Source organism: Engraulis encrasicolus, chromosome 2 (assembly GCF_034702125.1).
Source record: "Engraulis encrasicolus isolate BLACKSEA-1 chromosome 2, IST_EnEncr_1.0, whole genome shotgun sequence".
NCBI lineage: Eukaryota > Metazoa > Chordata > Actinopteri > Clupeiformes > Engraulidae > Engraulis > Engraulis encrasicolus.
The window spans coordinates 20,268,324-20,340,412 of NC_085858.1; the positions used below are offsets into that span (position 1 = coordinate 20,268,324).

Below are 72,089 nucleotides of genomic sequence, written 5' to 3' on the forward strand. Positions count from 1 at the left end.
TAGGAACAAACAAGTCACCTTACAGACAGTGTTGTGGCTAGGGCAACACATGCATGAAGGGCAATGAATGCATAAAAAGCAAGCATATATGTGTACACCAGCATTTTCTGTGAGGAAATGCAATCTAATTATTATGATAACTAGTCCCTACAGTTCATTTTATGAAACTTTATGAAGAAAGACCTGGGCAAATAAAGCCCATTCCATTCAGTAGGCTCATTTCTCATGAAGTAGGCCATAGGCTAATTGAATGTTCAGTTGTTTAACCTCTCACATGAAAGTAGGCCTATATGGCCCAATCAGGTTTTTTTTTGACCCTACCACGAAAATCATGATCATTGCACAAATAAAGAATGGTCTAATCTTTCCAATCACTTTTAAAATCTAACCGAGGGTGCTCCATTTAGTACAAAACGAAATATTGACTCATAAAACAATAGGCCTACAGTCCAGAAACTCAAGGCTGAGAAACGAATGAGCAGGCACAGTGGGGGTTTGGGGGGATGTGATATTGGTAAGCAAGAAACCCAATGGGGGTCTCCTCGACGAGATTTTTTTCGTATCGCATCCATCACGCACTTGAAAATACAATCCAAATGTTGCCTAATATCGCAGCAAACACGAATAGGCTACTGTAGCGACCAAGGATCACTGAACAAGTTAACAACCACCTGCGTTACTCTGTGGTTGACAACGGTGTCAATTATAGGGGACCAATATCCCGGTGCCCTTACCTTGAGTTGTCTTGACCGCAGAATGTAGCCTATCCCAGAATGTATCCCAACCTCTGACTGTAATCCACGCGTTTCCACAATCATGGTTCCAAATTCCAAGGTGTAATGCAAGAAAGGCTATTGTGCTACAATTTAGCTATCCCACTCAACGCACTTGTGTGACTCGTGTTATCCGATAGGCATTACATTGTTCATTCGTTTCTTCTTGCGTTTGTCCACATCCAAAACAGTTCCGTGTCGGGAAAATGCACGTTACTGAACAATCGACGTTTGCCCAGTGCTTGTTACAGCACGTGGATTAATGCTTCACAGACGTTTTTGAAAACACAATACACTGTAAAGTGTAGGCTAAATGAAGCACCTTGCTGTCTGTGCGATGTCAACTGGCCTGGGACAGTTTGGTGGTTTGGCAGTAGGCCTACAGAGAGTAATGTGTCGTCTTCAAAATTAACTTGTATTATAAAAGCAACTGTCTTGAGCCAAAAATGTAGAGCGTACTGTAGGCTAAACTGGCGTCTGCGCAACATCCAGTGAGAGATTATGTCGCTTGATTTCCAGTTTGTATTTGCGCTGGATTTTGACGCTTGAACCAATTGGAAGGGGGGCCCCCTCCAGCTGGGGGTACTTTGACTGACTAAATTGTCGTTGCGCTGTTTGGCAATTGACATTTTCACGTTGTCGCTGATGCAAACCTATTGGGAGGGGGGGGCCCTCGAGCAGGGGGTATTAGAGAGGCGCTGTTGCTTCCCTCGCAGCAGCGCCCTTCATACAGATGACAGTGCCTTATTGTAAAGCTATTTAAAATCGTCATTGCTGTTGGGTACATAACCTGTCGTCCTAGGGGGCCCCACCTACTCGGGGGCCCTAGGCAACTGCCTACATTGCGTACCTTAACGCAACGGGCCTGTGTACAGTATGCATGTCTGAGCGTCAAACTACACACTACAAACTAGAGCTCTTAGTTTCTGCATTATTTACTGTCTGCATTTCAATGAGACACAAAGTTTTTTTTTTCTTCAGACGATGTCGATGTCAGACGATGATCATGGTTAATGAGCTTACACAGTAATGCAGATTTCCATTAGAGCTCTAACAACTATCATACAGTTTAAGTATTAATAACGACAAAGACGGAAAATGAAGGATGTCTAAAGTGCGAAAGTGCATAGAGGGATCATTTAGTCTACTTAACTTAAAGGGGTATGCCACTATTTTGGGGCTTAATACTGTTAAAATCGTTGGCTGGGGTATTGTAGCATGCTACACGGATCCATTGACTTTCACTAGCTTAGCGACATATTCCCTCTTTTAACTTGTCTTAAAGCAAGACAATGCTTAACATGAAAAATAAGACACTTTACCACCTTTAAAACCCCAGCCAACGATTTTAACTCTATCAAGCCCCAAAATAGTGGCATACCCCTTTAAAGACCATGAAGATGGTGCCTGACAATGCCTCAGTGATGAAATACATTCAAAATAAGTTTATTGTTTCTGAAGTCTGCATAAGTTCCAGAGAGTGCGTGCCGACCGGCCTCGCCTTCCTCACGGTCAGGGACGGACACCAACAGCCACTCTAATGACCTAATTGCCAATGAAAATAAGACAGCAAAAATACTCTTATAGTCGTCAGATACTAATCAAGGCCACTGCGTTCAACCAACCTCTTCAAACTCACTTTCCTAGCAGCCATTACTCATTGTACCCATTTAAGTCGCAATTAAACTAAAACAGTAATTTGTTAATGCGATTTGGTGTTCATGTGCTTGACATTATTGGAAAAACAGCAAATTGCTTCACTTGTTCTGACAAAAAAAAATAATCTTGGCATAAAGAAAAAGCTCTCAGCGGTTTATCACTTACATCCTACACAGGCGTGCTTCAAATCCAATAAACGCACCCCTATAAAATATTGCTAGCTTTCCCCACAAGAATTTAAGATGTTACATGCCGCTCACTGGGAGACAAGAATGTGTCAAGTTGTTTCACAGTGCTTGCTCGAACAAAAAGAAAAAAAAGAAAAACTAAAACACATTCATTTATCCTCTCCATCCAGGGAACAAATAATTGCTGTCTCCATCAAAGCAGTCTGATTAAATGGGGCAATACAAACAGCGTGCAAACTGACGATTCAGGCATTCCTGTTTATACTCTTGTGGATCCGGAAGTTTCTCTGGTTGTAAGCGCATGTATGAGCGCCACGTAGCTGCAAAATTTCAAGCCTCTCTAATTGGAACGCCTTTGCAGGCATCTGGGGCTCTAATCAGTGGCATTTGTCTGCGAGGCGGTTTCATCTTTCCACATAGTGACAGGAAAAAAGGAGGGCCTTGACAACACTCGCATGGAATGAATCATCTCCCTTTTCCACCCTGCCTGTCGCCACTCTGAAGCTTCCTTCTGATTGGCTTGGCACAGAATTGTGTTACTTTTATTTGAAAGTAGTAAAGCCCTGTGCGTGCGTGTGTTTGATTGTGTGTGTGTGTGTGCATGTGTGCGTGCATGTGTGTGTGCATGCCTCCATGCGTGTGTGTGTGTGTGTGTGTGGTTGTGCGTGTGTGTGCGTGCATGTATGATTGAAGATGTGTGTGTCTTTCCATGGCCCTGTCGCTTGCGCTGTGTTCCAAGTCTCTTTTGTTATTCAATTATGACGCTGCTGGCATGCAAAATGTCTGCCTCACGTCACTCAACATTAGGAGGCCCTGATAGCTCGTGCTGCCACTTACTTGCCCTCATATGCATTTATTGCCCTAATCGAATCAATCATTAACTTGTTTAAATGCAAATGAGAGAGTATATCAAGTATTCATTCAGTGTATGTTTGTTTCATTGCTGCCACGATGGCTGCTTTTTGCGTAATTAAATAAACAGTGGCATTTCAGGCCTCGACTTACGCCACTATGTCTTACCCATTGGCCAAGACTGGAAGAAAATGCTCTCTCTCTCTCTCTCTCTCTCTCTCTCTCTCTCTCTCTATCCATCTCTCTCTCTCTCTCTCTCTCTCTCTCTCTCTCTCTCTCTCTCTCTCTCTCTCTCTGTCTCTCTCTCTCCCATTGGTGGAGGGTGGTAGAATATGGTTTTCTTAGTGAGATTCATCGCTCTTTCACACACACACACACACACACACACACACACACACACACACACACACACACACACACACACACACACACACACACACACACACACACACACACACACACACACACAGCCCTCCGCTGAGACCTGACTCTCTGAATATGCCAGGAGTGCATGATGAAAGCATCGTAATGAGTGGCCATTTACGTTTCAACATCACCCCCCACCGCCCACCACCCCCTCAGCCCTTTGTTTTTTTTCTCTCTCTCTCTCTCTCATCACGGCACACCATCAAAGGGCACAAGGTAATAACCACGATGGCTCAATACATGGCAGCATCTCAAAAGAGCCATATCGCAGTTTCCCCACATGTACAGGTACACAGTTGCAATAATACCAGCTCCTTGCCACATGCTATGGGGCCCGAGGGCACACTAATTAGTGATAGGCGTACATCCTCATTTCAGCGTAGACCTCCTCCGGGCGTTTTTATGAAATTGGCCGATCAATGTTTCTTCTTCTTCTTCTTCTTTGCTGACCACAGCAGGTGTCTTATCGGATTGCATCAAAGATGAAAGAGATGTGCAATTTGAATGACTCTGGAAGGTTGGATATGTCTTGAATATGTCTCACAGTTCTCTTTTCTCTTCCTCCTTCTGTACTGTACAGCTGTCATTTTGCGGCTGATCTTGTTTCTCTTTGAAGTGTAAGGGCTCATGGATTCATGGATTCATGTATTTCTATAATGGGACAGCTTGCACATTAAAAATTCTGTCTTTCTAACTAACCGGTCAACATAATCTCCTGTAATTTCACGCTGTCGTTACTTTCAAGGTTTTCTGTGTAATGTGTGCGTGGGGATCTCAATAAGAAAGCTTCAGAAAAAGTTTGATGTCAACTGTGCCTTTTCTTTCTGCCCACCAGATAGCCACCAACATGACTTCGGAAGCCACCTGGACCTCACAGCCCATACACCGAAAATTGGTAAGGACTGTTACACGCTCTGTCTACTTCAACATATCTGTTCATGGAAATGGGAATTCATACACTCTGTCTACATAAAGGTCTCTGTGCATGGAATTGGGCATTGGAGTGTATGCCCAGTGTATGTTTTGGTCATAAAACGTCTCTTCTTCCTAATGTCAATTTATGATGTCAGTTTAAAATTGAAGAGTGGTTTGGCTACTCCAAACACTTTCCTAGGCCCATGCCTTGCATTCCAAGAAAGCCATATCCAGACAATGCATCCAGTGTCTACAGTTGTCAACGCTTAAAATTGTTTTAATTAGGGGCGGTCGTGGCCTGGTGGTTAGGGAATTGTTCTTTCAATCTGGGGGTTGTAGGTTCGATTCCCACCTGACCTCGCCCTACAACTCCATTCATGGCTGAAGTGCCCTCGAGCAAGGCACATAACCCCACAAAGCTCCAGAGATTTCATCTAATACCCTGAAAAATAATAACTGTAAGTCGATTTGAATAAAAGCGTTAGCTAAGTGTAGAGTGATGTAATGTAAAATAGTAAAATCCACTTTTGTACTTTTTGTTCTTTCTGATGTCACTGTTAACTGTTCTGAAGCCAGTTGAAAAGTACTGACAATAAGATTGCTCTCACATAAAATCCAATTTGGTATAAGGAGAGAGCTCTCTCTTTAAACTGTGCATCAAGCCATCTCACAAAAGACTCAGCAAGTGATGCAATGCTCTTTCCGCCACTTAGAAAATGATTATAGGTGTTTTGGAAGAGATTTGCCTAAACCGCTCCCCCCAAAGGAAATGAAGAGCCCTGATAAGTAAATGCAATAAAAGGACAAAGGAAAGGGACGGGGGAAAAAAGAGAAAACAGACGTGAACAATAATGCGATTTATACGGCTCATTCGGGTTATTGAAAAATCTCAATTACTTTTTATTGCACCCTATCAGTTTTTCACACTAAATGAGAGGTTAAATGGGATTTTGTGAAGGGGGAAAAAAACGTCTATTGCAGGGAATTAAATAATGGGTACATTTCTTACAGGGGAAAAAAAGCATTAGTTGGTAAACTTGCTTTTGACTTTGGGACTATTTCCACAGTTTCATAGGCTGTATTTGGTTTTATGGACATCACAATGTCCTTCTGATGCCACAGGATTTCTGTTTACATTGCAAAGAATATATTCAGATTATTACCATTACGAGTTAAAAAGTATTTTACATGTATCCACATTGTCCAGTCCGGTAGTTATATGGATTCTATAACCATGTCAATTTACAGTAACTAACTGTTGTTTCTAAACAGTGTTGTCCCATTTGAAAACTTATACATAACATGCAGTGTGTCAACGTGTTCCCTGACTCTGTTTTAATGCTGTGACTGGTCGACAATAGGATTATATATTTGTCACTTGTATGCCTTATTTTTGGGGGACCATGATGAACTGCAGAGCAACAAAAACAGTCAAAGCCCCTTCTGTCATTGATACTGTCTTTTCTCACTTGGATTTTGTCAGCCCACAGAATTGACCGATATGGTAAGTAATACACATGTGCACTCGTACATGTGTATTCTCTCTTTTTTCCCTTCCATTTCTCTATCTCTATCTCTATCTCTATCTATCTCTCTTGGCCTGGCTATGTGTCCTGTACTGTAAGTGAGTGTAGTGGTGGTGTCCCACGGTAGGCGACTGGGGTCGAGGCAGGGGAAGAGGTCAGAGGGCACCTCTCTCCTTTATGCTCAGACTGAATGCACCAGGTGTGGCAGCAGTTACACTGCAGCATGACTTTGTACAGTATTTCTACTGTCTCTACTGTTATACTGTCTCTCATGTTCACGTTCAATGTTACTGTGTTTGTACATGTAGTAGCATTTTTTTTCTTGTCAAATCTCACGACATGTCTTTCTCCTTGTCTTTTCTCTCTTTTTCACACTTCTTCTCCCCCTCCAGTTTCTTTCTCTAATTTAACTCTCTTTCTTTCTTTCTTTCATTCTTTCTTTCTTTCTTTCTTTCTTTCTTTCTTTCGTTCTTTCTTTCTTTCTTTCTTTCTTTCTTTCTTTCTTTCTTTCTCTCTCTCTCTCTCTCTCTCTCTCTCTCTCTCTCTCTCTCTCTCTCTCTCTCTCTCTCTCTCTCTCTCTCCCTCCTCCGAGTGCTTGTAGTCAGTTCCACATGGTGTTGCGTGTGTACCTGCTCTCTGTCCTCTTTGCTGCAGTTGTCACCCAACCCTATTTTTTGCCAGAGCAGGCCACTAGTGGCCTGGTCCTCGTCAGCGCTCTGGTGCCTTCGCACTCCTCCCCCTCCTCTTTTCCGCTCCTTTTCTCTCTCCTCCTCATCCTCTTTTTTCTCTTCTTCGTCGTGCCTCTGTCACTGCTGCGACTGCAGGGCTACTGCAAGGCTTGTGTTCTACATTCACACCAGCACACACAGGAAGAGAGAGAGAGAGAGAGAGAGAGAGAGAGAGAGAGAGAGAGAGAGAGAGAGAGAGAGAGAGAGAGAGAGAGAGAGAGAGAGAGAGAGAGAGATTGGCTAGAATGTGACAAAGGTAGTATAAAGACATTAGGGGTTGAGTGAGGAAGTGAGAATGATAAGAGAGAAAGGATGAGGTGAAAAGAAGAGATATAGGCAGAGGAAAAACAAGAGAGAGAGAGATAAAGAAATAGAGAATATACGAATATGGACAGATTGATACGGAAAGGGAGAGAAATCCAGAGGGAAGGGAGTTGGGTTGGCGAGAGAGCATTGATGCGAGCGTATTTGTGATGAAAACGGGTGCGAGAGGCGAGGGGCACAAACAACTACATGCTTGAGTGGTCAGGGTTAGAGGAGGTGGCATAGCAAGTAAACAACGAGACAAGCAGCCGGGGGATCGAAGAAGCAAAGATACAGCAGACAGACAGACTGTCGGCTGCTTTTGAATTCCGTGCACTGATCTTGCCACCGCCCCCAGACTCAGTTTTACCCACGTTGCATCACTCACCTCGCGCATAACCTCAACTCAGACGTTCTACTGAACCCTCAGTCAACATTTTCAAACATATCCCCCACATATAACTCTGCAGTTTAGCTGTGCTTGAAAAGTAATACGTATTTTGTGAAATGTGAATACTGTACCTCCATGAAAGTATGAATAGTACATGTGTTGAAGGTCGCCAATTGGGACATTTTGCTGCTGCTGTACATGGAAGGACAGGTTGTACGGTTGTGTGCCACGAGTCAGTTTTCCAGAAGCAGGGACACGATTCAGACAATCCTGTCATGTGCAAAATGCATATCCCTCACCTTTTACTCCTCTCTTCTCCTCCCTTTCGTCTCCTTTCAAAAGGGTGACATACGGTTTAAAAAAAGGCAACAGAGCTGTAGAACATTAAATAAATGAAGGTAGGCCTACATATTTGTAGGAACAGCCTGGAGTTTACACAGGGAGATAGAGTATAGTCGACGTGTGCCTTGAGTCAGTTTTCCTGGAGCAGGGGCACAGCACAGACATTTGCATATTATCATGTCACCTGCAAAAAGTGTGGCCCTCACCTTCTCCTCCTCTCCCCTCTCCCTCTCTCCCCCCTCTCTTCTCTTCTCTTGTGTTCTCCTGTTCTGTGTCCCTGCAGAGAAGCCGCAGCGGATGATGAACAACATCCTGACGTCGCAGACGGAGCCCTACGATCTGTCCTTCTCGCGCTCCTTCCAGAACCTCGCCCACCTGCCCCCCTCCTACGAGCTGGCCATCAAGTCTGACTTAAGTAAATACTCCTCTCTCAAGAAATTAAGTAGGTGGTTCTACTATTGCCTTACCCGGCGCGCCGCAACCTCCCACTCCCATCCACTCCCCCACCTCCTTCTTCCCGCCCTCCTCCCCCCTCCCCGCAACCCCCCCTGTTCTTGCATCTCCGTTGCTCTTACCTTGATTGGAATGGATGATCCCGAAGATTACCCCCAAACCTGTCAACACCCCTTCTCCCCTACCTCCTCCTCCCACCCCACTCCCCCCATGGCATTGGCGGCTGGCTTGTGGAACGTAAGGATGTATGCATGCACACACATGCAACCAATCGAAACTTGCACAACTGCACGGGGACGTGTACGGTACATTGCAGTAACCGCACTCCTCTCAACCCACTCCAACATGCAGATACAGACAGTGTGATGTGAACATTATACAACAAACTTGGTTCCATTAAAACCATCGCCATGGTGGTTGGCAGAAAAGATAAAGGTTTAGGTTGTTTTGGCCGCATCCCTGTTGAATGTCTACTAATGGTTATGTGATTGAGCCATTGCCTGTGTAACTCACACTTGTGTTCTTCGCTGCAGAGAAATCTATGCATCGTCTCTGACTGTCAAAAAACATTGACATAATTTTGCTGTTGCATGTTGGCCTTCAGATTTTTTGTATGTATTTTATATGCCTGGACTGTTTTTAATTATTATAATGCTGTAGAATTCAACAGGGCTTACACAAAGACCAACAAGAAATTTAAATGTCCAAGGCAATACATCTATAGGTAATAAAAAATAACATGTGACTGTATGACAAAACAACACATGGGGTTGATGCATAATATTGAGAAGCACAAAGTTATTGGCAGTATCGTATATTCAAATGAGAAATTCACTTTCACATCACTAGATACTGTACTTAGCCTTCAGGGGTGCGTTTCTTGACAACATCATTGCTGGCTAACTTGGTTGCAATGCAATTTCCCATTGGAAGCCTAGTAAGTTGTTAACTGGTTAGCAACGAGAAAAAAGGGTCCTGGCCTATAGAGACATCACCCTGTGGGGAACAGGCAACCTCATAAATGAATGATCTCCCTGCTTATGAAATCATCAGAAGTGTGTTGGAGAGATGAGACTCCTGCAGTGCTATAAACGATATGAATGACTCTGCTGACTCCAATGAGCTACCGTACTCCACTTACACTATATCTCTCTCATACCCTTTAGAGGGAAGTATACGCATAAACAAAGACCAACCTAAGGAGACGGGGGAAAAACAACATTGTCAGCAGTCGTGTAGTTGAGGGAGCTGGGTGCCGATTGGGAATTGAAGGGTGGGGTGGGATCACACCAATGTCCTCTTTAGTTTTCTCCTTTCATCTAATCACCATAAAAAGGATTAAAAGGCTGTTCAAAACAACACCGGCCCTGTCTAATCCCTCGCCCCCTCTCCTTATGTTTACTAACAAAGGCAATCCTGTTATTCTGCTAACACTTTCTTTTATGGTAGCCTGATGTTGTAAATCCCTCAGTAAAAAAGATGCCTTTTTTGTGGAAAGCAGTTTCACAGGAGGGCTGTTGTTTTGGACCTCACTGTACCCCAGACAGGGGAATCGATCGCTGCCTACGCAGAGGATGAATAAAGGGTTCACATTAATGAGCGCAGGGTCTGGACACAAGCCACCTGCTATCGCTAATTAGCTTCCCGCGTACACTGCCTGATTGCCTCGGCTTGTTTTTTTAATGCAAATGGAGGGAGGAGGGTGTTCATTTGGCCTGTGCCGAAATGTAGGATTAGCGCGGTCTGGATGAAACAGTTGTGATTGTACAGAACAATGGAACATATCTGAACAGCTGAAAGAGGATTTACGTTCATGTTGAGGCCTAAAAACACAAAATTTAAGATCCAAATTCTAGTTGTAGAGACAGTTTTCTTTTCCAGACCATAAAAAACCTTGACAGAGTCTAGATGGTTTTCATATTAAGCGAACAACCTGAGAGCCATCCAATCGTATTATTAGAATTCATATACAGCCAGGGAGCCATCCAATCACATCGCATTGTTCCAGCATCAGTTTCTCATGATTTCTTGTCCTTTTTTCACATAATTGGAGACCTCATTCCCTTTGGTCTGCCCACATGTCAATGGCACAAAGACCAGATCACTATATAAATTCATAGAGCAGCCAGCCTCTGAGATGAAGAAACGAGACTGTGGTGGGGAATGAAAGGCAAGCAACCTTTTCCCTCAGAGGAGTTTGGTTAATGAGGGCCTCGGTGTGATCACCGTCCCTGGGAAAGCGGAGAATTTAGGCGAGCCAGGGTTTTTTTCTATCTTAAAGAAAGAAGTGAAATCAGCCATGCAGAGCCCAGCAGACCAATTAAGATTGTGGGATCGGAGAGGAATGAACGCCCTCGGTGGGCAGCGGTCAGGGTCAAGCAGTCATGCCTCTCACCACAGCCTTATCAGGGTCGTGCCATGCGTGCGAGGGCAGACGGCTGCCTGGCGTCTAGATGGCCCCGAGGCCACTGCCCTGGGCTCTTAATGGAGGCTTGCTGAGTGGGCGAACCACGCTACTGTATAAGCTGACACTCCTATACGCCAAAGCTCACCTTCAGTCATCCTTAATTTTCCCTTTTCTTGTCTGTGCTGCAGTGCCTTTTTAGATGCTTTATTACATAGGAAACCCAGTGATTATAGGGTGAAGTTTTTCAGAAGCCACTGCACTTTGTTACTTTTAGATAGCTCGCTGCTAATGGTTTCTAGGCTGACAGAAGTTGTTTTAACATTCTGAAACAAAAGACCAATTAAACGTTACAATACTTTGAAAAGCCCATCTGAGGACAAAACACGGGACAAAAAGCACAAAAGAATCAATGTTGCATTTGTGCTTCAAAATGAAAATGTTGTAAGTCTCGAGAGACATTTTTACTTTGTCTTTATTGAGAAATGGTAGACTACCCACATTCAGGAAACATATAAAAGTGAGACAATGGACTTATCTGAGCCATGGATTGTCAGTGAGGGAAGCCAATTTAAAAATCCACCTTTGAAAATCCATGTTTAAAGTCCCCCAATCTAACAAAGCTTTGTTACCGTCGTGACACATTGCCTCCAACCTTTACGGTAGGTCCAAGTGAGAACAAAGAAAGGTAAAGGAATATGCAAGGAAAATAAATATTATTCAAACTGCAGATTAATCTTCTCTCTCTCCTTCTGTTCCCTTTCCTCACATAGCCGATGACATGGACGAGTACTACAGCCGGAAGCGCAGTCACCTGCCCGACGTCACGTCCCGAGGTGGGGGCCTGCAGACCCACATGGTCAAGCTGAGCAGCGACGGCTCCGGGCAGGGTGGAGGCCAGCAACCACACCGGCAGAAGAAGCGCGTGCAGAGGGCCATGTCCCAAGACCATGTGCTCTCCCCAGCACGGGCGCCACTCCGCCAGGAGTACAGCCTCGCCTCCTACGGTGGGGGTGGTGGAGGTGGCGGTGGCGGTGGAGGACGTCCCCTCTCGCCTCGTCCACACTCGCCTCGTCCACACTCGCCTCGCCCCCTCTCGCCCTACCACGGCCGCGTCCATTCCCAGGAGCAGCTGCTGTCCGCCGACCGGCTGCACTCCCAGGACCCCTTGCTGTCGCCGGACGACATGCTGTCAGCGCGCCGCCATTACTTCCGGGAGAAGGGCGCCATGTCGCGGGCCAAGTCGCACGCGGACATGCTCATGCCCACCACGCCCGTCATGGACCGCCACTACAAGATGCAGAAGATGCATTCGCATCCCAGTGCCTCCAACCACGACCACCACGACCACCACGACCACCACGACCACCACAGCACAGGCAACACGCTGACCGTCAGCTCCGCCACCTCTAACAAGCGCCAGGCCTTCGCCTCGCGGCGGACCCACACGGTGGACCACCTCCAGTACATACCGGGACACCAACACCACCACCAATACCGCACAGGCAGCAAGACTGAAGTAACTGTCTAGCACTCACCGAGAGAGAGCGAGAGAGAGAGACAATCTGTAGGAAGGAGGATGGAAAAATACTGTAGTTCCATGGGATCCATGTGGGAAGAAGAAATGGGCTAACGTAAGAGAGACAGTAGCGTGGACAAAGAGAGTGATGTCATAACCAGTAGCTAGCAGCAGGAACATGCGCGCGGTGCAGCAGCACCACCATTAAACCAACCAACCCTCCAGCCTCCACTCCCCATGCCCACCCCTCTCTGAACAGCTTGATTTGGTTTGGGAGTTGTCCTACTTGGCAAAGAGGTCTTTCCTTTTAAGCAGTTCCATTTGAACACCACCCTTTGCTTTCAGCTCATGCTTTTCCCCCCTCTTTTTGCCATCCCCAGCTGGGTTGCCATCAGTAGGATCTGCAGTTTCTCCTAACCAAAAACTTTCATTTGTTTCCACTTTTAGGGCAAACGTAAGGGCTCTCTGCACACCAGATATACTGTAGGAGACTTTTGGTGGAAGTGGTTGGCTGAACATTAATATTTTTAAGAAAAAAAACATTATGGTGGCCCTGGCAAAGAGACTGTATTAACTTTATAAATACATTAATAGATTTAATATTTGTATTTCCAGTTCTTGTTATAGCTTTAGAGTTCCTCTTGATTATATAAACTGTTGATAGCACTTCTTGCAGTGCCTCTCTAAAAATATGTCCCATTTCAGCGATGAAATGGAAATGTGGGTTAAAAAGCACAATCAAGTTGATTTTCTTCCCCCTCTTCCTCCCTCCTTCTTCATTTATGTTCCTTTCTTCTATTTTTTTTTTTTTTAATATGGCCAGTGAATAACCGCTTCTTAGTGAAAATCAGTGGCAATTTCCTTTGCTTTAGATGATTGTAAATAGGCTATTTGAGCAGCAGTATTATAAGGTGCAGCAGGCCTGGTGTCTCAACTGTCATCGCGCGTTTGAACACAAAGGTCAAGGATGTCATTTTACTGTCCTTACGGACTCGGCAGAATACTGAGCAGGTAATCGATGCTAGGCTATTGTATGATAGCGTGTGCGACTTCTAGTCCTACCCTAATTTATGCCCCCCCCCTACTTTTCCCCCAGTTTTCTTTTGTAAAAATATTGAAAAAGTAGAATGATTGTGAGTTAATATGTTCAAATCCGGCGTCATGTCCCTCTCTGCCAGCTTTGCTCCACTCGTGTGTATCTGCTACGGATCAATGTCAGTTCAATGTTGAGAACTTATCCGTTCTTATTGTTTACATTTTTAACCAACCATCAGTTCATGTCTCTGACTGTATTTTCTGATGTCTCCTCACGTCCCAGCATATTAATTAACCAGTGTGGTCTAACAATGTGTGTAACAATGACATGCGTCCATCAGAATTAAAGTAATACGCGTTCTGTAATGGTTATACATTGTCCCAGCAGTTTGTAATGTGTGTGATTGAACTGACCGGAGAAGAAGAAGGTGTTGGTCCCAAGTAGACCTATCATTCTAAAAAACAGCAGTAAGGATTTAGGACTGTGAATTTTAATGTGCTGTAGTTTTAAAGCAATGCCTTAACATGTGGAGAATCGTATAACGACACTTCAGTTTGAATCATTTTGGTTACCACTAGTCTTCACTAGGTTCATACAGAATGAACAACCCCTCTTCTGAATCCTGCCTCACTCCAAGACAGTAGGCTCTACCCTCTATCCCCAACTGCCGTTGACTCTGCGGAGGTGGGCCAGATATGGGCCAGATGTCAATCAGAGTCAGTAACCATGGCAACCACTAAACAGAAGCTGGCTCTGAGAGAACAAGCTTCCAGCAGCTCAAAAGACTCTCTGCAATGTCTGTTTTTGGCTTCCTTGTTTATCAACGCACATTTTTGTTGTGTCTCTTGTCTATGTTCAAGCTGTTCAATCATTCTGGTGGTTGTTTTTAAAGTGTCTTTCCCAAACATATGTCACTGTTGGTTACAAATAAAGGGAACTTAGCCAAGTCAGGAGTGGTGTCTTCTGGCAATGCTTCGAGCTAATTTGTCAAAGCGTCTGATTAACTCTTTTTGTGTTACTGTCTCAAGGTCGCAACCAATTGGAATAGCAAAGACAAATTAGCATTTAAAATCATTTTAAATGTTCTTCTATTTTTTTTGTGCTATTTCTGTGTCTGCGATTCTGAAATGGTAAAAAGGTACACGTTGAGGGCAGGTGCAGAGACAGATGGTCAAACATTTTCAATCCTGAACTCCTGATACAGCTTGGGTTTTTTCCGCCAGTAACCTCATATTCATCATTCTGAATGAAGTCATTATTGGCTATATTTATGACTAAATATGTTCATAATATACCAGATGTTTTAGAGTGGTGAGACATTTATCTGTTTCTGCGTGCTTGTGCACTCAATCGTTGTACTATTCGGTTACACAAAATTGTCTCATGGTGAGTCACGGATAATCAAGGAGAGTGCTTGAATGTCAAGGATAATGCCCTGGATAATGCTTGGACAAAATTCATTGTTGCTGTTTAATTTCAAGTGAGTTCAAGCGATTGAATTTTCTTCACTTTAATACAAAAGGAAAATCAAAGCAATCTCATGTTTCATACAAAAAACGAATTGACCAAGTTTTGCTACAAAACTCCCTTATGGATCTTTGTCAGTGCTTAGCTGGCCGGCAAATAACTTTTAAAACTTTCGAGAAAGGCACATTACTTGTGTGTGTGTGTGTGTGGGGTGGGGTGGGGTGGGGGGGTTGGTTATGGGCCCATGTGTGTGCCACCAGTTATTTATTTCCACTTATTTATTTGTTGGTATGGTGCTTTTTGTTTTTCTGCACCGCCGCAATTTGTCCCTGTGTTCAAGCTGAGCTCCTCATCAAATGTAACCCCGTTTGGTGACCGATTCATTACATGCCTAGCAAGCGAAGGACGATACCAATGGTTTTAATATCCCCCCAACTCTTGGTTGAGCTGCTAAGCTGCCCTTGTCTCCAAATTCTGGGACTTTTCAGCAAAGACAGAGAGAGACGGAGAGAGAGAGAGAGAGAGAGAGAGAGAGAGAGAGAGAGAGAGAGAGAGAGAGAGATAGAGAAAGAAAAAAGCCTGACAGGAAAAAGGAAAAACACAACGGAAGCCATTTAGTGTGATGGCGTAGAGATATTAATACCCACTGTGTCCTTGCGGAGTGCCTGTGGGGTCGAAGAGTGCTCTGCCCTATCTTGTCACAGCGGTGTGGGAGGGACACGCACCGTGGAATGGGAACTGAAGTCTTCCCGACATGGCTCTTAGTAAGAAACCTGCAGTACAAGAAGAAGTGAGCAGTGGTCTGTGCAGGGTTTTATTTTTTCATCTTACTGCATCTATTTGCATTTAGATGGAAAAAAACACGTCCAAATGCACCACGGCAGGGCACGGGTCAATAGCAAGGGCACCTACTGTGCACAGACAGTGCAAGTGTGTGTGTGTGTGGGGGGGGGGGGGGTGAGACAGTGCAATTGTGTGTGTGTGTGTGTATGTGTGTGCGCACGTGTGTGTGTGTGTGTGTGTGTGTGTGTGTGTGTGTGTGTGTGTGTGTGTGTGTGTGTGTGTGTGTGTGTGTGTGTGTGTGTGTGTGTGTGTGTGTGATTTGGTAGAGAAAGACAGAGAGAGGAAGAGAGACAGAGAGTGAGAGACAGTGTGTGTGTACGAGTGCATGCTTGCGTGCGTGCGTCAGTGTGTGTGTCTGTGTGCATGAGAGTAGCAAGGGAAATAAATGTCCATAGCATGTGTGCCTCTGTCTCCAACATTCTAACAAGGCTGTAGACATCTTAGGCACAGAAAATCAGAAAAAAACTCCTACCAACCGGCCAAATGCTGGTGAAAATTCGGTTTGGTTGGTAGAAAAAACCAACTTACTAACTTTGTCTCATTTGGGAGTGTGTGTTTGGCTCGTAAAATTAGCATCTACAAGCAAATTTGTCTGGTGATGAAAAGTTAATTTAGAACCCTGCAGAAAATGCATGTAGTTTGCTTTTGTGGGTTGAAAAATCCTTCTGTATTACACAAAAGCAAAACAATTACTTTGGTTAAAACGCCTCGCTGTGCCTAACACCTGCTGTTCATGTGCCATCAATTAGCATAATAAAATACCACTCCGGTGTACTTTAACAGCTTTGACTGCAGACGGAGAGCGAGCCTCTTTCTCCATCACGGCAAATGAGAGCAAAGCACTCCGTCTGTTGTGCTGTACATCGCCCTACTTAAATATGGATATTGCATTCTGGATTAGACCGTTCAAAGCACTGTAGTGGGAGTATAGGCTATACAAAGATGTTTAAACATTAGGGTTTTGTTGGAAATAATGACAGCAGGTGAGTCTTGCTATGCACTCTGCTCACACTTTACAACCATTTGAGTTGCTATTCTGTTTCTAAGCGCACTGCAAAAAAATACCAGCTGTCTCAGAATTCCAAGTTAATTTAAATCCTCATTGTAAGTTGTGTAAAGCTTTGAATTGCTTTGTGTTCAAACGACACCCACAACTCCATACAACAATAAAGACTTAAATTAACTTGGAATTCTGAGGCAGCTGCTAAACTTGAAATTTCAAGTTAAACCATGCTGTTGCCATTGCAGTATATAGCAGAATAAACTATAGGCCTATCAGTTATCATGACTTATCACTGATATTATTTTTACAGTGTATGTTTTTGGTGAAGAACAAATTAAATAATCTTTGATGTATCGCCTTTTTTCATCTGCATTATGACCTCATCCCAGCGTTATACACCTAATAGTTTATAAACCTTTGAAGGCTATCAAAATACACAAAAGGCCGTAGCCTGGTGTTCTCTTGCAGTTTTCTTAAGTGTCACCTTAAAGGTACGGCCTTATAACTTTGCTTTCTCCTAGTTTTTATCATTTGTAAAATTGTGCATGGTCAAATAACAGTTTATTAGGGCAGTTGTGGTTACAAATGGGACAGTAACTGCCCTGTGGGTATTCTGGGTATTTTCAGAACTTTCTCTGTCAGCATTTCTAAGGCTCTAGAAGTTTCCACTTCAGTATGAGGTTAACCATACGTTTTAAACACTAGGCCTTAACCCTATAGGGTAGCATCCAACCACAGGACTGACCCCATTACATTACATGACATTACATTTAGCAGACACTTTTAACCAAATTGACGTACAAAGATGACATTCAAGCAAGTCCAGAGAGTAGGGTCAATACAGAGTAGGCCTACAACAGTTTATACGTAATGTAGAACAGAGCAGTGACATATAAGTAGTGGAAGATCTGTTAAGTGTCGTGCAAGTTATCATAGCACCCAGGATTAGTAATGAGTTTTGTTGTGCAGGGAGGCTAAGGGAATACCAAAGGCGCCTCAGTTATTATTTGATTTTAAGAACCCTTTCATTCCTTCTGTTGTTAAGTTGGGCAAGAACCTATATAGGGCAAGCCTTACAGTATTATCTTTTCATTTATTCCCAAGGGCAGTAATAGAGTACCCTTTCTCTTACATTACCATCTTATGGTATAGTGAGTTCATGTAAGCAAATGTGAATGGGTAACCCATTAGCACATTCACATTGAAACAATCAAAATGTTACAGTAGGCTATTTCTTTTTGAGATGGTGTGTCTTATCTGAGGCCACTATACACATAAAAAGGTGTGAATATTTCAGAGTAAACTTATATAAATCCAGCTGAACTGATCTGGATAGAGTAAGTATTTTCAAAACTGTGGAGAGTCAAATCACAATGACAGTGGAGACAAATATCATTGTAAAATTCTGAAGGTGGCCAATATAATATCAACTCTACAGCCCAATACAATACAATATTTTATACAATACAGAATTAACTCTGAAAATGTACACTAGACTAAAAAGACCAAAATCAACACTTACAGTGGGACCCAATATTATCTGAAAGGAGTTCATTTCAACTCTTAAAGAATTATACAGTATTACAGTATTATACAGTACTATCACAGTATTATAGGTCTACAGTATTTTACTGTGTATATTTACTTGTCAAGCAGTGTTGGGTAAGGCCTGTCTGGGCATTGACGCACGGTATATCGCACTGGTTTGGTCTGATGCAGGGGTGCCAGTGTGTCATTAATGCAGCAAGCCTGCATGTCACCGCTGTTGCCTCCTCCCCATCACCGGGATTAATGGGACCATCGAACCGCCGAACAATCACTCTGCAGAAACCAGGAGGTGGAGAAAGAGGCTGATGAAAGTTGGGATAGTCGCCACTTTTTCTTTCTTTCTTTCTTTCTTTCTTTCTTTCTTTCTTTCTTTCTTTCTTTCTTTCTTTCTTTCTTTCTTTCTTTCTCTTTCTTTCTTTCTTTCTTACTTTCTTTCTTTCTTTCTTTCTCCTTTTTTTCTTAAACGCTGATGGAGTTAGTGCTTCCAATGAATTCCACTGAGAGGTTTCAGCCTAGTTGCCCAGATTAAATCGTGAGATGGAGGAGAGGAGAGGAGAGGAGAGGAAAGGAAAGGAGAGGAGAGGAGAGGGTAAGCGTAGCCCCTCCGAGCTGGGGATTAGCGATAAACAGGTCTCATAGCCTTTAAAAAAAATCTCTGATATGGAGCACGTAAACACATAACCGGCTGTACAAACATGTTCGGATTCACTGTCTCTAGGGAGAGGGGTTACAGTGAGTACAGAGAAAACAGCCTTATACCCTTCAGTTTGAACATCTATGTTCATGCAATCCAAAGCGGATAACTTGAAAACTAACAACATCATGTGACTATATAGGGGGAAGAGGCTGGTTCAGTATTATTTTTCATTTTTAAAGTTTGTTTAGTAGTGCTTGTAGTTCCTTTTTTCACATTTTAAAAGTGAACTCCTTCACAGTTTAATGAAATAGATAGAGGACGAGGAGGAGGGCAAGAGGAAGACCACCAGATGAAACCTGAATGTTGAAATGTAAAGCTACAGGAAAAGTGAAAAAATCAAACGAACATACACTGTAAATAAATGAATAACAATGAAAAAATATAACAAATACTTTGTATACTGTGGCTGATGATAATCAAAGCGGGGCTGATGAAAGGTGTTTGGTGATGAATGCTATGATCACATTTTGTTGGGTTGCAGTAGCACTGTACTGTTAGGCCTGCACATTTTAATTGCCTCTCTACTGGCGTTGACTATTTGGAAGCACAGCAAGCAGTAGATCCTCCCAAAGGATTTTCCAACCAAACAGCTAAGATTCATTTTATTTCCCCTGCGTGCTGCATTTAAGCCTTTAGCCCTTAGCTGTGCGGAAAAAAGGGGAACATAATTCATATCTCAGACCACCTCCATCCCAAGACACACCAAGGCCATTTGACCAGTAGGGAAGGGGTTTACATCAGCGCTCGGAAACAGGATGGCACAGATTAAGAGAAAAGAAGAGAAGAGAAGAGAAAAGAAAAGAAAAGAAAAGAAAATAAGAAAAAAGAAAAGAAAAGAAAAGACAAGAAAAGAAAAGACAAGAAAAGAAAAGAAAAGAAAAGAAAAGAAAAGAAAAGAAAAGAAAAGAAAAAGGAAAGGAAAGAAAGGGGGACATGATAGATAAGAACGATGGCCAAAAACCAAAGTTACTGGTCACTGAAACAGTTACATAAAAATGGCAATGCACTGAAACAATGCAATTTCCCTAAATCAAGGGCAAATCATCTCAATGACTGCTATTAGAGTATGTAATTACCACCATTGTGTCCTGGGTGAATGCCCTGTCCTGTGACTGTGAACATTGAGGCTCGGGTTCAACTGGCAGAGCCTATGAAGAGAGGAGAGGAGAGGAGAGGAGAGAGTAGGAGGAGAGGAGATGAGAGGAGGAGAGGAGAGGAGAGGAGAGAGGGGAGAAGTGAGAGGTGACAAGACAAGGCAAAAGGACGGAGAGTAAGAGAAGAGGAGGGGGAAGAGGAGTGATTGGGGTTGTGGGATACAGGCGGTCAGTTGTCAGTCACACTTGATTGGTCCGTGTAATGAGTCTCGCTCATGGCACCCCCATCGCAAATCACTGGATGCCTGGCCGGCCAAGGTGAGCGTGTGGGGGTCACCGAGAGAAGATCCAAAAATAGCGTCCCTGTGATCACAGCAGAGCAGAGCAGAGCAAGGCAGAGCTTTCACCACAGGGCGTAATGATGACACTCACCCATACCAGGGCCGCTGACAGCTTTGCCCCCCCCACACACACACTCAATACATAATGTCATGGGAAACCAATTCTTTCTTTCTTTCTCTCTTTCTCTCTATCTATCTCTCTCTCTCTCTCTCCCTTTGTCTGTCCAGGACACCTGGCTGGTGTCGCTAAAATGTGAACTGATTACACCAAGAGGAGTGCAGCCTCTGACTCACCTCGGCCCCTATATTCTCCCCAGGGCTCCGACGGTTCAGAGCACTGACTGCTCCGTACTTGACTTCTGCTTTCCCATTACACCCCACTGTCATCTTTAAAGGAGTGCAAAGTGTTGCTGATCGATAGGGGCCGGCCGGCGAGAGGAGTAAGGTGAATGTACTGTAGGGGGAGAGGTTGGTGGGAGCCTTACACAGGCACAAGGGGCATTCATCTTCCACCTACTCTACTCTAGTCCATGGGCCAGAGCAGAAGTTGGTATCACCTGAGGTGGCAAAATGGTTTTTGTAATCCTCCATTCCTGCATTTGGTATGAGCTTTCATATATTTTAATTACCTTTAATAATTATACCTAATACATTTTGCAATACACATGCAAGTGTCTGTCTGGGCCCTCTGTCGTCGCAGACACAGTGGTTGGGTGTTAGCAGGGGAGCCAAACGAGTCAGTTGTCCCGGGCCCAGAGAAAAAAGGGGGCTCAGAGTTGGGTCTTCATTACATTGTATCAATTGTTACCCTGTCAGATGACTTTGTTCTTGGGCCTGAGTAAAGCTTTCAGCGGCCCTGGAGTTTGTGTATTCAGGATGTCCGTTTATTGACTTTTTTTAGCAGTTACAAAGTTTAGAGCCATGGATTGGAAAAGTAGACAGTGAGACTTTAGAAATGAGTGATGATGGTTGCTTCACAGTGCCATACCTTCTGCCCTCCAATTCCCACTACTTTGATGTTTGTTAAGTATAGGCCTACACGATATTAACATTTTACACAGTGTTGTGGGCGATAGCATGATAGCACAATACGGTGTATTGTGCATGTATGTCATTCCATAATGCTGGAAGGCTTATGTATGGTACATCTCAAGTGGTTGTATCCCCTTGCGTCATGGCCTACAGCCAATCAAAATGCATTTTACTGTAGTAACATGTTGACCTGACATGCATGATGTAACACTCTGCGGTAATAACAATCAAATGCTGCACTGTGATCATAGCATAAAATGTCCAGAGGAAATGCCCAGTTTGTAACTTTTTTATTGTCATCTTTTCCAGTTTTGTTCATCACAGAGATCTAAGAATCACACAAAAGAGTCTCATGTTTTGAAATAAAAAAAAAAACAAATATGCAATTTCTGCAATATTGCATTTTTGGTATAATAAAAGTATAATAAATGTGTGAACAAACTCTGGCATGCACTATAACACCAGAAACAAAACAGGAAGATGAAGAACCCCCAATCAACTCTCCTCTGCAGTGCTGCACGTGTTGTGCCGTCTGTGAGTATTTTTCTATATAAGCTCAAAGCAGAGATATTAAGAGTAAACAAACTCAAAGTGTGTTTAAAGCTCATCTCTCTTCTTCTTCTTCTTCTTGCCATTCTTCTCCTTGTGGAACACCTTTCCATCGGGTTGCTTGCTCCAGCTCAGCTTGGTATTTGCTGGTAACCCCTTCTCCTTCTGTCTCTGCCCAATCTGAAGAAGAGAACCAGAAGTCATTTTAGATAACCAGAGGTCATTCAGTGAAATACATACAGATCATGGTCCCTTTTCATGTAGCGACAGGCAAATTTCAAGGCAGCTTAACCCTATCTATGATGCCATATATTTTCAGATTTTTTTGTTATTTCCATTAGTGCATTACCTAAATTTGTTGGAAAATCCATTATGGCGAGATTTTGGACATAATAAGATAATGATGTCATAATGACATCATAATAATAGATAATTAAACAAAAATGATGTCATTCATAGATGTCCATATGTAGATCATCTCCCCCAAGTTTCATAGTCATACTGTATTCCGTTCATGAGTTATGGGGGGGGGGGTGTCAAAAGAGCCCGCCCCCCAGGCCCAGGAATGCCAAAAAAGCCCAGTCTGAATAGGGTTAAAAGTTACCGCAGGTCAAATTGTGGGTCTCCCCACAGTCCAGAGAGTTAAATAACTGGGTGACAGGTAAACACAATGAAAACACAGTGAGTGTCGATTCGGATAAAAGTGTCTGCTAAGTGTAATGTAATGTAATGTAATGTAATACAGGGGTGGCGGCTCACCTGCTGGAGGAAGGCCGCCTGCACCATAGGATCGTTCACATCCACATGAGGTTCCGCCTCCAGATGCACTCTCACCATCTGAGTCCTTCGAACCATGACATCTACACAAGGGAAATGCACAGAGAAACACATGAAATGTCTTATTCCATGAGCCAGACCAGATACCAGTACCAGCCACATAGACCAGGAGCCCAGGGGGGTCAGCCTAGTTGGGAAGGTTACCAATTTTTATGGGTACTATGATGTCTGGTATGGTCCCCAGATAGAGGAACAGCACGTCTGCCGGGTTCCCTCTGGTGGGTGTGGCCAGGGGGGCTGTAAAACTGGCACCCCAAAAATGGGCTAGATCAGTTGGTGAGGTTACCACTTGGAACCTGTTGTAAATTGTTCATCATAGTCCCCTGATAGAGAAATGACCACTGCCAGACATTTTTAGTGGTGGGTTACCCCCGGCAGACGCCCCCGTATGATGACACCCCCAAAAATGGGCTAGATCAGTTGGTGAGGTTACCACTTGGAACCTGTTGTAAATTGTTTGAGATGGTCCCCTGATTGAGGAATGGCCACTGCCAGACGTTTTTGATGGTGGGCGGGGCTTGCCAGACATCATTAATTGGGGGGTAAAAAATGGGCTAGATCAGCTGGTGAGGTTACCTCTTGAAACCTATCATGAATTGTTCATCATATTCCCCTGATAGAGAAATGACCACTGGCAGACATTTTCAGTGGTGGGGGACCCCCGCCAGACGCCCCAATACAATGACACCCCCCAATATAGGCAAGGTCATTCACATAAGGTTTGAACCAGACATGGTACAAAAGACAAACAACACACCACTTTTTTTTAGATAATTCCAACGTGGGGAATTGATTGGAAGGGTCAACATGTTCATAGAAACTTGTTGTGGGTACTTTTCAGGACAAAAATGACTTTAATTTAACAAATATTACAAATCCGGGCAGGAACCAGTTTGTAGGCTTTCAAAATCAATGCAAATATGACATGTTTCTGACTTAAAAGTGCATTGTGTACAATGGTGGCCAGAATATTTCATTAATATTTACAAAATAATAAACCAATATGTATCATTATGAACAAAGTACAGTACGTTTTGCTGCTTAAATGTCTCTTTCAAAATGGCAGACAATGGAGAACAATGGAAAGTGCAATTTTCCTAGTCATAATGAATACTTTAATGATAAATCATAATGAATACTAGAATTTGATGTTGGTAAGTATTCATAAAAAAGGTAACATTTTGAATGGGCGGTATGAATTCTGGGAAATAAACAACTGAAAATATTACTCTGGTGCACCTTTAAGTAATGCATGGAGAAATTACGCTGACATTGAAGGCCTGTGAATTGTACTAAGAAACAGCAATGTGAAATTCCCACTTTCCAGCAGTTCTGAAGATTTAGTATCAAAATACTCGACATTGGCATACACAGGACTGACATTAACAGACAGACATTGAAGTGGAAGACAGGGCTTGTAACAGTATATAAGTATTGAGAAATAATTAAGTGAACAAATAAAAAACAACTGAACATTTGACACTGACAAAGAAATCCTCCCTATCCTGTTAAATTACTACCAACCATAATGCATCATGAAGTGCTTTGAAGGGCATGTCAGACATCCAATAATAAATTCATTCACCCTCCCAGGACCTCTTCTTGTTCATATAGCAAACAGTGCAAAGGCATCAAGAAAGTTGTTTTAGTGGGGGTCATCTGTGTTCTAAGGCCAATCCCATTTCTACACTGCTGTTGTATTCCGCTGCTGGATTGCAAACTCTCCTATGGCCTCATCCATGTCCCTTGATGTACTGGCATGTCTCCTAGCATCCCCTCCATGCTGTGGACTGTGGTAGGGGACACAGCAAACCTACTTGCACAGAGCACATTATGAGACGACTTGAATGAGTGGCACTAGCTGAGCACAATGTTCATGATGGATGGGAGGAGAAATACTTGCAAGGATTGGGATTGGCCCTAGAACACAGATGACCCCCACTAAAACAACTTTCTTGATGCCTTTTTTTTACATGTTTGCACAGATAGACACACACCTATAGCCTACCTATGGAATTGGTGTGCACAGTGACTGCATCTTTACCTGCAGTATTCACAAGGACTGGCTGGGCCCTGTAACATACAACACACCATTATTATGCCCCCACATGAACATGCTCTATGGGGTTAAGAACAGAACCAAATCTTAACCTTGAAGGACAACACACATCTTTTAAAAGTTACCCAACCTGTGGGGTTTTGTTAAAGTACACCAGGATAAGACGTTAACAAACTTAATATTAAACAAAGTCCAAATCATAATGCCTAAATACAAAAACCCTGACTGGTGCGGCAGCAGCCACAGGTCCAAATAGAGCACCTATGAAGAACCGTCAGTTCCTTCAGCTTTTAAAGGCAGCTTGATTGCAGAGTGAGGTGCCATCAATTAAGCCACTCCTTAACACCTAATGGAGGTCAATTTGATAAGCTGGAGAACAAGGCAAAACAGGACATGCATGCAGTCTTCTTAACACCATACATGTCTTCTTGTTGCTGCTGCCCCCAAGGAAAAGACTGTGTGCACGCACTCGCACACACACAAACATACATGGAACTGCACTATACGCATAAATGGTGTGACTTTTGTCATGTGCATTACACCCCTTTTGGTTGAAAACATTGAGGGGGAAGCCAATGCAAGTCAATTGACCTGTAGACTAGCGTTGTTCATGCTCAACATGCCGAAAATGTGTTGTGTTGCCGGCTATTCAAATATATAATATTTATATATATATATATATATATATATATAAATAATAGGCCTATAGCCAAATAGCCGTGGCTGAAGCATGGACTGTGTTCATTTAGGCTAGGCGATGTAGCATGTAAGTTAATGAGACATTCAATTTGTTTTCCCCCAATAAGGGGCTTAACACACATTCACGAGCAAAGTACCTAGATGGCCGTTCATACGTATGTGACTACAATACTCACAACAACTGCCTGGGCACCTGCAATATGCAACACACTCTGCTGCTTCCAAATGTTGTGACTTGATAACTGGAACAACAAGTATTTCTTAGTACTTGTATACTGTTACTGGTCCTGTCTTGCGCTTTAATGTCTGTCTGTTGGTCCTCCTGTATATGCCTATGTTAAAGGGGCATGTCACTAATTTGGGGCTTAATACAGTTAAAATCGTTTGCCAGGGTTTATAAAGGTGGTAAAGTGTCTTATTTTTCATGTTAGGCGTTATCTTGCTTTAAGACAAGTTAAAAGAGGGAGTATATCGCTAAGCTAGTGAGAGTCAATGGATCACAGTAGCATGTGTGATCCATTGAGTCTCACCAGCTTAGATACTTACTCGCTCCTTAAAACTAGACAACACCTAACATGAAAAATAAGACATTTTACCACCTTTATAAATCCAGGGCAACGATTTTAACTGCATGCAGCCCCAAAATAGTGGCATACCCCTTTTAAGTATTTTACTTCTAAATCTTCAGAACTGCTGTATAGTGGTGCAGTAGTGCATAGTTGTGCAATTTCTTGGTAGGCCTATAATTCACAGGCCTTCAATGTCAGCGTAATTGGTCCCTGAATTGGTCCCATTCACAAATATTAGCCTACCTTTTATGAATGTTTACCACCACCATCAAATTCTAAGTATTCATTATGATTGGGGAAATTACACTTTTCATGTAAAGGGGGATCTCCTCAACATCTTAAGCTGCAAAACCTATTGTACTTTGGTCATAATAGTGAATATTAATTAAATATTCTGGCCACCATCCTACAAAATGCACTTTTAAGTCAGAAACACGTCATCTTTCCATTGATTTTGAAAGCCTACAAACTGGTTCCTGCCCGGATTTGTAATATTTGTTAAAGAAAAGTCATTTTTGTCCTAAAAAGTACCCACAACAAGTTTCTATGAACATGTTGACCCTTCCAATCAATTCCCCAATTGGAATTATCTAAAAAAAAGTGGTGTGTCGTTTGTCTTTTGTACCATGTCTGGTTCAAACCTTATGTGAATGACCTTGCCTATATTGGGAGGTGTCATCATATTGGGGCGTCTGGCGGGGGTCCCCCACCACTGAAAATGTCTGCCAGTGGTCATTTCTCTATTAGGGGAGCATGATGAACAATTCATGATAGGTTTCAAGAGGTAACCTCACCAGCTGATCTAGCCCATTTTTTACCGCCCAATTAATGATGTCTGGCAAGCCCCGCCCACCATCAAAAACGTCTGGCAGTGGCCATTCCTCAATCAGGGGACCATCTCAAACAATTTACAACAGGTTCCAAGTGGTAACCTCACCAACTGATCTAGCCCATTTTTGGGGGTGTCATCATACGGGGGCGTCTGCCGGGGGTAACCCACCACTAAAAATGTCTGGCAGTGGTCATTTCTCTATCAGGGGACTATGATGAACAATTTACAACAGGTTCCAAGTGGTAACCTCACCAACTGATCTAGCCCATTTTTGGGGTGCCAGTTTTACAGCCCCCCTGGCCACACCCACCAGAGGGAACCCGGCAGACGTGCTGTTCCTCTATCTGGGGACCATACCAGACATCATAGTACCCATAAAAATTGGTAACCTTCCCAACTAGGCTGACCCCCCTGGGCTCCTGGTCTAACAAGGTTAACTGTTCACCATTGAACTGACAAGCATGACTTCAACCAGAGCCGTGGAAGTAAGAGTTCAGCTAATCACATTCCATTTTTTACACAACAATGGCAGCTTATGGATCGCCATAGACACCCTGTGTCTCATATCGTCCACTTGTGTCAGTGCACTGACCGTTAGTGCATAGTGCACACAGTGCACTGAGGTGTTTTGTCGTGAAAAAGTTTGAGCACTATGCTGTGCCCTCACTGGAAGTGACGGGTGAGCATAGCATTAGCTCACCAAAATATCAGTTGGCTACTGTTTACAATGCACAGCGTCACTGCTTGTATTAATATTTCCTTCACCGCAAATTTCAACTATCTTGCATACAATACTTAGCTTCGCATGAAAAGGTTGGTGTCTCAGTAACATCACTTACAGAAGTAGGAGACTGTTGACCAAACTTTTCTACTGAATTTGAAGGCCACGTTTCTTCCATTTCATTAATATTATTTCATTATTCATTAACATGGTGGCTGTCTAGTGTGTGCAGTCTTCATCGTTCCAGCACTGCGTTTTTGGCCGTTGTTAGGGCATCATCCAGGCACTCTCAGTGCACTGAATTTACCGAAAATGTCAGTGTGAGCGCCGTACGCACTGAAACATAGTGTCCGAAGTGTACAAGTGTGCGATATGAGACACGGGGATAGATCCACTAGTTACAGGACGTGGGCGTAAACCACAGAAAGTAAAGGGCAGTGGAAAATTAGCCAGGCTGTGCCATCCTAGTGGCGCAACACTTTCAGCGTTGTAACTAGTCAGGTGAAGAGCAATGCAAGTACTTTCTGAGTTCCCGCATATACGGGAACTCCTCCCACTTTGTCGATAAGCAAACAACCATAGCAAACCAAGAGAGGCAGGTCAACCATGCCGTTTGGGAAACGTTAATTGTCATGCTCTTGGTCAGACCAAGTCTCGAAAAGATTTGAACGTTGTCGATGATTTTCAGGCTAGTGGAAAAGAACCTTATTTGAGCTTTGCTGTTTGTGATAGCCAGAGAAGAACTCACCAGAGCAGATGAAGATTTTATGTTGGTTACAGGATTCATCATTCCACTGACCAGAAAGAAACATTTCTGCACAGTCTCCATTTTCATTAGCATAGTTGGGCTCTCCAGAGTACCAGTGGCGGAAGGAGGAGTTGCTGCCATCTGACCACTCCCATGAGTCTGTGAACAGGCCGATCCAGGTGTCTTCATCATGTCCATCTGCTGGTCCTCTAACGTGATTGACAATTAGGTTCTCTATCTCGTTTCTCACGCTGGCCAAGTCTGTGTATCTCTCTCTGCAGTATCTCTGAGCATCTAGCCAGTTCTTTCTTTCTTGTACCAGCGCAAATGTGTCTCTACCTGTGGTAATGAAAAGTGGCACAACTGTAATGACAGAAAAAAATGCAACAAACAGCTTTGCCTACATCATGTGAAAATCTGCATTAAAGACTGAATGAGCCAATAACAATGGTCTCACCATTGCAACAGACAAAACGTCGGCTGTCGAGGCAATTGTAATTGTGCCACCCTCCCCTCCCGTTCATGGCCACACACTCCTCCATAACAGGTATGTTATCTGGCTGGCCTTCAGCCCAGTTTCTGAACTCAGGCTCATTATCTCTATGGAGAGCCCTATCCTCCGACCAGCGCCACTTAACACTATTCCCATTCTTCAGCCCAATCCAAGCCCCCACTTCCACCAGCACAACGTCTGCATTCTGCATTGCAATCGTGATCTTCTCTATTTCTGCCATGTCATCTATGGTGGCGAGGTCAACGAAGTTCTCCCTGCAGTACCGCTGGGCTTCTAGCCAGGTCTTGCTTTCTTTCACCACATGGAACTGACGTGGCATAGAGGAGAAGAGACGGCACACACCTGAGAGGGGAAAAAGGGTACAGACACACACATGGACGCACGCGGGCGCACACACACACACAAACACACACACACAAACACACACACACACACACACACACACACACACACACACACACACACACACACACACACACACACACACACACACACACAAAGAGTTGGGGAAGGTTTAGTGTTGACACAAGAGAAGACAAGACTTTCAATGTTTGAACACCAATGAAATGGACTGCAAAAGCCATGTGTCACACTTTATATCCTTGTTCACTTGGTCTGCCATTATAAGGGCCAGCGTAAGAGCCAGCCACACCAACAAAAGAAAAGCCTCATTCTTACATGAGAACACAGTAAAATGTGGTGTCACTTTCAGAGTAAATTTATAACCCAGAGGCAGCAAGACTAAGCACCTCTCTTGCAGCCTTCAAGAAACAACTAAAGACATTCCTCTTTCGAGAGAATCTACTAGACTAATGATTGAACTGGCCTTGCCCCAGGGCAGAATCCTGACATGATGTTTAGTTTAGTTTAGTTTGTGAGTGTGTGTTTGTGTGTGTGTGTTCTCGTTATTTCCTCTTTATTAAAAAAAGAAAAAAAAAACAACAACTAACCCCTCTTTGTAATTTGCACTTGTTGTTCTGTATATCTCCTGTGCACTTTGTATTTGCTTGTGATGTTGGCTTGATTATGTCCTCTTCTGAAAGTCGCTTTGGTTATAAAGCGTCTGCCAAATGCAATGTAATGTAATGTAATAATGTAATGAATCCAAGTAGAGTATTTGCAACTCTGTGGAGAACCAAACTACTATAACATGGTCAAAAGTCAGGGTAAAATTCTGCAGGTGGCCATTGTTTTCAATTCTAGATGTTTACACAATATTGAGTAGAATTAAAGATGAGATGTTACAAGGACCAAATAGTAAAATTATCACCATTTTTGAGTGGGATCAAATATAACCTGAATTAAGTTAATTTCAGCTCTTCCAGAATAATATTAAAATTGGTATTTTTTCTGTGAAGAGGGTGGACCCATGAACAGGGCAGCACAGACATCAGACATTCAGATTAAAGACAGAGGAAGCACTAAATATGTAAGGGATGACTGACGACATGGTGTTAGTTCGGCTATAGAAAAATAATGCACGCCGAGGTGGTAATCTGGCCATGATGCGACGTGGAGTGGCCGTTACTCCTCGAAGTGCATTATTTTTCTATATCCGAACGCTGTGAAGTCAATTATCCCACTTACACCACGGTTGCCACATTTGTCTGACATTTATTTTGGGAATAATTTCCATGCTTGGCTAAAACAAAAGCTTGAAGTACAACTACTTTCTTCCACCTCAAGTTGCGTCTTTTCATAATTTACTGGCAAACTGCCGATACTTATTCTAAACTGGAGGTTGGTAATATGGCCCAGACCCAGTTGTTTGTTCTATCACATTTGGTTGTCTAACCCAGTGTTTCTCCACCTTTTTTTAGGCGAGGCACCCTTTCAATTCATTAAAATTTTCAAGGCACCCCAAACCAAACAGCCGTAACATGGCACCGCATCCGATACCACACAAGCTTAGAAAAGAAACACATTTGGAGACCTCACACGACCTACGTTCAAAGCTGACAGGGGCGAGTCGCCCCAATGTTCTGCGTGTTTCCATATGTATGATGTGACGTGTCAATTCATCGTGTGATGCTTGCAACCTTTGCACCTATTAGAACGTTACTTGCCGCATTGATACACAAGTGTCATGTGGTCAGAAAACTGGGAATACGTAGCTCCTTAATGCGCGCTGTACCTCCAGTGGCACGCTGTTATAGTAGTGGTGTCAACAATGATCGTTTCGGCGATCCAATCCAATGCGGGGCATGGACGATCCAGGATCGATGCGGCAAGTTCCAGGATCGATGCGCCATTTTTTTTAAGTTTCAATTACCTCCGTGGAAATTTCGAGAGCAAATGAATGTTAAATTAGATAAAAGTACTTCAAAGCATTGCAAGACTGATACAGATTGATCCAGACTGATCCAGAAAACAGCCAATAAATTGTTGCTCAGTATCTGACGACTTGTTTTGCCTCATCATAACTGATGAAACATTTGCTTTGCTTTCAGTAGAAATGTAATGCATTGCAATGCATTGTAGAATTGAGTCGGATCGGATCGGATCGAATGGCATAGAATCGGATCGAATCGAATCGAATCGGATCGCTACCTCCCGAATCGTGATCGAATCGGATCGTGAGGGCAGTGCCGATCCACACCACTATGTTATAGACATTGAAATGTAACTACCATAGCACTAAAATACTATGACACAACACAGGCCTTTTAGTAATGCACCACAACTTGGTCATTACCATACTGGTAACAACAAATGTATAAAGCCGCGTCTTAAGGGGTTAATTGGTGTGCAAAATAATCAACATTACATTTAATGGATCACAATGGGAAATTCAACCCTGCCGTGGTATAATTCTCCATTAGCGGACAATAGGAGACGCCAAACTCCAATGACTAACTAGTAAAATACCAGTGTACGGTAGAATTAAAAATGTAAAGGCCTTTACAAGGGTGTAACTTTGGCTTTGACATTGGTGGGGACAGGGACCTAATCCCCCCACCCCCACCCCCCAAAACTGCTACAAATGATATACCTTCAGTCGGTGTACAACCGAATCAATCAATGTCACACATTGATAGTTTACATGTCTGTTTACTTCTGCCATGAAACGGGTATCCATGAAACAAAACATTACAATAACAGAAAAAATGTAGGCCTACTTTATTTTCAACTATACAGCATGCAGTTAGCCTAAGTGATTTATATTTAAACAATGAACTTTCCTTCTGCAATGGTGTATTATGCGCTGGTGTTTATGGCTGGTGAGGCACTGACTTTTCCAATTCAGATTTTCAAATATACAGCTACAGTATTAGTAAATATCTGCCAAATAGGCCTACCTATAAGTTTCATATGTCATAGCTTTCTTAACATAAGGTAGGCCTACACATAGGCGGCGCTACAGCAAGACTGTTGGGGAAGCTAAAAAAAAAAAAAAAAAAAACGTCATCGGAGAAACGGAACATTTCCATGCGCAACTGCAACACATATCCATTCTGGCTATTATATGTTAAAACGGCTTGCCATATGCACGTGCCGTGCGCCAATGGAACTCTCAAACGCGACAGGCACACACACACGCACACCAGGGCCGGTTATAAGCATAGGCCGGCTAGACAGTCGCCTAGAGCGCAATGTGAAGAAGGGGCGCCGAAATGGCGCTCTCCAATGCGTAATTTTGCGATATGGAGGTTTTTTTATGAAGTCGCAATCAACAAAGCGTGGCGAAAGCGCTCCTCACGGCAAAGCGCCCCTCAGCCAATAGTAATATCGCTTTCAACTGTCTCTGGGAAGTCTGTGAACCAATAAACAGACAGTCCTGAGAAAGGGGGCGGGACGAGTGACAGCGTGCGATCTATTTTGAATTTGGACACTCATTCAAGAGACAGACAAAGGGCAAGCGAGAACAGCAAAGCTGCTCTGCTGGGTGGAATTGTTATGTTCTCATTAAACCAGTCATTGCATGATGCAGGAGTTGCAGAGGGTGTTTTGGAAGTATGTGGTTTAATCAGAAACCGTTTGTGGTAATGTAAAGCCTAATAGTTATGAGGCTACTGTTTGGAATTAGAGGGAAAAAGAGCTTTGCTTTTGATCTGAGAAATCGCTAGTTAGCATGCTAACATTAGCCAAGTATGCCAAGCAATGAAATCCAGTAAAGTAGCTGTTAGTAGCCTACTCACTAACACCCACCTGACATCATAATACTTGCTTAGGTTGACCAGCAATGTAAAGTAAGACTGGTGCCATGTTTAAAACAAGTTTAGCTGCCATATCTCCTTCCATCCACTTGAATGAATTACCTGCTTGTTGTAAGCTTAAAAAAACATTGTTTCCAGACCAGAATGACATATAGGCCTACATTAATCATGTAAGAGAACCATGCACAGCATGTTTTCATGCTGAGTGATGTAGTATTGCAGACAAGTGAGGCTATTTACTATATTTTGTATATAATGAAATTCAAAAGCGTGACAGCTTTTCTCCCTTTCTCTCACCCTGTCCCTCCGGTTCAAACACATAGATAGCCCCCTTCTCATTCTCCTACTCACAAATGCACCCCTATTTCCAGTAGGCTACAGAAATGAAATTGGTTTGGAATCATAGACAGCACAAATGTGTAGCTTATTAAAATTGTTATGCTGCCATGCTTTGTGATGCTGTAGGTCAGTGTTTCCCAACCAGGGGTACGTGTACCACTAGGGGTACGCGAGCACACTGCAGGGGGTACTTGGAAAAATGTAATTTTAACAAATACATAGTCACACTGCAATGGAAAAAGTGATGTAAAACATTAGTTATATATAACATGAGTTAGGGGGTACTCCTGGCACAACAAAAAGGCTTAGGGGGTACATGAGACAAATAAGGTTGGGAAACACTGCTGTAGGTAGTGTAGATAGGCTATCAATGCAGACCTCCTTGGTAGGCCTATTGTCTACACATGCATTTGACATGCAAATGTACTGTACCACTCTCCTGGCATTTCAATTCCATTTTACAATTCAAACACATTGATAACCTCCCTCTCATCTGGGGTTGGGGGCACCACCACCATTACATCCAAGACACCACACAGTGAAGGTACTTTCATGCGACTCAATCTGATGTGTTGGTCGGCTGTCCAAAATCCATTTGATGCAAAACAGTTATTGTTCTTGATGCTATTTAGTTAAGCTTACTACCGGTATTACTCTTGTGTTCTGTAAGGTATAAAAAAAAAGGGGGGGGGGGGCGCCAGAACTCAAACTCGCCTAGGGCGCCAAATAAGCCAGAACCGGCCCTGACTGACATACACACACACACTGAAGGTATGGGAGGAAGACGGCTAGTTGCCAGACCATGGACTATTATCTCCCAAAAATGTCTCGAGCAATCAAATCATACACCCGAATGTTCAACTTCACCTGTGACTCTTTCTCTCCATCGCCGTCTGCCTGTGTTGTAGTGTGGCGTTGTGATGTTGGATCTGTCACCTGGACAATAAAATGGGCCATGAATGCCATTTCATTGAAAAATGTTGGATAGCTTTTTTTGTTTGTTTGTCATTATGCTAAGGTGCCCGCCGACGTTTTACAAAGGCGCCCTCGTGATAAATCTGCCTCGTGTTATGTTGACGAGGAGTTATTGTGTCACTGTCACAAACATTCTATCATTTGCAGGAGGAGTACCATCACAAATATGTGATTAGAATTTTGCCCAAATTTTGAGTTCTCATTATGATGTCATAATGTCTTTGCGAGATTTTTAACACAGACGTCTATGGGAGCTGTAGAGTGTTCCAGTAAAATTCTAGAAGCACCTCTAGAAATTCCTTACTCCTCAAAGGGTTAACATATTGACAGCCATTGGATATTCAACTGCACAACAGTCTCTGCAGTTAGTTGTGCCATCGTAGACAACTTGATTCATAGATAACGAGTTTGCCCTGCTAACGGGCTGTGTTCCAAACGTCATTTCATTAGCGAGTGATAGTGTGACTTACAGATTTCTTTGAAAAGTAGCTCAGTATGTCCACTTTTTTTCTTTTGCCTGCCATCTCACTTGGCAGTCATGTGCCCGTGTCACCCACGTTGCACCAAAGATTCTGGAACGTTAGCCTGCCAGAGTAATTTAATAAGACGTACCGTGTGGTAACACCACTGATTAGCGCAGTGATAGAACCTACCGAAAAGACCTCAGCTTCTTCTTTTTTTTTTTTGGCGCTCCTGCCTCCTAGCAACCATACACAACCTAGAGTCTCACGTGAAAGAAGGGGAAGGCACAGCCAATCAGATTGGTCGTCAGCCTTTGGCAAAGGACTTTTGGTTAACCCTTTCTTCGCCGCAATGCGAATGAGACGGGAGAGCGTTTTATCCCCCCCAGCCCCAGTGATCAAATTGGTGCGGACAAACGATAATCGCTGGATATTGGTGGGGACGCGTCCCTTATATCCATGCCGAAATTACGCCCATGGGCCTTTATGTACTAAAATGTGATATGATTTTGACACAGAGATAATTGCATAATTGCATTTTGCAATTGCAACATTGCACTTTTTCACAATTCATATGTTCAAATAGGCCTATAACTTGTAGTTGTTGTTACTGTCACTGTCATTTTCAAAATACAAAATGTATGTCCCACTAATGTGATTCAAATTATTTGATAAACACAACCTAACAGAAAAAATACAACATAACAGTTGAAGACACTAACCTAGACCCAAAAAATGAAAACATTATCATCCAACAGGCGTAGGTGAAGCTGCACTGACCTGTGAACAGGAGCATCAGAAGGAGAAAAATCCCCATTTCTGTAGAAGCCGAGAAGAAAATGTAGAAGAGGTTTATTTTAGGTCGTTACACAGACCATTTTATTTTCATTTGAACCTTTATTGAATTAGGACTGTCCCATTCAAACATTCTCACATTCTCTTCTCACATTAAAAAAATCAATTTATTTAAAACACAGGAGCTAAAAATTGTGTGAAATATATCTAAAAGCAATGACATTCCTCAGTGAACACATTGTTCATTTCTCTTCTAAAAGTATCTAATGAGGGTATGAGAAACCATGTTCTGTGCAACAAAGATAAGGAGCAAAAAAAGAAAAACCTGTGCGGAAGTTTCCACAACACTGCCTTAGCAATAGAAAGTAATGTACAATTAGGTTTTACAAAGGTCAAATACACAAAGGATGTCAAGGTCGTCAAGTAATGTGATGCTGATGGCTGTAGTCACGATGACAATTATTTCATGGTGAGGTGAGCAAATTAATTCAGCATGTTTCATTATTGTTATAAATCATCACATGTATCACATCACATGCCATATCACCACTGCATATAACTGAACATTAGGCCTAGTTGTAAGCATGCGTTGGGCAAGTTACACAAAAACTGTAATGCATCACTGATTACATGTTAGTCTTTTCAAAGTAATCCCTTACATTACAATATAACTATAGACCTATTTAAAATGTAAGGCATTACACTACTTTTGCATTAATTTAGTTACTCTGGACAAAATAGCTCAACATGGATCTAGCAATTTACAGTGTAAATCAAACTGAGTCATGACTCTTTCACTTTCAATCCAGTGTGTGTTTCGTCAGCATGGAGACTAAAAGTAGAAGGTTCAGAAATGACTTCTTTCTGACCCACTGAACACCATTGATATCCAGGTTACAGTAAAAAAAAGTATTGTAAATTAAATTACTTGCATTGTAACTAGTATATATGACAGCGTTTCCCCCTGCAGAAAGTACTCTAATGCAATTGTAATGCGCTACTCCTGACACTGGTTGTACAGTAAGTGTGATCATCTCACCAAAGAAGTCGGAGAGCAGTAGCCGGAGGTATGGTGGGATGAGGTCTACCCTGTCTGTCTTTGTGAGTGTCCCGTCGTCCTGCACTTGCACTTGCCAAGCTGTCCCAAGGGATCCCTCCTTTGCACTACTGTATGCGTGACATGATCGAACATGGCTCTTCATGAGTTACCTACTCCCTTGCAAATAAAAGGTCATCAACAGATGTCCTAAATGAATGCCTCCTTGTAAATATGTCTCATATATTCAAAACATGCAAAGGAACTTGTAAATAAATGTTGTTTGCCGGTTTGCTTTTCATGCTCTGTAGGTGCGGTGCCAGTGTGTGTGTGTGCGCGTGTGTATGTGTGTGTTGTAAAGATTGGCCCTTCTGCTGGCTCCATGTACGTGCATGTGTCTGCCTATCTGTCTGTCATCAGAGATAACAGTGGCATCCTTCTGCACAAATTACTGCAGGGGGAGAAACCCCAGAGGCCCCAACAATGAAGACTCTCTAACACAGTGTTTCTCAACTGGTGGGTCGCGGAGCCTTGGTGTAAAAAAAAAACGTAATTGCTCTAACATCTTCACTGAACCCCAAGTCTTTTGGAACCTCACAATGCCATGGAGAGGGGCCCTTTCTTACTGTCTGTCCCAGGGGTCCATGGAGGAGGGCCCTTTCTTACTGTCTGTCCCAGGGGCCCCTGGAGGGGGGCCCTTTCTTGCTGTCTGTCCCAGGGGCCCATGGAGGGGGGCCCTTTCTTGTTGTCTGTCCCAGGGGCCCATGGAGGGGGGCCCTTTCTTGTTGTCTGTCCCAGGGGCCCATGGAGGGGGGCCCTTTCTTGCTGTCTGTCCCAGGGGCCCATGGAGCCGTAATGCATTCCTGAAAGAGAGGGAAATATCTGTAGATCTAAACTTCTGTACAGAGGTGTCAAAAGTAAAAGTAAAAGTAAAAATAAAAAAGAAACAGTTTCCTTCCAACACAAGTAACTTGTCTGAGTAACCAGTAGACCCACATACTTGTCTAACGATCAGCTAATTCTGCACTGGTTGGATCAAGTTTGTGGTGGGTCCTTCCTAGGTTTTCAGTGTTTTTCCGTTACAACACAGGCTGTGTCTCAAATCACACACTTGTGCACTTCGGGCACTGTTTTTCAGTGCCTAGGGCGCTCACGCTGAAAATTTCAGTTGAGCCAGTGCACTGAAAGTGCCAGGATGGTCCCCTAACAATGGCGGAAAAATGCAGTGCTTGAATGATGGACACTGTACGCACTAAACAGCGGCCATGTTGACAATGACATGGAGGAAATGTGGCATTCAGTTCAGTAGAAGAGTTTGGTCAATAGTCTCCTAATTCTGTAAGTAATACTGATGGGACACCAAGCTTTTCATGCCAACCAAATTATTGTATGTGTGATTGTGGGGTCCTTTGGGGTGAAGGAAATGGAAATACAAACACCAGACGCTGTGCATTGTAAACAGTAGCCAACTCATATTTTGTCGAGCTTATGCCATGCTCAGCCGTTACTTCCAGCGAGGGCACAGTGCATAGTGTTCAATTTTTTCCACGACACTATGCACTAAAAACTTCAGTGCACTGTGTGCACTATGCACTGACTGTCAGTGCACTGACAAAAGTGTGCCATTTGAGACATAGCCACAGTCTATCTATGAAGTAGCTTATATGGTGTAACAGCTATGTAATGTCATGTGCTAGTGTTGTAATTACACCACAAATTTACCACAATGTACTTTTGACACATCTGCTGTACACTCAGTTCAAACTAATGAGATGGGGAAAGCTATGTTCGCTAAACCATAATCTGTTCTGTGATAGGCCTCTTGACAGGACTGTTGAATGTGCTTCACACAAATTTCAATGACTAAAGAGCACAAGGGTAGCATTTTATCTTTGGACTGAAAGTGTCTAAGTGCCTTTTCGACATGCTGCTTACAATATCCTGTTTTGCACTGCCACTGAGTTGAAATGGAATCATTCTGTCGCACCCTAATATGCAATTAATCCTATTTATCTATCAGCACATCCAAAAAGAGGTCGTACTTAAGGCTAATGTGCAGTTTCTGTGTCTTGTATGACGGGAATCTGGAAATAGCTGATGAATTTGTGGCCTTTTGAACGTGTTCAATTCATACAAAAAAAAACAAAACAAAAAAAACTGAGATATCAGCTCTGAGAGTGTTTCTTGCCCATAGAAAAGACATAAGGTTCGCCCGTTTAAAGACAAATGTTAGCTTTTAGATAAACCAAAACTGTTTTCTGAATCATTAAGTAGATTATTCAAGACATCAACTTGCACATTCTGCAAAAAAAGAAAAAATATCTGTAACTGCAATTTTCTCATTTTCACTCTCATAAACGTGTGACGTGTGTCAGTCACATTTGATTCAGATTTGCTAAAGTCAATATCCTGTTTCACAGAGAGATTTGAAAGCAACAAAAACAACAACAACAACAACAACAACAACAACTAGAAAAGCACTCAGAGAGTGCAAACCTCCGCCAAGGAAGCTGTTTAATAGAACATTTGACTATGTTACGGTGTACACTACGCGGGCGTCCACTTAACGTCCACTTCACGTGTCCGGTGTCAGTCCGAAACGGTTAGAATACATGAAAACAGATCATGCCTTGCACACAGGAGCGCGGTGTAAACGCGGCGCATGTACAGCCCGACCAAACATGTCCCCGATGCTCCTTGAAAATAGAACTCGAGTCAATTTTGCCCCGTTCAATGAGCGGCTTCCATTGATAATGAATGGCTGCTGCCCGCGAATAGAACATGGACGCTGACTGTGCAGTGTGCAAGGCAGCCCGCTAACCTCTCGGACTCGCAATGCTCCAGGACACGTTAAGCGAACGCAAATATCTTGGTGGGTATATACCGTTACACTCTAATTTTTGTCAAGTCGTGCTGCCTTGATTTTGTGTTAGAAACTGGAATGTCAAAATTCGTTCGATCCTGCAACAGTGAAGAATCATTTTTTTTTTTAAATCCTGGATCTGGATCGTGATCCTGATCAAAATTTAATGAGTTTTGTCATTTCCAACAACTCCACAAAATTTCATCAATATCCATTTATAACTTTTTGAGTTATCCTGCTGACCAGGGGTGGAACTTGAGTTTTTCAACCCACCAGTCACGGTGGCAGGTAGATTTCAAAATCTACCAGTCACACACTGTTTTTACCAGTAAAAGTGACTGGTGGGTTGAAAAATGTACCAGTCACCACTCAAATGTACCCGTCACCCGGGTGCTTATTTCCATCCCTGCTGCTGACAGACAGACAGACAAACAGACAGATAAACCAACGCAACCAGAAACATAACCTTCTTGGCGGAGGTAACAGCAACAACAACAACAACAACAACAACCTTGGCCCCTGTGAACTGTCGGCCCACCAGGAAATGCCTTGCCTGCCAAATGATCAGTACAGAGCTGAACAACATATTTGGCTGTGATGCTAAGTGCATGTAATGGTAACCATGTTTAAAATGCAGCCTGAGTAGATTTGCAGGTATTGGAAACATACAATGAATCTCATGAATAATGTATAACCCAAGTCCTGGTAAACAACATTCATATTAAACCCAGAAAGCAATAAAATGAATCCTTTCAAAAACAACCAACCCATGGCGCCAGCAAGGACACAAGGCAGCTTGTGTCGCAAACAAACTAACAAATCATCTTTGCATATAAATCACCTAAGTGCAGACTCAACGTCTGTTTACAAGCCAGCTCTGTCAGTAGTCTGTAACTAAAGTGTTATCTAAAGAGTCATCTGAGAGGGGGGCCCTGCACAATACACAGGGCTGGACTGGGGGAGAAATAGGGCCCGGGGACTTTTGGCTTTTAAGGGGCCCCTCATAATTAGTGGCGCAGAACTGACTCACCGGTGGGCCCCGCACCCTCGTGGGCCCTGCACCCTCGTGGGCCCCGCACCCTGCGGGCCCCTATTTTCAGAAATATAAAACATTAAAAAAAAGAAAAAAACGGTTTTGGTTCCACCAAGGTTGCAGGGCCCACCAAGGGTGCAGGGCCCACCAGGAAATGCCCGCTATGCCAGATGGCCAGTCCAGCCCTGTCTCTTGTCTCAGGAGGCAGAGGTCTTTGCACTTCTGTTTATTGGACTTGCCAAATTTGCTTTTGGACTCCGGACTGCCTGAGATAAGAGGCTGCGGGGCCCCTAGGCTACAAGTTAAATGGGGGGGCCCTATGCTGCAGTCATCCAGCCTCTGTTTTACGTAATCCAGCCCTGCTTGCAATAACAGTGAGTTGCTTTGACTAAAAGTGTGTAATATCATGCAACGTTTAACCTGAAGCAGCCCTGACTTGTAGTGTTTCTCAAATTCCACTCGTCCCTGACCACATATAGTTTCCAATGTCCCCCTGACCTCATCACAAGCATGCCAACACCCCCCGCCGAACAGCATGATGTTAAAGGGATGGTTCGGAGTAGATGATGAGTTTCGTTGAGGACTTTTACGCGCTTACGGAAGTAACGAGGGCGCTGCTTTAGACAGACCATATTTGTACTACTGTAGAAGTTGGGTGTCATGGCATGTTATTTTACTAAAGTAAGTTTGGGGATACTATGAATGTCCAAAGGCGCTTGTACTAAGCTATTCGGGATCACTCGGCAACTCGGCCAAGGTCGGAAACACTCCGGCTGGGGTTCTTGACTGATGTCACGGTTCAAATGACCCTAAATTGAATCTACTCCGAACCATCCCTTTAAAGATGATGGAAACAGCAAAGCCTAATTAAATAATAAAAAATACTAATCATTTTCTGCATAGTTTTATTGATTAGGCTTCATGATTATTACACAGCTGTCTAAAATGATGTCAGAGCTTCCATTCACTGTCAATTCAACCATACCCCCCCCCCCCCACACACACACACACACACACACACCCCACCCCAACCCCAATTGTGCTCCAGCTGTCTTGCTCTCAACACCTCCCACTAGCTCTCGAACGCCCCTTGCGGTGGCTTTACTCTCTTTACTTTATTTTACTTTACTTTACTCTTACTCTTCATGGAACAGACGGGTGTGTTGTTCAGGTCTTCTTTTTGTGTTTCATAATGTCATCGCTCCTGCTCAGATAAATATAGTGAACCAGGCTACCAAAATTACTGGCTCACCTCAACTCTCCCTATCTGAGCTGTACAGTAGTGCAGTGATCAGGAAAGCTGACCAGATCAAAGAGGACCCCTCTCACCCCCTCCATCACTCCTTCCAACTGCTGCCATCGGGTCGACGGTTCAGTGTTCCACTGGCGCACAAGAACAGATTCAAGAAATCTTTCATCCCCTCAGCTGTGGCCATACTGAACAAAAGATGAGCTGTTTTGTCAAGTCTTGTCTAATGTCTGCAAAGACAATTTTCTGTTTCATGTGTAACAGACAATAAAGTTTTATCTAATCTAATCTAATCTAATCTAATCTAATCTAATCTACCGTAATCTAATCTCAGCAAGAGGCTGGAGACATGAGAGACCATGTTAAGGACAGCAGTGTGTCATGTTCCCCTCAACAGAACTCTAGCAGGTACAAAATTAAGAGAAAATAGGGTAACACTTTCTATGGAGCTCATATCTATAGCGCATTGTGAGTGTATTCAGAACAAATTACAATGTGTACTTACAAACGTATTATGACTACACCAGAGGCGGTTCTTAATGTAAGCACTTGAAGCACGGCTTATCAAAGCGGCAAACGCGACATCCGAATTTAAACCCTTCATCCTGTTGATGTGATTCAGCTGTCTGTGTTGTCTGCTACTGGCGGTTCTTATAAAACTGGTTAAACAGCGACACCACAGTGGCTATCGAGAAACACTGTTTAACAGCGATGGTGAAACACGTTACTACAGCAAATGAAGCACAAATTCGAAATGACTTGGCGTCAATGGCAGAGAATCTGTTTTTTAATTGGGTTTCCGCCGATGCCCCGCCACGTTTTGAAGCACATTTTCATTGTGCTCATACCAATGGCGCACCGGAAAATATGATTGACAGATGAGTTGATGAATCATAACTCGATCTGACACCTTATGCTAACATTGGATTCAGGAAGTAGAGCTCAGGCAGACGTGATGTTTACATGGCTGAATCTCAAATGGTGCACTTGTGCACTTCAGTGTCCATGTTTCAGTGTGTATGCCGTATTAGTTACGCACTGAAACATAGTGCCTGAAGAGTAACGTGCAGTCAACTTTATGGCTGGTGAGGCACTGACTTTTCCAATATCAGATTTTCAAATATATAATACTACAGCTACAGTTTTAGTAAATTTATCAAATAGGCCTACCGATAAGTTTCATATGCCATAGCTTTCTTAACATAAGTTAGGCCTACATAATAAAACATGCTGCATTTCCGTAGAGTAAATGCTATTAGATCTCTCACACACACACACACACACACACACACACACACACACACACACACACACACACACAGGATTCAAACAGTGGTCTCACATAAACAACAACGGAACCAATGTGGACAAACAGGAGCATCACGGCAGAGGGAGAGGAGAAGAGGAGAGAGGAGAAGAGGAGAGGAGGAGAGGAGGAGAGAGGAGAGGAGAAGAGAGGAGAGGAGAGGAGGGGAGATGGAGAGGAGAGGAGAAGAGGAGAGGAGAGGAGAGGATAAGAGAAAAGAGAGGAGAGGAGATGAGAAAAGAGAGGAGAGGGGGAGAGGAAAGGAGAGGGGAGGAGAGGAGAGGAGAGAGGAGGAGAGAAGAGATGAGAGGAGAAGTGAGGAGAGGAGAGAGGAGGAGAGGAGAGGAGGGGAGATGGAGAGGAGAGGAGATGAGAAAAGAGAGGAGAGGAGTGGAGAGGAGAGAAGAGAGGAGAGGGGGGAGAGGAAAGGAGAGGGGATGAGAGGAGAGGAGGGGAGGGGAGAGGAGAGGAGAGGAGAGGAGGAGAGGAGAGGAGAAGAGAGGGGAGGGGAGGAGAGGAGAAGAGAGAAGAGGAGAGGAGAGGAGATGGGAGAGGAGAGGAGTGAAGAGTGTAAGCTCCTTCAAAGCCCACTGCTCTCACACACACAGGATTCAAACAGTGGTCTCACATAAATCACGGCGGATGCTCAATGAAAGACACACACACACACACACACACAGGATTCAAAACATGGTGTCATATAGACCGCTGAGCACCACGGCGAACAAACTGGTGTGATAACTTTTGTGTTAAGCACCGGATTCTCGTGCAAATGTAGGCCTACATCTACTTGTACGAGGCTACGGCAAACGATGTGAGACAAAGGTGTGACAGGAAGCGAATGTCAACATTTAAACAGAGATTACTACACAAGCTTCGATATGGTCACCAAATATTTTGGGACTGTCATGTATGTTATGCCTACACTTTGGAATTAGATCAGAGTCTTGTAGTTACACGGGTATATTTGATTTACCTCAACGGTACCCTGTACTCAACTTTACAAACAGAACAGGGCACATGAGAATCCTGTTCAGATCACAAAAGCTACCACCACACCAGAAAGAATCACGGCGGATTCTCTCCCTCCCCACGGGTCTCACAAACACAGGCTTCACACACATGGGAAACACTGATCTTACCTTTAACTTGTACATCAGGTCCATGCGCCGCTCTTTTCCTTCACTTTGGAGTTGCGCATGCTAACAGTTACTTTAGCCGGTGCTCCAAAGCCACACGAGACGCAACAAACGTCCAAAGCAATTTGGCATTGAATATGAATATGAGTAGCCGCGAGGATTTGTGTTTCGTGAGGCTCCTTAGTCCTTAGTAAATTGTTAAGTCGTAAAATCCCATGCGAATGGTCTTCCACACATTCTCGCCGGTTGCAAACAAGACACAGGGGTAACAAAAAATAGTTTCTGTTGTACCACTCACTTTGAAATGATCGGGTAGTTATAATCTTCTGATCGGTCACCTGCAGTAGCAAACCCTTCAGCTCTGTCGGTCCTCCATGCTTTATCACATATTTTCCCCTTGGAAATCCAACTTTGAGAATGCTCTTAGTTTCGTTATGAAATCCACTTGTAGCAGTCAACGTGAACAAGCTAGCCAACAACACCGACTGACTGTATTGTGAACTTCAGATTCGCTATGACGTAACTGGCCAGCAATACTCTCAACGCCACAAGGAGTCTGCGGCCAGGCTACTGCTGGCCTCACCGCTGTATCTTTCAGTGGGCGTTATGCCAAAGCGTTCAGAGTAAAGAAATTATAATCACACGTAGAAAATAGTAAAAAAAATATCAGGAAATGAGGGCACACCATACATACTTCTATTAAGTGTATAAAAACGTTTAATACAATATTACCAGGTTGCATTCACAGAACGAGCAAAATGGCGCATGCGCTCAATCTTGTTAACGAGGGATTGCGCAATCCGGGGGTGAGGCAAATTCAGAGTTGCCCCAAAATCAGCGTATTCGGAGGAATTTGACATGAAATGGGCAAATATTACGATTTTGGCCACAAAAATGATTGAAAACGAGTGAAACAGTTTAAACACTGCTCAAATGGTAGTTATGGTGCAGATGCTAGAAAACAATAGCTGTTATTGTTAGACTACTATTATTCACATTTATCTCATCATAACCATCTGGAGCTGGTGAGGCCGTGCCTCCCCTGCCGTATTGGAGTGCACGTGCCTGGTGCACAAGTGCGCCATTTGAGATTCAGCCCATGTTTTACTGAAGCCAGTTGGTTTTATGATAATCTCGAAGACTGACAACACATTTGAACTGCAATCAAAGTTTTCGAGAAACGTTTGTGTTTTGGATGTGGACAAATCATGGAGTAAAACTTTGGGACATATCAAGAACGAATGAATAATATGCAGATAACATGAACCACACACCGTCAGTTAGTTGAAGAGAATAGCTAAACGGCAGCACAATATGCTTTTCTTGATTAGCTATGATATCACATGGATTACAAACGGAAACGTGGATAATAATTTTGAAAACGTGTGGATTAAGTGAAAGTTTGGGATTTCTGCGGTAAAGACAACATTTTAAGGTAAGGTTAGGCTATATTTGTCCGCTGTAACATGTTTGGTTGTTGATGAAGCTTGCGGCTTGGGAACGGGTTCACTTGCTCATCCATACATGGGTTCACTTCACAATTGTTCAGAAGGGCTGCTGTCTGTCTTTCTGCTGCTCCCATTCTTTGGAACAATCTGCCCGACCACATCCAAAATGCCCCTTCACTGGCCATGTTTAAGCAACACCTTAAGACACATCTCTTCCTGGAGGCTTATGGCTGCTAGTTCCACAAGCACTTTCACGCATTCACACACATGCTCACACACTGACGCGCACACACACTCACACTCTCCAACACAACACTCTGTGAAGCGTCCTTGGGTGTTTTGAAAGGCGCTATATAAAACGAAAGTATTATTATTATTATTATTATTTCCCGTAGCCTGTTTTCAAGTTAACGGCAGGCCTACGCAAGTTTTTAGCAGCTCTCGTGTAGGCTACAGTGACAACATGTTTGGTTGTTGATGAAGCTTGCGGCTTGGGAACGGGTTCACTTGCTCATCCATACATAGGTTCACTTCACAATTGTTCAGAAGGGCTGCTGTCTGTCTTTCTGCTGCTCCCATTCTTTGGAACAATCTGCCCGACCACATCCAAAATGCCCCTTCACTGAGTAGCATCCAACTGCAGTTTGCAGAAGTCGGCAGGTCTGGATTTCTGAGATCCCGCCCCTCCCATTTTGGATCTCGCCCCTCCTATTTTTCCTATTATAGTAGTCTGTACAGTCCCACACCATCCCGACGTCACCCTATTTGAGAATTTGCGCCAAATGTCTTCTGCGGCGAATGCATACACTGTAAAAAGAGACACAATGGAAATGCATAAAAAATTGAGGCGATTTATTACGCGTAAAAATATTAAACAAAATTTTCCCCTCGTTATTATTAAGCAAATAATCTAAATATTCTTTGCAAAATAACGTTAAATAATTGTGCACTTTTCCCTGTGTCCTTGAATAAATCAAGGAAATTTCCTCATTTCAATTGGAAGTATTCCCTCAATTATATCACGTGTAATATTGTCGCCTCAATTTTATTGGACATTTTTGCATGAATAAATTATGACAAATTTCAAATAAATCAAGGAACTTTCCTCATTTCAATTGGAAGGATTCCCTCCATTATATCACGTGTAATATTGTCGCCTCAATTTTATTGGACATTTTTGCATGAATAAAATATGTCAAATTACAAATAAATCAAGGAACTTTCCTCATTTCAACTGGAAGGATTCTCTCCATTATATCATGTGTAATATTGTCGCCACAATTTTATTGAACATTTTTGCATGAGTTAATCCCGCAAAATAATCAGATTTCTCTGTAATGGAGACATGGAGCAATATTTTCCATATAGCAATTGAGGCCAAATCTCTAATCAACTTTGCATTCATATCTATTACAAGTATAATTTGGTTAACAATCAATAAAACAACATCACCAAGTGGTTTCGATGAGTACATCCATTTTATTATTTTTTAAAAACCCATAAAAACAATGATGTGCACATGGTATCGTAATTATCAGTTTATTATCAACTGTCAAAGCATTGTCATGGCCAAAAAACAAAAAAGATCCTACTTCAGCTGTCAGTTGCATCCCTTAGTGACATTTTGTAGGCCAGCCAAGTCCTCGACTCCCTCTAGTATGCGTCTTTTCCTCACACTGTGGAGCAAAGACAAAGGCAAAGGCAAAGACATTTTCATTTGAAAAAATGAATGGAAATCCAGACACACCACTCTCCACTACTAACTCCATTTTACATTACATTTCATTACATTGCACTTAGCTGACCCTTTCATTTATTCAAAGCGACTTACAACTATTATTTTTCAGGGTATTGGTTACAGTCCCTGGAGCAATGTGGGGTTAGGCACTCATTCATTAGGACAAAGCACAAGTCCGTCAGGATGTAGACACACCAATATTGATGGATTTTTTACAAGTGTTAAGACAGTAAATAGTACTTACATTAATTCCACCACCATCGTCTGCATTCTCAGTGTGGCCGTCAGGGCTGTGGTCTGAAGAATCCAGATTCAAGAGAGAGAGAGTGAGTCAGAGCCGCCCAGAGTCTTTATAAGGGTCTCAATTAGAGATGATTGGCATCCATTCGCTCCAGCACTCTGTTGCGAAACAAAGCACAGGCAGGCGGGGCGAAGCCCACACAGACATTAGTTAAAATAGTCTTGACATGTAGAAAATAGTTTTAGGCAAAGTATTTCGCAACTAAAAGATTAATAAGCACTTATTTGGACAAAATCCCATTAAAATGTAACTTACAATATAATAGTCATAAATATCTTATTAGTTCTTCGTAGTTAGAGTTGGGTGTCTCTCTATTGAGAGACCAGTGGGTTGGGTAACTAGCCGCCCACGCCCAGTGCGGTCTTTCCCTGCTGTCATCCAGTCTCTCCTGGACGTCCTCCAGTCTTCCCTGGACTCATTTAATTAACCTTTCTTCTCCATTATGATGCTCTGTTTCAACTGTTCATTGAGGCAAATTTCTCATCAACATCAGATCATCCATCTCAACCATGTCTACATGCACAAATGCATTGAGTTGCCACCATGTGATTGGCTGAAATTTGCCTCAATGAACAGTTGTAACAGGTGTTCCTAATATAGTGGCAGGTGAGTGTATGTGTGTGACATTAGCTCAGCAACTCACCCTATTGGATCATCCTCCACTTCTGGGTCCATCGCCCTGGGTACTCGCTGCTGGCTGTGTCAACGTGCATGGGTGGCTACCCACCACTGTTCAAAAACATGAGATGAGATTTAGATGAGAATAAATATCACACAAAATATTTATGACATATCACTAAAAACAAATACTGTCTCAAACCTTGCATAGCCTAAACCAGTGGTTTTCAAAGTGGGGGTCAGGGACCCCTGCGGGGCCGCAAGAGGGTGCTAGGGTGACCGCAGCAGCTTGGCAGGAAAAGCTAATTAAAATAATGTAATAAATTGAATAACCGAGTACATCAACATAAAGTAAAAATAAGGAAAAAATATATATTTCCTACAGTAAAGAACTGCATTGTCATGATTCTGTGCATCTCTGAACATTACTACCTTTATTATTATTTTATATATCCCGAAGGGGCCATTGACTCACAGACCTAAACAATGGTTATAAAAGGGGCGCACAGAAAAAATAGTGTGGCATGAAACATGTAAGGGGGGCCTAGGCCAGACTCTATTGGTATATTGGGGGCCTTTCCATGCTTAAGTTTTGGAACACCTGGCCTAAGCAACTGAAACAGTGCCAGCATGTATACTTGCACTGGGTCTGTGTCAGGGGGCACTTCAAGGACATGTTCAAGGTCAATACATTTGTATGACTGGTGTCAATAGTGAGTGGGCTGAATTTTCATCTGTGCAATGTAAAAAAACATTTAGTTATTTCCCATACTCTTAAAACAATTATCTATATGTGTGATATTGTGTCAGCAGCTCACCCTATTGGGTCATCCTCCACTCCTGGGTCCATCCTCATGGGTGCCCACGGCTGGGGGCTGTGTCAACGTGCGTGGGTGGCTACCCAACACTGTTTAAAAACATGATGAGATTTAGATTAGATTAAATATCACTAAAAGCAAATACTGTGTCAAACCTGGCATAGCCTAAACACACGAAACAGTGTCAGCATGTACTTACACTGGGTCTGCATCAGGGGGCACTTCCAGGACATCTGGTCAATACATCTGTAAAAGCCTACAGAGAGGAAAAAACTCAAGTCACAATTTAGCTTTCATGACTTTAAATTACTACAGGAGTGCAAATAAATATACATCAACAGATTCAAAACACCATGAATTATTTTTAAGTCAGTAGCCTTCTGCAAGAAAGTCCAGGACAGACTGTTATATTCTTAAGAACATTTCACTATCTTAATTGAATTCAGTGGGGTTTTTGGGTGTATGTGAATATGAGAAAAAGAATATATACTTTTATACTTTCCATCAAGTAACAAATTCTGCAGACTGGTTAGCTAAGGTAAGAAGTTAGGAGGGGCACACTGGTGGTAATTCACACCTATGGAGCCTGTTAAAATAGCTATCAAAGGTGCTAACTTTTACATTCTAAAGAGCAATTAAGGCCTCTGGCATCAAAATCACTCCTTGCAAATTTCAAACGAAGTCACAGACCCTTTATAAGGCTCTAAATTCATCTCAACTCACTCTAAAGACTAGCAAAATTACACTTACCAAAACGGAACACATTATCAAACATTAGGCCATTAAAATCGGCCAAAAACAAATCTTCTACAATGCACATTATATACATTAATGGTTGAAAGGCAAAATAGTGTGCATGTTAAGGCTGAAAAGTGCATGCAAGGGCATCCAAACATGCTAAAACGTAGCTAAAATGCTTTCCCTGGTGACTAGCTGGCTAGCTGATTAGCTCAGTGCAAGTAAGTAAGTTGGCTGGAATCTCACACGTGCCTTCAAACACTGCGCAGCCAGAAACCTATGATAAAGCACTAGTTAGCCGAAGTTTGGTTGCTTCAAAGTTCGTTCTGAAAACTCATGAAACTGCACAGCCAGAAACCTATGACATAGCACTAGTTAGCAAAGGCTTGGTAACTTCAAAGTTCGTTCTGAAAACCATGAAAACTCATCTGGTGTAAAATAGCACACCCAATAGATAGCATTCAACCGTAAGACAGTCCATTGGGTAGCCAGTGCTTCCAGGCTAAGCACAGGTTCCTCGTATCTAAAATCTCATCAGCTCATCCACAACATCAAATCTTCAAAATATGAATGTGAAGCAGCTACTGAACTAGGATGATGGAACTTCTGAAGTTATTTAAGACTTACCTGAAGTCTCTAGGAGGTTCTCTTCAGTTTAAATCCAGGGAACATGACATCAGCTTGAAAGAAAGACGTTAGAGCTTAACAAAGCCCCTCCCCTCCCCCACCACCAATCAAACTTCAGCTCCCCCTAATTTGTAGTGAGAAATTGGGCAGAATACCTAATTTTTTCAAGGCAGATTTTGTGTCTTATTTATTATTGTAAATATGCATAATTTTTTGGAGGAGATACATTTGTGCAATTTATTAGGCTATATATGCATATAAAAATCATGCATTCTTGATTTTTTTATGGAAATTTCCCAGCCGGGTAGCTTCTCTTTTTTCAGTGTAGTCTAGGCCTACACTATTCTATGCACACAGCTTGTATCATGTCTCGTCGTTTGGAGTGCTAATTAAATATATTTAGCCTACTAAATATATTTAATTTTCATTTTCCACGTTCCAATTGCATGAGTGTTTATTTCCATTTACATAGAATAATTTGTCCTTGACCTTACTTTCTCTTTCATAGTAGGCTAAAGGAGAAGATTGAAACGGTCTCTGCAACTGCTTTAGGTTCCATTGATTTAATGATAATGTTAAGCGCTGTTAGACGGTTAAAAACAAAAGGTTAATGCTGTGTCAGGGTGTCAGTTTGGAAGCGGGGCAGATGCACGAAGGATAGGCCTACCAAAGGCTACTGCAATGGCCTGCTCAGAGTCCAGTCCCCAATCCTAAAGAGATTGTGGCGACAGCATCCAGGCTTTGGGACTTTGAAGAATGTGCTCATGCTTTTCAATGATGGGTAGGCCTATGTTTAATTTCGAGCGGATCACACGTGCAGTAGCCTAATTTGCCACTGCACAGGCGTTTTACTGCCTACTTTAGTTTTCTTGTAGTAGCCTACCCATCTTTCGAATTTTAGAAACTGGCACCAAATATCTGGTCTTCAAACTAAGATACTAAGAAGAGACACTTAATATTAATTCAAATTAGACCCATGCGTTAACAAATACTACACGTAGCTTATATTAGCTAATAATAATAATAATAGCTTATATTAATTTCCCTCGGGATTAATAAATTATACTAAACAGGGTCGCGTGCTGTTCATCGCGCGGTTCACTCAAAGCTCCCCGCTCGTGTTTCCTACACTCACCAAACCATTATACATTAGGTAGTGGAGTAGTGGATCTACGATTTTATTTGTGAAAACTCTGCGTCTCTGCTCTGCACGGTGCAGTGACTTCCAGAGCTATTTTTCTTCCCATGTAGAACTTCCAGAGCTATTTTTCTTCCCATGTAGAAGCTTAGCGCTGCCGCTGAATGACAAGCAGTGACTTCCAGAGCTATTTTTCTTCCCATGTAGAAGCTTAGCGCTGCCGCTGAATGACAAGGGGGAGACACTCGATGTGCTCAGGGGGGAGGAGGAAGATGTGCTCAGGGGGGAGGAGGGAGATGTGATCCAGACCTGCCCCCCGCCCTGCACACTGCAGTTGAACATACTTGCCTTCACTGGCCATGTTTAAGCAACACCCGAAATTGTGTCTTGACGCAGGGAGCGACGGCGTGAAGGGCGAAATAGGTCTCTGATTGGTCCTCTCGACCAGCCTGCTCTGTCCTCGAGTCGAGAACAAGCGCTACTTCCTTGTTCTAACCTTCGTCGGTCTACGGACTGTGAGCTCTTCATTAAATAAGTTGCCCGTGCTTTGTTGTTTGATTTATTTACACGAACCAAAGACAACACATGCGCTTGCAAGTTACGACGCTGAAGTTATTTGGACAGTTGAACAGTGGTTCCGAGGTCGAGGAAACATTCCGCTTCGTCCTCGACAAATGAGCCACTTCTTTGTTCCAAACTACCACTGTGGCTGCCAGTGCGATCAAACATGCACGTGATATAAATATTTAATGTTTCATTTTCATTCTCGTCGAGTCTGTGATGCTAAAAAACAACCGACACGTCTAGTTTACTCTTTGTATTGAAGGCAGTTTCAGCGTGGAATGACATCGCGCAGACCGTGCTTCAAAACAGGGCATAAACCAGAATTAACTGCATCATGGCTGCGACAAGCTCACTCTGTGGCACAAGTAGGAAGCATAACCCGCCCTTAAGTGTACCCTGGTCGCAAGCATGCTCGTGGCCACTCTTGACTTCATTTCCATTAGTTCTACCTAGCAGAATAAGAACCCTTTCTGAAATGATGACCGTCAGTGATGTGTTTTTCTGTTCAATGCATTGCTGTAAGATGCAACGCGAACATTTGGATTGTATTTTCAAGTTGTGTAGTGAAGGATGTCAAATGCAACGTGGTAGAATGACTTAGTAGCCTAGGGAGCTGTCTGAAGAGGTCAAAATTCACAATAGGCCTATAGGAGCGTTTTTATTTAAAAAACATCTCATCTGGGGGAGACCCCACTAGTTTGGCTTGGTTACAGAATTTGTGCTTACCAACATCATACCCCCCAAAACCGCCACTGCATTACACCCATGATGTTTCATGATGCTTTATATTAACAGTTACGAATAACCATGAATCTAGATTATAATGCTTTATAAATTCAAGGGTGTTATGAGTGCTCATGACTGGTTATAAACTACAGGGTGCCTAATGGGGGTAATAGTACATTATGAGTACTTATACCCCTCTTTGCACAGACCTGGATGATTAACTGTCATAAGGACTCATAATATGTTATAATGTTCCATGTGAGATCACAAGTCGTCAATGTGTGCTTACACCTACACCTGTAACTCTGTCTACAATGTCTTGTGACCAAGGATATCTAGGTCAGTTGGCATAGACTCGGCCATCTTTGACCATATATTGTCAGTTTTGTCGGCGGAAGTTCCCTCAGGCTCCTACGGCAACGCTTTAACTCTTCTTATAATGGGCTCTTATCTGGGTAAACATAGAGTGCGTTCCAATATGCGACCTTGCCTCCTCCACTTGTGCTTGTCTCCTCGTACCAGGGAGTAATATGTCATGATGACATCACTGACAACAGCATTATATTTCAATATCTTGCAAAAGCTCAATTGTAGAGTCTTTTTCTCATTTGCAATTAGGATGGTGAATGAAAAACAGTCCCTCAAAAGTTGTTGTGACTAGGCTGACAGCTGGGAAACTTTATCGCTTTCTTCACGGAGGAGGTAACCTGATTTACATCATCTGGCTGCGTTCGGCTACGTCACGCGGGGCGTTTCCATGGTATCCGAGAGCATATCAGGTGGTAAGGATCAGGTAACGGAGGAGGGGCCAGGAGGCGGGACGAGGAGACAAGCACAAGTGGAGGAGGCAAGGTCGCATATTGTAACGCACTCATAGCCTTCGGTGACAGACATTGTCTAGGGAGCGTCAACAAATTCCTCTCTACCCTTAAAACTAACGCGAGTGGAAGTTTCTTAGGGAGTGTCTACAAAAGAGTGAAAGGCACTTAACAAACTAACAAGGAATCAGTGTGTGAATGTAATGCACTAGGAATCAGTGTGTAAATGTGGTGCAAAGATTCATAGGGGTTACACACGCGCACACACACATAGACAAGCAAGCATGCACCACCCACCAACACACACACACACACACACACACACACACACACACACACACACACACACACACACACACACACACACACACACACACACACACACACACACACACACACTTACTTTATGGTCCATGAAAGCATTTGAAGCCATGGACACTTATATGCCTATATATAAACAGCAGCATCTAATTCTGCCTTATAATCATGCATTCCATATGCGTGGATCAGCAAAGGTTTGCTTGATGTGCTTTTGTGTACCCACCAGTTTTTGCCCAAATCAAGGCGTTTTAACATTTCTGGGTTCCACTGGCACACCAAAGTCATGTGGTTTTCTCCCCATAATTATGCGACAAATAAAAGACAAGCAACCACGTAAAACAACTTATTTGTTATAATGCATATGATATTGTTATTCTTGTTACTTGTACAATGTTTATAATGTTTGTTAATCTTCTTCTTTATTACAATGTTTATACTGTTGCCCATGTTGTCACCGAGCACTCCATCAAAGGACGTCTGTTACACTTGTGGAGGGCAGATACCTACAGTAGAAAAGAGACATTTCTTTTTATCATAAAGTGCACACAGAGCCAAACACATAGATTTTTTTTTCCATATCTGAGGCAGTCCTTACTTGGAGGAAAGCTGAAGAAGACTGGTGGAAAGTGTAGACAGGCTGCTTTCTTTTCAAACATCTGTTGCTCCTGCGTGGTTAAGTTACCCCCGTCCTCTACAACACAGTAGAAACATGTCAGTGAACTCGCTCCAAAAAATAAAGAGAAAAAAAGAACAGTATCCAGTGTGCGGTGTTTAATGAACTTTTCACATTGATCACCTTTTCCTGACTTACACCTGCACCTGGGCAGCTGAAGGGTTGTGCACAAGGACTTTCATGCAGTTTGAACTCTAGGGACATTAATAGAAGGCCCTATCAATACATTTATGCAATGGTGAGTGTTTTTCTGTCTCCAGGTAAACTGACAGCCTCTTGGAAATGGAATGTTTTGCTTTGCCAAATGTTTGCTTTGCCCTGTGCATGTCCAATGATATAACCGGTAAGAGGGATTGCTTCACTGGGTCAAATTCACAGGTGAAATAAGAAAAAACGTCAACATTAGACATCAAATAACTTGAGGAACAAACCTGCAGCACGTTCTGAAAGTTCATATTTTAAAAAGCCTTTCTTTAAAAACTGCGTAATTTAGTGTCTCATAAACACATTTTAGGCTCGAATTTTAGTAACACAATGTTATACTCAGGGTGTGCAGGCCAGGAATTAATTTTAAGACAAACTGCATGTGTGGTATGGGGGGTTACATAATTAAATAAACAGGGAATGACATACAAAAACATTGGAGACATTGAAAAGTGCAATGGAATATTTAAAATGCATGGTATGTACATAATAGTAGTAGCATTGTGCAAAGTAAACAAAGGAAGTAGGAAGGCCAGGTAGTGGAGAAGCTGTAAAGTGCTAGTGCATATTTAAGTGGCGGATGGCTTGTGGGTAGGTACTGTCCCTAGAGCGTGTGGTGTTGCTTGGGATACTGCGGTACCTTTTCCCTGAAGGCAAGAGTATAAATAGGTGGTGTACTGGGGGTGTAGGTTCTGTTGTACAGTCAGCAGGGACAACAGGCACCCCTAGAGTGACCAGGAAGTTGTTTACCGTGCTGGAGGGAGGAGGAGGACCACAGAAACTACAGACTAAATTATGACTAAGATTACAGATCATACAGCACACTGTGCCGACAAGACAAGATTTGCAAGGTCTTGGAAAGGCGGAGGTAAATGCTCTGCCATGACCTTGAAAAGAAATATCCAAGGTCGCATTCAAAGGGGAACATGGTTGGCCCCACTCTCTAAAGTGTTGAATTAACCCTCCTGTTACCCTCAGATTTAGGTAACATCCGTGATCCTTGGGGTCAATATTGACTTTTATATATTTTATATATTTAATAATAATACTTAGAAATCATTGGTGGTGGTATGCTTTTATCAAATTAAAGACACTTTTACATGTTTAATTTGTGCACCAAAAAGTACACTTAAAGTGCACTTAATACACTAATAACACAACTTAAGTACAGACTTCAGTATTGTGCTTAAAAGTGTAATAGGTAAGGCCTTACATGCCTTTTTAAGATCTGTTTGTGCTCTTCAATATGGTGTTTTTACCATGAAAATACATTAACAAAATGGAAGGTGGAAGGTTATTTAATGTTACAAAGCATAATTAATAAATAAGCCTAGGTTAAAATACACTAAAATGATGGTTAAAAAAAGTACCCAGGTTAAACAAAATGTACTTAATATACTTAATAAGTATGTATTTTTGTATTTAAAATATACTTCAAAAGTGTGTATTTAAAGAATGTTATTTTGGGACAACTTATAGTATACTTAAATACACTTGAAGTATGATTAAGTAGAGCTTTAACACATTTTAAGCTGACGTTTTGGTACTAAAATCAATCTTTGCAGAAGTGTACTTAATATGCTAAAATCATACTTAACTGTAAGTACATTTTAAATATACTTACTAATTCACTTTAAAAGATGTTTAATGTGTACTTTAACATGTGGTTAAGTGTAACTATTTGAAGTATGCTACAAATCTAATTCAAGGTCATAAGAAAGCACTTTATAGCATGCTGCAGAAGTACATACTTAAGTTGTGTTATTTTGGGACAACTTATAGTATACTTAAATACACTTGAAATATAATTAAGTAGAGCTTTAACACATTTTAAGTTGACTTTTTGGTACTAAAATCAAACTTTGTACAAGTGTACTTAATATACTAAAATCATACTTAACTTAAAGTACGTTTCAAATATTCTTTCTAATACCAAACTTTAGCACATTACTTTAAAAATACAAATACACTTAAACTACACTTAAATTACAATACACTAATAGTATATTTTTTAATACCACACAAATAAACTTAAAATACACTTAAAATGCAATACACTAATAGTATATTTTCTAATACCACACTTTAGCACATTACTTTCAAAATACAAATACACTTAAAATACACTTAAATACAATACACTAATAGTGTATTTTATAATACTATACTTTAACACATTACTTTTAAAATACAAATACACTTAAAATAGACTTAAAATTGAATATACTAATAGTATATTTAACAGTACCACACTTAAGCACATTACTTTAAAAATACAAATGTACTTACAATACATTTAAATACAATACACTAATAGTGTATTTTATAATACTACACTTAAGTACATAACTTTTAAAATACAAAGATACTTAAAATACACTTAAAATATAATACACTAATAGTATACTTTATAATGCTACACTTTAGCACATTACTTTTAAAATACAAATGTACTTAAAATACATTTAAATAGAATATACTAATAGTATATATCATAATACTACACTGAAGTACATGACTTTTAAAATACAAAGATACTTAAAATACACTTAAAATATAATACACTAATAGTATACTGTATAATGCTACACTTTAGCACATTACTTTTAAAATACAAATGTACTTAAATTAGACTTAAAATACAATATACTAATAGCATATTTGACAATACTACACTTTAGCACATTACTTTTAAAATACAAATGTACTTACAATACATTTAAATACAATACACTAATAGTGTATTTTATAATACTACACTTAAGTACATAACTTTTAAAATACAAAGATATTTACAATACACTTAACATATAATACACTAATAGTACACTGTATAATGCTACACTTTAGCACATTACTTTTAAAATACAAATGTACTTAAAATAGACTTAAAATACAATATACTAATAGTATATTTGACAATACTACACTTAAGCACATTACTTTTAAAATACAAATGTACGTACAATACATTTAAATACAATACACTAATAGTGTATTTTATAATACTACACTTAAGTATATAACTTTTAAAATACAAAGATACTTAAAATACACTTAAAGTGTAATACACTAATAGTATACTTTATAATGCTACACTTTAGCACATTACTTTTAAAATACAAATATACTTGAAATACACTTAAAATATAATACACTAATAGTATATTTGACAATACTACACTTAGCACATTACTTTTAAAATACAAATATACTTAAAATACATTTAAAATACAATACACTAACAGTATATTTTATAAAACTATATTTAAGTACATAACTTTAATAATACAAATTATTTTAAAATATATTTAAAATACACTAAACTATAAGTATATTTTTAAATACCATACTTAAGTACTGTACTTGATAAATAGAGTGTACTTAAAATATACTTTCAGAAAATTAAATATATTTAAAGTACACTTAAGTACACATTTTTTTGACCTGGGATTTAACCCCAGCCACTAAAATATCTTCAAAATCACTAGACACCAAAACTTTGACACATGTTTATGTCTCAGATATTTAATGTTGCTCTGTTGCTGACATAAAAGTCCTTTAAATATCTCCCAGTACCCCGACACACACCAAGAAACTAACCCATGATAGCCGAAAATGTGCAAAATAGCAATAAAATGTCAGTGATTCTGTGATTCAGTGATTCTTGAAATACATTGTCAATCAAGACCTTTTGGAATATCATAGAATACCATTGGATCATAGGAACATCATAGGATTTCAACTATGCGTGAAGTAGTGTGCACATAATGAAAACAAGGTTTATGTAGCTCCCATGGAACAGGTTTGGGTGTATATGGTGTAATGTATTGTCTATGAATTCTTTACATACTGACTTTTTTCAGTTGCTCATTTTGTTGGAGAGAGAGAGAGAGAGAGAGAGAGAGAGAGAGAGAGAGAGAGAGAGAGAGAGAGAGAGAGAGAGAGAGAGAGAGCTTTGGTTAATGTATGTAAGTGTTTGCTCTGTATAGTTAATATACTATGTGCAATGATGTGTGTAATGTCTGTGTTTTTTGTCTTTATGTATATATGCTGGACTGGACACCTTAATTTCCCTCGGGATTAATAAATGATAGGTTACTCTACTCTACTTTTTCAGAGGTCAATGACACATGTAATTCACCGAATTTGAAATAGAACTGAAATTGTCAGTAAAAAAGTATAGTGGGGAAAGTGTACTATTCTAAAATTTTTGATTGGTAGTGTATATTGGATTAAGTACTACTCCTTTCTCTCATTTGCCATGTTCATCTACATGGGGTTCAAAACAGTCTTTCTTCAGGAACTGGTTTCTCTTCATTCATGGTAAATGGTAAATGGACTGCATTTACTGTATATAGCGCCTTTCCACTCCTTCAAGCACTGAAAGCGCTTTACATTGTATGCCTCACATTCACCCATTCACACTCACATTCACACACCGGTGGCCGTGGCTGCCACGCAGGGTACCACCCTGCCACCAGGAGCAACTTGGGGTTAAGTGTCTTGCTCAAGGACACAACGATGGGAGTCAGGCAGAGCGGGGCTCGAACCTGCAATCTTAGGGTTGCCGAACGGCTCCTCTACCACCTGAGCTACCACCGCCCACTATTATACTATCATGGCCTTAAGTAATACAGTAACCCTTAATTAAAAAACCAGAATAGCCTTTACACAGAACGCCACTTAAGATACGTGTATTCCTGGCCTGAGGTGATTTTGCGACTTGATTTATGGTATGTTGTTCCTATGACCTTTTCCTGTTAATTAACATTTGACAGGTGACGTGGCTTCACCTGGCACGCTATTTGGATCTCATGCATTCTGTACATCGCGTAACTAGGCGTAACCTCACTCGCGTCAATGGCGTGTGCTGTCACGTAACCCAAAATTACTCCACAAGCTGGCATGGCGCGAGGTCGTTCACCGCACATTTTTTGTAACTTGGCGCGCGTCCACCAGCAGCGACCAGGTAGGCAGACTACGGCTACTGGACTAAAGAAGGGACCCTGCATCACTTGAGGATAATAAAATGTATTGGAGAGCTATTTTATCGACCCCCTTAAGGGCAGTTGCTGACATTCCCTCTGTGAAAATGATTCATAGCATGGTACTGTGTTTGTTTTTGGACCATGGCTGTCTTGTCAGCTGGAAGGCCAAAATATGTAAAAACAAACAATTGAATGATTGGAATAGTTAAAAATTGGGCCAGGAATCTATAATACATGACAGTTTAACATTATTGATGGAATTATGGAGAAAAAAAACTTTTCACACTATTCTAATAAAGTGGCCTGGAGCTGTATAATAGGATGCTGTTGGTGGATTGTGTCAACATTCTATTGCTGTAGTAGCAACCATCACACAAAAGTGTGCCTTTAATTAGTTATGGCCTTTGCCCACATCATTAGAATTCACCTTTCGCAAAAGCCACGCCCCTTAGTTATTGTTGCTACGTCCGTCAAAAACTTAGAATCAGGCACACGTTTTGGCTGCGTTTCATAGGAAATGTGTGTAGCCTACACTTCTTGTATCCTACACACGCTGATTACTAGAAGCCATATTCAACTGAAATACAACAACTTGATGATGGCGATGTGATGTCTGTAACCAGGACATTTGATAGTGCTTGGTGTAAACTGGGACATTGCCGTCCGCCAAGACCTTTGACGGGCTTTCGGCACTGCCATGCGCAGCTCTTGGGCAGTCACACTGGGCGTTTCTCTTCTGTTCACTTTAATGGTTTTAGTTGACAGTTAATATCTTCATAACAAGGTTGGAACAAGCGCAGCCCCATTTCAGTGTTACTTTTTTGCTGTCACACTGGACGCATACTGGGAAGGAGAGAGGGTGGGGGCTGCTCCGTGGGCTGTGCATTTGGCGCATATTAAACAACGCAACTAGTAGTTTCCCAATAAAATTTGAATCATAATGCCGTGGATCCAATACTATAATATCATATAATATTGTCCTTAAGTCTGAGCGATGCATTGATTATTTGTTTAGGGTACGTTTTCTGCCAGCTAAATGCAAGGGGGAAGGGGGCTATATTAGCAAACAAGACGATTGCACAGTTAGCCTGCTAATTTTAAATATGATCACCTGGAGCTAATAGCCTTCACATGACTTAATCCATCCCTGTTATCAGTCCGCTTGAGGTTTTTGCTTCGGGAAAGTGAAAAAATGAGGTCCTAATTAATCTTCAGATGGTGTCGGACCCTGACGGTGCCATAGGCACACGTTGTATGTCTCCCTGAAATCGTAGGTTTTTGACGGACCTCGACAAGTTCTACACTCCTTAGTTACCGTTGCTGAGCTCGGATTGGTTGGCGGCCGTTTGTGGGAGGGGTTTTGCGAAAGGCTAATTGTTAGTGTTCAGGGTGCGAAATAGAGCAAAATGTTCTTAAAAAAAAACCAAAAAAAACCCATAGCTAAATCGCTTATTTTCATGTATTTCACACTATTTAAACAGACTAGAACAAATATTTGAAAAAGTCATCAAATATGAAGCAAAAGAAATATGTACTTAATGTATTTTTCAGACGTTAAACATTGATTGGGGTCAAATAGACACACAGAAAAAGGCACAAAAAAAGAATGAAATGTATCCACCTTATTATCAGGCCCACTAACCCAGATCATTTCAACGTTTTATTTTTGGTGCTACCACAGGATTGCCGGTTTGCCAGTTCCTGTCCAGCTGCCCATAGCCCTACTGAATGCTTTAGGACTAACAACTGCTATCAAAATAGCAATGGCACCACCCATATGGGTTGTGCCAATTAGTTTTACTGCCACCTAAAGGCTTGGTGTAGAACTAATTTAACCAGAGACGGTCTATTTTCAACTAACTTGAACAATCCTTGCTTTAGTTCAGAATACCATTTAAAAACCAGAGTGGCCAAGCACATTGATGTATTTCCTCACAAGCAGTTGAGGAACCTTTTTAATTCGAAGGGCCACTTCAAAATGTATGTCCAAGAAAGATCATTCAGATGATTCTATTTTGATTGCCTATTCTGTAGGTTCATTTAAATGTTTATAGCACAGATCGAATTGTTTGATCAACTTAATTTCTGAGCTTATAGTATCATAATAAAATGTACTGACAGCAAAGCTGTGGCTAGTAGAAAGGTTTAATGCAGGGGTGGGGAACCTTTTTAATTCGAGGGGCCACTTCAAATTCCTACCATGGTCATAAAATCCTCCGGGGCCGTACTATGAACACAAATCAGGATTTCCCCATAAAAATTAGGCCTATATAGACACCTTTAGGCCTATATAGACATAGACATCTTTAAAGGTAGACACCTTTAAAACAGTCCCCACCTTTTCTAGGTCCCCTGAATATAACTTAATTGCATTGGAAATGTAATTTCTAAGATTCCTTTAGGCCTGCAAAATATGTCATAGGCCTATTTCATGTGAAGTTGCAAAACATTATAATGATATCAGGGGCCAGATAAAACGGCCTCAAGGGCCCTCGAGACATAGGTTCCCTACCCCTGGTTTAATGGTTAGTGATTCTGAAAAACACCACTGGGCAGCGTGAAAAAACATACACACAGACACACGCACACACACACACACACACACACACACACACACACACACACACACACACACACACACACACACACACACACACACACACACACACACACACACACACACACACACATTTTAGTAAAAGGCCAAAAAATGCCCTAGGGCCCCCAACAATCCTGTTGCCTAGGGACCCCAAAATCCTAGAAACAGGCCTGCCGGCCCCCCACTCCCTCCCACCCACCTGAGCTCACCCCACCCCACCCCACTTGAAATTGACTGGGGCAGCTCCCGACCTGATCACTGGCATTTACATATTAAAGGCTCTTCTAAGAAGGGGATGGGAGGGGGGCATGGGGGAGCCGCAAATGCTGTGGCTTGAGGTATGAGGCAATTTAAGGTGCAAAATGGCTGCCACTGCTCGTTCTCTTCCACTCCTAATCATTCACTAACTCAAAAAATAGTAATACACTCAAAACTTTCTGACTATTTTCACCCTTTTTGGAAGAACCCGTCACCGATGCCTGGCTGTTGGCAAACTTTAACGGCGTTACAGCTACACGTGCGTTGGCCCGCTGCTGTGGCTGCACAACATCTGCTGTTATCGATTGCTGCATCCGACGCCTGCTCCAACACTGCCTCCAGGAAGTCCGGACTGTTGTGGATCCAGCGTGGCTGCTGGTTTCTCCAACCACTCTACACCATGTGCCGTTTCCTGGCTGCAGACTTCTCCAACTACCACAACCTGCACTGCCTTCGTCGTCCATCCTCGGCGTCCTCGTGGCGTCCATGCCCGCGTCTTGCTCGTTGTTGGTGACATGGCGAGCTCGGATGCCCCCGCGTCTCCGCAGCTCCACCGTCCATAGAACTTCACCGGCTTATTCGGCTGCCTTCTTCAGCAGAGCTCGCCCCCCAGGACGGGAGGCTCTGGATTTTCGTATCCCGCCATGGCCTTTTCGTCGCCGCCCCCGCCGTGGGCTTCCATATTTCTCCACTACTGTGATACCGTCATGATTTATGGACAAAAAAGAACTTTCCATTGCTGTTGTGTTGTGTTTTAGTCTCTGTATGCCTTTGAATGTCTGTTCATGTTTTTGTTTTATGTAGCATGAAAGCAGTTAGACTGGTACTCTATCACATAACAGCATCATCTGGTGGCACCTTGAAATACATTCACTGGATGTGTAACTATCTTGTCAGTCTGCCCAATGGAATAAATGAGACCAGTTGTGTTCAGTCTGTCTCCTGGTGTAATTATTTACTGGTATGGATATAGTGTTAGTAAGGTAGTTGTTAGAACCCAAATATATTACACCAAACTTACTGGCCATGATGAAATACCGTCCAGATGTGCCATTGATCTCTGCCTTGGTTATCCCCTGAAGGCAACCCTGGCATGTGTGCAGGTACTGCCCCTTATACATTTCTGATTCAACTATAGCAGAAAAGAAAAGCACAAAGTAAACATGAAGTGTTAATTAAACACTTTAATATCTTAGTTAGATTGTATTTGGTCCCAGACTACTCTCTGCATTTTTCTTACTGTGTACACAATATACTGTATACATACTGTAGCACAGCAATTTAATGCGAAAATTCCACTGCATGTAAAACTTCCATAGTATTTCTATGCATAGGCTACAACATTTGCATACAAAATCCATAGGCCTAGTAAGTCATTGCATTGCATGTATGGAAAAAAAGACAAAATAGACAAATCCTATTTACGTCTAGTCATGTTCAGAACACACGCTGCAAGCAGGGCCGTAACGAGACATTTTCAAATACCGAGGTTAAATACTGCATGCTGCACTGCATGATGTACATTTAGGCTGTGTCTCAAATGCAGCACTTGTGCACTGTTTTTCAGTGCCTAGGGCGCTCATGCTGAAATTTTTTGTTGAGCCAGTGCACTGAAAGTGCCAAGATGATCCCCTAGCAATGGCGGAAAAATGCAGTGCTTTAATGATGGACACTGCATGCACTACTAAACGGCGGCCATGTTGACCATGACACGGAGGAAATGTGGCATTCAGTTCAGTAGAAGTTAGAAGAGGTAGAAGAGTTTGGCCAACAGTCTCTTAATTCTGCAAGTAATGTTGATGGGACATCAACCTTTTCATGCCAACCAAAGTATTGTATGTGTGATTGTTGTCCTTTGGGGTGAAGGACATGGAAATACAAGCACCAGACACATTGTAACGCTGTGCATTGTAAACAGTAGCCAACTCGTATTTTGGCAAGCTAATGCCATGCTCAGTCGTCACTTCCAGCGAGGGCACAGCGCATAGTGCTCAAAAATGTCCACGACACTATGCACTAAAGACCTCAGTGCACTATGTGCACTGTGCACTGACTGTCAGTGCACTGACAAAAGTGCATCATTTGAGACAGTCTTGAGGGAAAATGGGGGTAGCCTGAATGTATCATTGTTGATCATAGATCGATTTTCATCATAGCTATATTTTAAATTAAAAAAAAAAGTAATAATACAGAGGACATGACCTCTGTGTCCTCAATGGTAGTTATGGCCATGGCTGCACGGTGGCACTGAATTCAAACCAAGAGCTTCATCTCCCTCACCTGAGAGGACCTCATTCTCTCCATGTGCAGTTGAATTTTCAGACCCGTATGTGCATACACCTTCCCTGGAGAGGCATTCAAAGAAGAGTTCAAAACCACAAAGAGGCTTTCAAAACCATACCTGTGTTTTACATGTACATACCAGTACATAAGTATTTTTTAAATGGACAAACACAATACATTATTTAATACTATGCACTTTCACTCATTGGCTACTGCAATACAGAATCTAATCATACAGCATGTTCAATGTAGGCTACAGCTTTCTTATTTGTGGGGTATTGGTACTACACAGAGTAATCTTTCACATGGTCCCACTCACTTTCTCTCCCCCCATATAAAAGTGACTTGTTTGCTGTTTGGGACCGGTTTCAGTTCAAACCATGAGCTTGTGCGTTCAAGCAGAGTTTTATGAAGGGACTTGTCTGCAGCAGCAATCCCAACAGTCCAGTTACCAAATATCTAGCAAAAACACAACAGACAAAACAAACAAACAAACAAACAAACAAACAAACAAAACAGACCACATATAAAATACGAAATACAAACAAAACAATCAAATGTACACTCTGCAAGTGTATGCAATCAAGTCTCAACATTGCACACCACAGTCCAGGAAGAGGACGCTTGCAGCTATTCATAATATAGCCTAAAGAAGAGCATTTCTTCCAGCTGTTTTGGAACATGGTATTTTGATTTGATTGATTTGATAAGTTTTTATTCAATATCTTGCAGATGAAGGTAACTTGTACAGTGATAACTTTACTTTAGATATTGAAAGGGAAAATCCCCAAAAAGCTGCTCGAGGCTGCTTAACAGCAGGGAAACCCAACAAAAACAACACAGGTAACAAACAACACAGTCTTTTTCTAAAGCAAAAGCCCTTCCATGGGCATAACAACACAACATGGTATTTTGCAATGTACAGTAAAAAGGCGACATTGAAAATGTTTTGCTCACCAAGTTGATGTCCTCTGGCTTCAAATATCTTAGTAAATCTTCACACTCTTCAGAATCAGAACCCACTGCCCATGAGCAAAGTGCGAGTAGACCTACTATGGATACTATTGCAAAACGGGTCATGATTGAAACCTTATCAGCCCCACAGTGCAAGCTCTAGTGGTTGTCACAGAATTTAGCCTAGTGAAGGATGGGAGGGTGGGGGTAAAAGCTCGCACATCCAAACATCTGACCTGGGGGCAGGACCAACAAATAGCCAGATGAAAAGAGGGCAAAGTCCGCTGCAACCAGATTTTTTTTCTCTCACTTATTTGTTTCGGGTATAAACCCCTCTTCAGACGTCAGGTTAGGGTGGGGGCCCAGGCCATACGATTACATAAGACATCAACAAGCCCTGATTCAAAGCACAGCACTATTATACTCACACACACTGCCAATGTGTAGTAGCCGAGTGAAGCAAACTCAGGGACGTATTAGGATTCCATGGGCCTCGGGCCTGACACTAGGAAAGGCCCCCATCAGTGGGTATTACTAGTTTACAAACTTATTCAGGGTTTTAGGCCAGATCTGAAAATATATGTTGTTGGGGGTAATGGGAAGGGAGCTCAGTTGTTAAAAGTGTGATTTTAACGCAATACGAAAATATAAACACAGAGGCTTGGGATTTAGGGCCCCCTTGACTCTTGGACCCCTGGGGCCTAGGCCCAGTAGGCCCGTGCAATAATCCGTCCCTGGGTAAACTGCTTTAGAAATCACTCAGGTTAAACGAGGTAATAAGGTCTCCAGCTGTAAACAAGTCCCCAAAACAATGTTGACTCACACTTGGGCTCAATGTTGTGTCCTAGGGCCTCATGTACGAAGTTCACTTAAGGACAAAAAAAACTACTTAGGTTGTTTTCCACGGCCACGTTCAGGAGCTTCATTTATCAAGCGTTCTTAGGCACATATCTGTGCGTAAAGCGTGCGTGCGATCATTCCTGAGCAAAGTGTGGGATTTATGAACATGTACTTGAACGTAGAAATGTGCCTACATTTACGCACACCTCAGACCATGCGTGCGAGTGGAAGAAACACGAAATTGCAAATAATATTGACCATGCAAGCTACAGTTTGCTTTGAATGACAATGGAGTATGACAGTGTGCTATTTTACAGTGTTTTCATTCATGTGTGTCTCCTTCTTTTACTTATTTTGAAACACGATCCTCCTCCTGTCGAGAGCACCTCCACTTCTGCCACAGAAATGATTCTATCTCCGCACTTCCCACCAGCGCTTCGACTGGCGTGTGTGTCCGCGTGTGTTCATGTGTGTCCGAACAGGGTGGCGCCTTCGAATTAACATGGCATTTGAATATATTTTAATACCATATATGGTTACTTGGAGGCTTTTCGGGATGCTAATTACCCCGAATGCGCGCGTGCACAGTGAGTTGGAAGGTGTGGGATTTATCATGCAGACGTGTGCGTAGGAGCAGCCAACGCACGTTTGATAAATCCAGATTTTTCTGTACTTGCGAACATTCTAAATTTCACTCGTAAGACACAATTTAGAAGACATTCTACGAACTGATGATAAATGAGGCCCCAGATGTACTAAAACAGACTAGACGTGGAAAACTGCGGATCTCCACACGAATTTCAGGGCTGCTGTGGAAGTTGCCGTAAGCGTGGAAGTTGCCGTAACTGGTGCATTTCGTCTTTTTGGCGGCACACAGAGGCATGCAGCGCAAGTACATGTGCTGTATGCGGCCGGAAACATTGCAAAAATGCAGCCAGTTAAACGTGGATTTGAATGTTGAGGCGCTAGATTTAAAAAAAAAAAAATGAAGAAGAAAACCACCTCAACCATATTATTGTGAGGGAGCTGGTTAAAATGAAGCAGACTCGTGAAACTATCCTGGCATTACAACGAAATTGGATGCCCATCAGCAGTATTATTTCAAGTATTTGACAGCTATTAGGCCTAAACATTGATTCAATGATTGAATATTTTCTGGATGGACTACGACATCTGCAATGTGTCTTCTCGCATTTGTTGGGAACGTCCTCACCGCAGTGCTTGTCTTTCTCCTTTAATATGTCTACTGTAAAACCAGTCCATCAATTAACAATTTCTAACTGAGTATTGGCTGCAGGTTATTCATACATGTGGTGTATGCGTGCATGCGTCATCTTTCATATTTATACCCAACATCGTTTATTTCTTGGCAGCCTTGGCGACAGCCTCATCAAATGTGTTTTGATGCAATGCCTTGTAAATATCAATTGGGGGGTTACCTGCATTGTACTGCAGTATAACATGACAGTTTTTTCTGCAGTCGTCACATTAAGTATTACCAATGCCTGATTTTATACACGCCAAAGTAATTTTGCTAGGCTATTGCGAGCAGCCTTTTTCCTTTTAAATTGGCTACCTCCTGTGTATAGCCGGATCACACCGCACTCTCGATTAAAAGGTGCCAAACATAAACAAAAACTGTGTAAAATTGAAAGAAAAATGTCTGCACACTTAAATCCCCTTTGTGTTATTTTTAATATGCCAAGCTTTCGGTCTACTGACCCTCCTCAGGGCTCAGTTACAAATGGAACATACAAACCAAAGAGGCTTGAGACAAGAGGGCTTACTCACGTCATAACAGCGTAGTAGGAAATGATGGCGAGGGGAGTACGGAAATGTTATTCACTGTGGAACAGGTCATAGGACAGCGTGAATGTCTGTCAGCTGTCCTTAATTACCAACAGCTGCCGTTACTTGGCCACAAATTACGGAGTACGAAAATGGCATCCATCGTGGATGGATGACCAATGACCATGCGCAAGGGAGTTAATTTTCCATCCACTCGTGTCCTCAGGCAACGCCCCCGTACTACACCGTGGCCAATGCATTCCCCGCCAAGAGATTGTTCTTTCTCTTGAGTTTCTTTGATACAAACACACATATCAATTAGGACTCATTAGGTGTTCAGTGACGCCTGCACTGGTTGTAGTCCAAATGTAGTGGGAGTTGTAGTTTTTCTCTTCTTCCTGGTTGTCATGCTTCCTCTACCTAAGGTAGCCAGGCATACATATTACATCAATACACCAAACAGAGTTACCCTCCACCAAAATAATATATTTACATGTTAGTCCACATTCATACAGACAGTATAAGTTCTTGAAAACTGCAAAGACATCAGTAAAAACAACTTCATAAATTGCAATTTCAAGACTTTAAGAGTTATGCCTCCAATCATAACATGACACCCATATCAAAATCAACGTTTAAACCTTTGGGGTGTAGGGCATCCAATGTGTGGATCCAGAACAGTTCCCTTTGGCATAATACCTTATCAATAATCCCACCCCTTGATAATGTAACTTGCTCAATTCCCTGAAACCGTAGGGAAGAGACAGGGTGGGCACATTCTATAAAGTGACAGGCCACAGGATAATTCAGATCAGCACGTCTAATAGAACTTTTATGTTCACTGATCCTTTGTTTTAAACTACGTGTCGTTTTCCCCACATAGACCTTATCACAGGGACATCTTAACAAATAAATAACATTCTTTGTCTTGCAGGTAATAAAACCCTTCACACTGTAACTTTTTCCAGACCTAGGATGTTTAAAAGTGCGGGTCTTATGTGTACTGTTACATTGGGCACAGTTACCACATGGGTGGTTACCATCCCTCAGGGGGGCTAAGAGTGTTTGAGAGGGAGTAGATCTTGCACGTGCTTTGACAAGTTTATTCCTGAGGTTGGGACCCCGTCTGGAGACAAACAAAGGTGGGTCCTCAAATTTACCCTGGAGTGAAGGATCATCACATAGCAGATGCCAGTATTTCATGATTGTGTTTTTAATTATGTGGGATTTCGGGGTGAAAGTAGTAATGCAAGAGACTGAGAACTTTTTCTCTTTTTTAACACTTTTTTCCAGGAGGTGTGACCGTGGTGTGGACAAGGCCATGTTATATGCCTCCTCCACAGTTTTCATTGGGTAACCCCTGGACAGGAATCTTTGTTTCATGTCTAATGCATTCTCCTCATATTCTTCAGTGGAGTGACAGATCCGTCTGAGTCTATAGAACTGACTCTTGGGCAGTCCATTTTTTAGAGCAGTTGGATGGGAGCTACTTGCCAACAGGAAAGAGTTGCGGTCAGTCTCCTTTCGATAGAGGGTTGTGGTCAGTCTCCCATCTTCAAGTGTGATCCACATATCTAGGAAGTGCACACGTTTAGAATCAGACTCAGCAGTGAATTTCAGGTCGGGGCTCATCTCGTTCAGATGCATGGTAAATTCATTTAGTTCATTTTGAGACCCTTTGAAAACACATAAAACATCATCCAAATATCTAAAATATCTGATGATATTGCTATAAAATGGGTTTCTGTCCTCATTGAAAATGAACTTTTGTTCAAAAAATCCCACATACAGATTTGCGTAGCTGGGGGCAAAAGTACTCCCCATGCTTGTGCCTTTAATTTGGAGGTAATGCTCTCCCTGGTGGAAGGAGAAGAAGTTTAATCTGAGGATTGATGATGCCAGATCACAGATGAAGGTATTTGGGGGGTTCTCATCCTCTGGGCGGTTCTGCAGGAAATATTCCAGTGCTGTAATGCCTCGCTCATGAGAAATGTTTGTGTAGAGACTTTCTACGTCAAAGGTGGCTAGGATGGTGTCAGTAGGGAGATCTTGAAGTTCAGATCAAATTGGCTACCTCCGAAACAGCGTCTTCACCTCGCATCATGAAATGTATTTCCCGCGTTCGCTTCCCCATTCTTTCAACCAATGAATGCACACGAATGGGTCTGTTAAGTCAAGTCAAGTCAAGTCAAGTTTTATTGTCAATTTCTTTACATGCACTGGTCATACAAAGAATTTGAAATTGCGTTTCTTGCTCTCCCATGCAGACATAGACTAATCTAGGTAAGGACATAGACAGTATAGACATGGACAGTACTCATACATGGACATAAGACAGTATGGACATAGACATTGCTCATACAGACATTTAAAGTGCAAGACTGGACAACAGGGGCCTCATGTACAAAGAAGTGCGTGGATTTCCCACCAAGAAAGTGCGGGCGCGAAAATCTTGAAAGTTACTTATGGACAAAAAAAATCTGGATGTATCAATAAGTGTGTAACCAGGTTTTGCCATGAAATCTTGCTCACAGGCACAAGCACAAGTGGGCCCAAGTCTTCGCCTAGCCTCCTCCCTTAAATATATACTCTATATGAATATTCTAATTAGTATGAACAGACCCATTCATGTGCATTCATTGGTTGAAAGAATTGGAAAGGGAACGCGGGAAATCATGATGCGAGGTGAAGGCGCTGTTTCGGAGGTAGCCAATTTAAAAGGAAAAAGGCTCCGCGCAAGCCTAACAAAATTACTTTGGCGTGTATACAACCAGGCATTGGTAATAGCCTACTTAATGTGAGGACTGCAGAAAAAAAACTGTCATGTTATACTGCAGTAGCCTACAATGCAGGTTTACCAACAATTGATATTTAAAAGGCATTACATCAAAACAAATTGCGATGAGGCAGTCGCCAAGGCTTCCGAGAAATAAACATGTATGTCGGTTATAACTCTGAAAGATGACACATGAAGCCTACACATAGGCTACTCCACATGTATGAATAACTTGCAGACAACTCAGTTAGCCTATAAAAATCACCTGTCAATTGATGGACTAATTTTACAGTAGCCTTATTAAAAGAGAAAGACAAGCACTGCGGTGAGGACGTTCCCAACAAATGCGAGAAGACGCATCGTAGGTCCAGAAAATAGGCTATTCAATGTTTAATAGTTGCCAAATAATGCTGTTGATGGGCATCCAATTTCGTTGTAATTCCAGGA

The 72,089-nt window shown here is 42.2% G+C and overlaps 2 protein-coding genes and 1 long non-coding RNA gene across 4 annotated transcripts in view; 1 reads left to right on the top strand and 2 right to left on the bottom strand.

Annotated features, from left to right (window-relative positions):
* The window catches only part of LOC134470243 (protein shisa-6-like), a 116,118-nt gene extending 103,627 nt beyond the window's left edge, over nt 1-12,491 (top strand). The window contains exons 5-8 of the mRNA XM_063224273.1: nt 4,734-4,793; nt 6,297-6,317; nt 8,387-8,545; nt 11,734-12,491. Coding sequence (XP_063080343.1) covers nt 4,734-4,793; nt 6,297-6,317; nt 8,387-8,545; nt 11,734-12,491 — 998 coding nt within the window. The remainder of the gene's footprint in view (nt 1-4,733; nt 4,794-6,296; nt 6,318-8,386; nt 8,546-11,733) is intronic.
* A 9,510-nt stretch (nt 12,492-22,001) lies between these two features.
* LOC134461216 (macrophage mannose receptor 1-like) lies at nt 22,002-36,999 on the bottom strand. Its single transcript, XM_063213992.1, has 6 exons — nt 36,835-36,999; nt 35,781-35,819; nt 29,012-29,410; nt 28,555-28,893; nt 22,849-22,949; nt 22,002-22,269 (listed from the first exon to the last, which is right to left on the bottom strand). The coding sequence occupies exons 1-6, from the start codon at nt 36,995-36,997 to the stop codon at nt 22,138-22,140; spliced, it is 1,173 nt and encodes a 390-aa protein (XP_063070062.1). The 5' UTR covers nt 36,998-36,999; the 3' UTR covers nt 22,002-22,137.
* Nucleotides 37,000-47,392: 10,393 nt separating this feature from the next.
* Nucleotides 47,393-49,036, bottom strand: LOC134461225 (uncharacterized). 2 transcript variants are annotated; one of them, XR_010037251.1, is made up of 3 exons: nt 48,729-49,036; nt 48,552-48,637; nt 47,393-47,545 (listed from the first exon to the last, which is right to left on the bottom strand). It is a non-coding gene; the product is annotated as an uncharacterized LOC134461225 (long non-coding RNA). The 2 variants fall into 2 exon arrangements; XR_010037250.1 differs by having other exon boundaries at nt 48,552-49,036.
* Nucleotides 49,037-72,089: the final 23,053 nt, after the last annotated feature.

What these genes read in the sequence shown, in the direction of transcription:
- LOC134461216 (XM_063213992.1), bottom strand. Translation starts at nt 36,997, where the DNA reads ATGAAGAGCCATGTTCGATCATGTCACGCATACAGTAGTGCAAAGGAG. An exon ending in ACTGCTCTCCGACTTCTTTG is followed by an intron (nt 35,820 to 36,834) that starts GTGAGATGATCA and finishes CGGCTTCTACAG; the next exon opens with AAATGGGGATTTTTCTCCTT. An exon ending in TAAAATCTTCATCTGCTCTG is followed by an intron (nt 22,950 to 28,554) that starts GTGAGTTCTTCT and finishes TCCCTTGTGTAG; the next exon opens with ATGTCATGGTTCGAAGGACT.